At 43.9% G+C, this 62,500-nt stretch overlaps 2 protein-coding genes across 3 annotated transcripts; both read left to right on the top strand.

The window, feature by feature from the left end:
- Window positions 1-2,895: 2,895 nt before the first annotated feature.
- Window positions 2,896-34,746, top strand: rnf38 (ring finger protein 38). 2 transcript variants are annotated; one of them, XM_080445405.1, is made up of 13 exons: window positions 2,896-3,021; window positions 4,879-5,602; window positions 17,152-17,213; window positions 25,608-25,810; window positions 26,199-26,622; window positions 27,430-27,594; window positions 28,058-28,231; window positions 28,610-28,801; window positions 29,121-29,224; window positions 29,600-29,684; window positions 30,369-30,490; window positions 31,100-31,199; window positions 31,866-34,746. In XM_080445405.1, exons 2-13 carry the CDS (start codon window positions 4,978-4,980, stop codon window positions 31,926-31,928), a joined length of 2,319 nt encoding a protein of 772 aa, XP_080301531.1. In that variant the 5' UTR covers window positions 2,896-3,021; window positions 4,879-4,977; the 3' UTR covers window positions 31,929-34,746. The 2 variants fall into 2 exon arrangements, with proteins under 2 accessions (XP_080301531.1, XP_080301532.1); XM_080445406.1 differs by lacking the exon at window positions 2,896-3,021 and adding an exon at window positions 3,673-3,798.
- Window positions 34,747-45,581: 10,835 nt separating this feature from the next.
- LOC308102259 (neuronal acetylcholine receptor subunit beta-2-like) lies at window positions 45,582-58,282 on the top strand (the record flags this gene model as incomplete). The annotated part of the gene is made up of 7 exons (XM_080451885.1): window positions 45,582-45,659; window positions 49,825-49,970; window positions 52,120-52,164; window positions 53,517-53,626; window positions 54,712-55,238; window positions 55,451-55,950; window positions 58,133-58,282. The coding sequence occupies exons 1-7, from the start codon at window positions 45,608-45,610 to the stop codon at window positions 58,280-58,282; spliced, it is 1,530 nt and encodes a 509-aa protein (XP_080308011.1). The 5' UTR covers window positions 45,582-45,607.
- Between the last annotated feature and the right edge of the window lie 4,218 nt (window positions 58,283-62,500).

Below are 62,500 nucleotides of genomic sequence, written 5' to 3'. Positions count from 1 at the left end.
GGTCGGTCTGACTGTCTCTGTCTCCCTTCCTCCTCTCTCTCTCTCTCTCTCTCTCTCTCTCTCTCTCACGTCTCACACACACACACACACACACACACACACACACACACACACACACACACACACACACACACACACACACACACACACACACACACACACACACACACACACACACACACACACACACACACACACACACACACACACACACACACGCCATGGAAACACACCCTCTGTATTCCTCAGCCAGTAGACTGGTTTAGCAGGCTGGGGTTCATATGGGCTCCGTGAACACATGGCTCCCAATCTGTCTTCGTGTGTGTGTGTGTGTGTGTGTGTGTGTGTGTGTGTGTGTGTGTGTGTGTGTGTGTGTGTGTGTGTGTGTGTGTGTGTGTGTGTGTGTGTGTGTGTGTGTGTGTGTGTTGGAATGGTATTTATTTTGGTCTTTTCTCTTCATCCTCTCCTCTTCGTCTCCATTTGAATAAGTAGCCTAGTCATACATTTAGTGTATTTTGTTTATCCACATACTGTAGCCTATACATATGGCAGGAATGATGCTAATGATGACATGACATGGTGGCATAACCTATACGTTTGCTAATATGAGATGAAATGTCTAAAATGCACACCTCAGAATGCAGAAACGTATTGCATAATGATTAGGCAATGTGGGTATGGGTATTATAGGTATGATGTGTCACGGTACGGCACGCTGACACGCTAGAAACATTACCTGTGCTTTTATTGTTACACAATTTAGAACAAATTGCACTCAAACAAGGCAGGCCTGGTAATTTGCTCTCCTCTATTTTTCATGTGAAATTGAATTATAGATCAAGACCCCTTGTGTGATTTAGAACAAGCATCAGATTTCCCCTCTCAAACACAAGCCCTGTTCTCTTATCCACAACACTCATTTTCGGATGATCAGTGCTATTCATTCCACCACTTAGACTGGAATCTAATTAGAGCAGAATATCAATATTAAAACACATATCTGCCTCCCTTTAAACCCCCCCTCTCTCTCTTTGTTTCTCCACTCTTCCCTACAGCTGGTGAGAGTATGCTTCGTGGCTGCCCCTCCCCCAACATTTGAACAAGCCAATAAGAGAGCACATCAGCAAAATAACCACCCACCCCCCCACAGCCAACCCCTCCTTTACCACCCCATCCATCCCCAGCCCCATCCCCCAGAGCCGTCTTTCACTCTCTCTACACCCCATCCCCCCTTCTTTTCTACCCCTAACCCACTTACTCATCTTGCCTCACACACCCCCAAACACCCACGAGACTCTCCCACCCTATCTCTTTCCCCCCACAACCACTAGCATCTCTTCACCCTTCCTCCATCCATCCATTCTCTCTCTCTCTGCATCCTAGCTCTTCCCACTCACCCCCTTTCCCAGTCACCCCTCCTTCTCACTGCCTCTGCTTTATTACAGCCCCCCCCCCCACTGCACAATTTCTCTTATCCCGATATCCACTCATCTACCCCCCCCCTCTCTCTCTCTCTTCTGTGGCCTTATCTTATGAATATCGGTAGCATACTGGGTGAAAAATTGATCCTCCCAGCCTGTCTGTGGACGCAGGCTGCCACAGCATATTAGCCCATGTGTGTGAGTGCGTGGAAGCTTGCTGCTTGCGGGAGAGAGAGGGATGAGAGGAGGGAGGGATGGGATATTTGCATATCATCAAAGTAGGGAAAGGGAGTGTAATGAGGAGTGTGTGTGTGTATTGGGAGTGGTTGTGGGTTGAATGTGTGTGAAATGAGAGAACAACACCAAGGGAATATAAGGGTTTGAGAGGTGAGATGAACTGGGTTGGGCTTTGTGCGTGCGTGTAGCCTACGCACACACGGGCACACACACACACACACACACACTGATCTCCCCACACCATCGCTATCTTCACATGCATTTAACATGTTTAACCACATACAAATAAATGACATAGCATAATTATGTGTGTGATGGACCTGTTTAGCCTCTCTCTAATAGACCATGGTACATTTTAGAATACAATGTTGGTATGTCCTGTCCTGTGTTCGTGATCATTTTGTGTCTCTGGTTTATTTATGAAAGCCATGCAGAATGTCACACCATTTACAAGGCCTGGCTTTGCACCGTAGGCACGTAGGCACCTCAACTCCTAAGTCAGAGGCTATGATGTAAAGGCACAAAAGTGTCATTTTCATATCTATGCTCTTGCTGAGGAGTGTGGGGTTTTGTAAGAAGAGATACAGCCACAAAATGTACACATCTGTGCTGTTTTGTTAGGAGAAGAGAACAAGAAAAAATATCAATTTCTCATACATTGTCCCAGGCATATAGGCTAAATAGACTTAGCCCACTTTACATTCTTGTCATTTTAATTTCCTAGCCTTTTCTCTGAGCCCCCCCCCCCCCCCCCCCCCAAACACACAACGCAAATCGGAGTTAAAGTTTTCAGACGTGTAATATATTTATTTTCAAAACAAACTTGAGAGTCCAAAGGAAACAGCTGCATTTGGAAGGCCTGTGAAATAAATAATTTAAAGGCCCTCCTGCTCCTGCCTCTCTCTCTCTCTCTCTGCTATCCATAGCGTTCGATATTCCCAGGCAACACTAATCGAATTCCGAATCATGGGCATATCCACTCCACCAGAATACACTCTTAAATCGTGGAATAAACGAGGGGCAGGCGTTTTAAAAGTTGCTATTCAACGTCTAGCAATAACGCATTCTCCTCGGTATTTGCGTGTGAGCGGCGTCTGGTGTGTCACTGTGTGTGTGTGTGTGTGTGTGGAGGAGATCCAAGCAGTAAACACTTTACTGCGATCTGGCTTCGATGCGTCGCGCCTGGCTGAAATCCGACTGGAGCGTTGACGGTCTGTCACATTTCACGCTGACACCGAGCGAACACGGGGCGCGTACACGCGCGCCGCAAGCACATACACACACGGCTCAAAATATTTATCGACGGATCCGAGTCAGGAGTTCAGTGTTTAGAGACTAGAGAGAGCGAAGGGAAGTTGTGACGGTAAGTTCTGAATGGTTTTTAATTCAACTAGTTTGAATGGACACTGAGTCATTTATCTGATCAGCGTTCTTTCCTTTGTAATTTGAGGGTTGATCACTTTTTATCTACGGTTATTCTTGCGTGTTTGGCTGTTTTTTTTGTCACTCTTTTTTGCGACGGAGAAAGAAACCCCAACCGATGAACAATCGAACCCCTCTCGCCGTGGATTTATACGTGTTTTACACATGGACAGGAACCGCATATTTGTGTTCCTCATTAACCGAGCCGTTTAAAGGGAATCGAGGCGTGGGTGGACGTGTGTGTGTGTGTGTGTGTGTTGGTGGGGGGAGGTTGGAGAGGAGGAGGGGTTCATAAATAAACGACATTAATACGGCAGGGCAGGACTGATCGAAACAAGTTTAAAAAGCTGATAAAGTGCCCGAAGTTTCCGTTAAACTGAACGTGGGGGAACGTGATCGCTGCTGTTGAGAAGCAGCCCCGCCGCGGGGTCTCTTTAGATCGCTGTGGAGCCGGAGAGTTGATCTACTGGATCCTGTTTACCATCGTATGCTATGCGCTAGCGTTAGCTTAACGCTGCTACCGAGAGAGAGAGAGAGAGAGAGAGAGCCGTGGCTTCTGGATGCTTGTGGATTTATTTTTGAACGGCTTTAAACGGAACACGAGCTTCATGTTGGAGAAACGTGTTGTTATTTATTTATTTATCCAACGGGCCGGTGTTTTTTCTCTCGAGCTCACACCCACGATTGTGTGTGTGTGTAGGTGTGTAAAAGTACCGAGGTGAGTGATTTCTTCCATATTCAGCGTTAGTCAGTCAGTGGCTCCTCGGTTTCGGGAACTGGGGTTGTGCTGCTGGTGAATACCAAAACGCATCGCCCCAAAACACAGTCGCCACGGGGGAAATCCGGCGATCTCGGAACGGTCGCCACCTGGTATTCTTAAACGTAACCTCAGTAAATTATGCCTAAAACCTAACCTTATTCTTAAACGTAACCTCAGTAAAGTATGCCTAAAGCTAACCTTATTCCTAAACGTAACCTCAGTAAACTATGTCAAAAACCTAACCTTATTCCTAAACGTAACCTCAGTAAACTATGTCAAAAACCTAACCTTATTCCTAAACGTAACCTCAGTAAACTATGTCAAAAACCTAACCTTATTCCTAAACGTAACCTCGGTAAACTATGTCAAAAACCTAAACGTAACCTCAGTAAACTATGTAAAAAACCTAACCTTATTCCTAAACGTAACCTCAGTAAACTATACATAAATAAACCTAAGCTTATTCCTAAACGTAACCTCAGTAAACTATGCCTAAACCTAAGCTTATTCCTAAACGTAACCTCAGTAAACTATGCATAAAACCTAACCTTATTCCTAAACGTAACCTCAGTAAAACTATGCCTAAACCTAACCTTATTCCTAAGGTTAGGTTAGGTTTTACTTAACCTCAGTAAAACTATGCCTAACTCTAAACTTATTTCTGACCTTATCCTTAGTAAAACAAATGAAAGAATACAAGAACCGCTGGGGGTGAGCGTTCGGCGAAAAAAAAAAATGGCGGCGCGCGTGTTTTGGGGCGAGTCTTCCGGTTACTGGTGGTGGTGGGCTCAGGCTGCCGCTGCTGCTAGCTCGTCAAAGTTCTGGGAAGTACCCAGACGTTACGTTGATTTACATATCCAAATAAATAAACAAAGATGTGACTTTAAAAGTTAAACGTCGTTCCGTTCCGTTTCGCGACTGTAGTTGCTTTAAAAAAAAATCTCCTCGGTCGGTCGACACATTAAACGTGTTTGCTGGGTTATATATATATATTCATGTTTTAGTCTTAAACTTAAGTTTTGTGTGTTTTTTTAACAGGGTCTAAAGAAGTTTTATCTTTTCTGTGAAGAGGAAACAAGAGGGGAAAAAAAGGGGGGCAGAAAAGAAAGAAAGAGAGAGGAAATCCCCCGAAAGGAAATGCCAATCGCAGCCGCTGGACAACCAAGGACTCAGGAGGCCAGAATCTACCCCCGGCTGCCCGCCACGACCCCCGAGCCGGTGCCTAAAGGGGCTGATCTGTTCGACGAGGCGGGGGTGGCCGGCGCGCCGGAGCGGACAGAATACGGGGGCGCGGAGGGGGGCGGCAGAGGACTCGGGGGCTTTGGTTACAGCCAGAGCGGTGCTAGGGGCTTTGTACAGCCCGGCTCCACCGCCGGCGGCACCCCGCCGCATTCCCCTCCCACCACGACCCCCGCTTTCCTCTTCCACCCCCTCCACCCCCATCATCATCACCAACCCCACCACCACCAAATGGCCATGGAGCCCCCGAGGACTCGTTCGCGATCCCGATCTGGGTTTTACCAGCAGTACGGTAGTGGGAATGTTATGGCCGGTAGTGGAGTAATGGGATCAAACCATCACCACCACCACCAGCAGCAGCAGCATCAGCAGCAGCACGGCACTGTGTGCGCACCACTTGGAGCTCACAGCAACTACCCGGAGAACCAGCACAGTAGAGCCCCCGGAAATAACGGCTCCTCCGGGGTCCAGAGGCTTTCGGCGGCCCCCGGGGCACACCACCACCACCACATCTCGGCAGCAGGTAAATGTCACATTGAGCTCTGACTGAGCAGTAACACTGGTTTTGTGTGTGTGTGTGTGTGTCTCTGTTTCCATTGACCCAGGAACATAGGGGCCATGCGTTTCGTCAGACTTGCCTTTTCTGCTGCTAAACGCAGACCCAGCATAGAGGAGTAGTCAAGCTGTTTTAATGTGCTGTGCAAGGCGAGGCGACGTCTGATGGGGAGGGGGGTATCAGGGTTGGCATGGCAATGGTGTGTGTGTCAGAGAGAGAGAGAGACAGTGTGTGTGTGTGTGTGTGTGTGTGTGTGTGTGTGTGTGTGTGTGTGTGTGTGTGTGTGTGTGTGTGTGTGTGTGTGTGTGTGTGTGTGTGTGTGTGTGTGTGTGTGTGTGTGTGTGTGTGTGTGTGTGAGAGAGAGAGATTAGTTATATACCAATTAGACAGGGTGTTTTATGTGCTTGCCACAGAACTGCAGCTTGGATGTACAGCACCATTAATACATAAGAGTAGGTAAATGAACAACAGCAGTGTGTGATGTGGTTAGGGCTAGCTTTCTAAGCTTGGTGAACTGCTGCAAATAGTTAGCCCCATAGGGACTGTCTTGAATAAGGGACCCTGTGACGTGTCTTTTTATAGTTAGTCAAATGTTGACTGGCATTGCAGTCTGCAAAATGTGTGTCTACAAGGTTTGGTTTACATAATGTGTCTGAATCAAGCACAGTCTGTTTTATTATCATCCTTAAAGTACACAAAAAACTGTGACAGGCGAATACATTACGTAAGTTAGGTACCCGACGCAGAGGTTCCTCTACTGTCATTGCTACAGTTAGGGGTTGATTCCCACACTGGTACAACCCATAGTCACATTAATGGTACTATAGATAAAAGCATCTACCAAATGCCATATATCATGTGAAAGAGGGTAGGCAATGGAGTTTTCTGTGTGCACGGTAGAAACATATTCTGATTCAAAGAGAGGGACATCCCCAATATTACTACGATAGAAGAAATCTAAGATCTAGATCTGAATGATGTGCATTGTGAGAGCTCTTTAACATTGTGTGACTGCAGTGCAGTGAGCCAACGACCATAGATAGACCACAGTTAAGATTCCATAGGAAAGCCTTGTATTCACCTGAAGATGAACACAAAGCTACCAAGCCTTTTGACTTGTGGAATCAGTCAGCTTGTTTTGAAGACCGGTAGGGTTCAATCTGCTCGTACCCAGCAAAGACAAACATAAGACATCTTTAATCAAAGTCAGTGAAATGTCCCTGACATTTCTCTGCTTTAAAGGAAAGTTCAAATGTACACATACACAATGTGTGCCGGCCGGGTACACAATACGGGTCAAGGTGTACCCGGTACACATCGGCCAACTAATAGGGGCGTCTCTTTTTGACTTTTTGAAATCATATTTGCCATCCCCTTTGCATTTTCCAGAAATGTCAACTTAGCTCTGATTCCTGATTACTCATTTAGCATTTTGTACTACTTCTTCTATTGTGCCACCAAAACGACAGAGAGGGGGAAAAGGCTCTGGAGCAGAAGATGTGAATGGGACAGCAGCTTTGGGCATGGTACCCATAGTAACAGTAGTTACAGTAACTGTTTAGTGTTTATTAATATTCACTTTCAGTAGCAGCGAGTTACATGTTCTACTAATGCTACAGCTACACATGGATTAAGCTGATGTGTGCTGTATGTAAAAACTCAAACATTGCATCCCCTTTATTAGGCAGGCACTAGATTTATTGGCTTTTGGATGAGTGTTGTTAATGCTCAAAATATTAAGTAATTCTATTCTATTTTAGGGTGGATTTTCACTTTAAGGGAAGTGTGGTCTGCTCAGGATAGGGCTTAGTCTGGGTTTAGTGATAACTGTAGGCCAGGGCTATATCTTGCTTTCAATTGAGCAACTAATATGTAATGAAATGCAGTATTGCATAAAGAGGTGTGTGTGTGTGTTTGTTTGAGAGTGTGTGTGTGTGTGTGTGTGTGTGTGTGTGTGTGTGTGTGTGTGTGTGTGTTTGAGAGTAAGATCTATAGTGAGCAGCCATGAATGGAGACTGAGACTGGAAATACCTGTCTGGTGGAGTGAGTGTCAAAGAAAGCCATTCCCAGCTAAACTCGCGCACACACAGACACACACACACAAAGGCTCTTTCTGGACTCCCAGCCTGCAGGTTGCCAGGCAGTGCTTGTGTCATACGTCTAGCTGTGTATAAGCTTGCAGGCCACTGGGAAACCAAGCTGTGTGTGACCAGAGGCCTGGAAAAGGCAGCGAGGAGTGATGGCTTTAGAGAAGAGAGAACAGTTGCCAAGATTCAAAAGTTAGATGCAAAAAGCTAGGAGAAAAGTCCCCCCCATATCATGACTTTCCAGAGTTACGCAGTACCAACAAGGAAGTTGAACTGTTTTTTTTATTGGTCCAGTGTGACGTTGTACTCTGCCACAGTAGCTTGGCTATGACATGTATAAGAGCACAAATTGATGGCCAGAATGGCTGTATTGTATTTCCATCCAAATGGCTTTCGATCCAGAGGGGGGGGGAGAGGTACTGGCTATGGAACACATACACACACACACACAGACACACAGACACACACACACACACACACACACACAGTGTACTAGATTCGGTCAAAGACTGGCAAACTCGCCACAGGAAAGAACAGTGATACTGCAGGAGGAGCGATATACAGTGTGTGCATGTTTGTACTGTGTGTGTGTGTGTGTGTAGACGGTAATAAGATAAGAATGTCGGACTGCAGCGAGAGTACAGAATCGTGAAACTATTGTAGCCCAAGCTTTTTGGTAGCACTAAAGACAAGACCGCGCCTCCCTCCGCTTGCTCGGTTCATTGGAGTGTGTGTTGTCATCACAGCCATAGATGTACACTCATAGGCCTAATGATGGTTGAATATCCCCTGACAAGAACCAAGCAGCTGGCTAGTTAGGCTTCACCCTGCACTACACACTGTTATGAATAAAGGCAGCCCCCTTCCCTCTTGCAAAAGTGGGCCATGCTTGTCTTGAAAGAGGGAGAGAGAGAGAAGGAGATGCCGGGTGTATTCTTCCCACGCCAGTCACCTGCATCCTGCGTTGGCCATGAAAGCTAATGATGTCTTGCTTTCTGCCACTAACCCCCCCCCCCCATCTTCCTTGTTTCCTCTCCCCTGTAGTGTAGTATCTCCTATCGCAGTGTTTCGGGGGCCAAAATGCCCCCGAAAGTTCTGAAATTGAGATTGCGTTTACGAAACTGGGCCGTGATGGTACATGAGCAAGGATATTAATTAATTGTCTGTTAAATGTGAGCAGTTATTCCCCCATAAAGCCAAATTGTCTCCCACAAAAATATGCAGTAAAATGTAATCCCCAGTGTTTTTTTTGTCCATTTGTATCTCGGAGAGTAGTGGTGGTAAAAAAACGGTTCATTTCAGTGAACAAACGATTTCGTTCATGTTCACGGCAATGATCCGTTCAAATGATTTGTTCGCGTTCACCGTTCAGTAGCGCTATTGTCTAATGAAAAACAACTCAACCGCACCGCTGTCTGTTTGTCGCGGGAACGGCCCGCCCTCCCGTCCTGTGTACGGGGGGAGGGGACGGGGGGGCGTGAACGAAAGCGTGAACGTAACCGTTTCAGGAAGTGAACTGGTTCGTTCCTGTTCACGGCAATGAATCAGTCTATTGAACGAATCGATCACGAACGTCACGAACGCATCACTATCGGAGAGTGTACACACTCTTTGAGTTATACACTCTTTGAGTTGGACAACACTGGGGATTTTAATGTGTATGTTGTTGCAAACTGACCTCTTTACTTGCAGTTTTGGGACCCCCCCACACACACTTTTATGGCCCCTTCTCTCTGGGTTTCACCTCTGTCCATCTCCTCCCTTGCTTTTGTGTGATGGCGGCTTTGTTTTATTGGATTGCTCAGGACGGCGTAAGGATGGATGCTCCCACCCACTCCTACACAGTAAAATCTTAAATCATTTTAAACTCAAGAGTGTGCAAATGTAAGGGTGCATTTGGTTGCAAATGAATGAACACTGAGGATCTCACTGTGTATCCTCTCCATTATCAGAGGGGGAAATGTGCTCTTAATTTCTTCCCCCCCCTCTTGCCTTTGTCCCATCACCCCGGCAACCACCTCGCATTTGTAGAGAAAGCTTTTAACAAAATTTACTCCACGATTTACTTTGGAACTCGACTTTACAAATGAAGTAAATAGTATACAATTACAAATTACTACTGCGGTCAGCAGGAGAAGACGACCTAAATGGGGAAGAGAGAGCGAGTCACCTCCATAATTGCCCAAAAAACTCCCCAATGTAAGGATGCGATTTGCCCTCATGTAAACTGAGACCTTGAGACGGAGGGGAAGGCGAGGGCAAAGCCAGGAGAGCGCTTTTGGAAAAGTGTGGACCGGAGGAGGGAGGTCATGCCAGTGAGAGAGTTAGTGAGTGTGCAAAAACGGAAACGACAGGGAGGAAGGGGGGCTTACACAGAGAGAGAGAGAGGGAGGGGAGGCATATTTCCGTGAACATTTGGGGTTAGTCGGGCCAGGAAGAGGACGTGGGGGCTGGTGGGAGATGGAGTGAGCAAGAGATAGAGGTGAGGGAGAATGATTAGATGGTGGTGGAGGAGGGGTTAGATGGTGGTGGTGGGGGGCTTTAAGCAAGACAAGGAAATTAGTGAGGGAGTGTCATGGAATAAGACTGATGGTGGGAGGGGATGGTCTACTCTACGTGAAGCAGGAGCATAGGGAGAGGGCTGATGGACACACACACACACACACACACACACACACACACACACACACACACACACACACACACACACACACACACACACACACACACACACACACACACACACACACACACACACACACACACACACACACACACACACACACACACACACACACACACACACACACACACACAGTGCGGAAAGAAATGGAGGAATTAGAGACTAGAGGCCGTAAATTTGAGTGTAGGGAAAGTGAGGTTTTTGATGCTGGGCTGAGGGAGGGCGAGGTTGGCTGCTCCCCTCCGGCTGTTTGGCGCACTTCCCTCTGCTTTCCCTATTGATGAGTTGGTTCTCACCACAGCCAGTGGAACAGACCACACTGATCTCACCCTCCCTTACTTTTTTTTCTTCTTTTTTTTCGGAATCCCAGAGTTCTATTCTGTCAACTCAACAGTTTGTGTGTCCAGCATCTGCTTGTCTTGTTACAACACAGCCTCCTCTTCACTCCTTCCTCTTTTCCTTCTCAGTTGGTGTCCTCTGGTAGTCTATGTTGTAACCGTTATGCAAAGTGAATTGGCACTGCAGTGTGTGTGTGTGTGTGTGTCTGTGCATGCACATCCCTCTACTTTTAGAACCCCACTGCACGGTTGTTGTGTGGTGTGTTGGATGAAGTAGTAAATAAGTCTATTGTGGTTCCAAACAATGTTGTGGACACGACACCCGTTGATTCAAAGCAATGTGTTTGTTTTGATGGTAACTGGCCTTTATTCAATATAGCCCCGTGGACATTGAAGAGAGACAGACACCAGTTGGTTAATAATTTTCAGGTCAGAATGGTTTTGCATTTCAAATAGGATTTGGGACGTGAGCCACAGGCCCAGCAGATATAATGATACAGTGGTATTATCACCTGATAATCACAGGCCTTTCATTAGAACCATATGGTGTTGGAGTTTCTTTTCAAAAAGAGAGCTGGCATCTTAATAAAGGGACTGTGTGTGTGTGTGTGTGTGTGTGTGTGTGTTTGTGTGTGTCTGGGGGGGGGCAGTTTGACAAGAGCATGCATGCGCTTTTTCAGCACTACACTGCTTAACAATCGTACACATACACACATTGAGAGTGTGTGTGTGAACTCGCCAGTACAATCACAGTGTTATGCTGTTGCTCACTGGGCAGCTCCACTGCAGCAATGGATACATACATTAACATAGGGCTGTGAGGTAATGCCTATGGATAATACCATTTCTCAACTGAGTATTATTGAATTGGCAAGAATGTTTACTTTACAAAATCAAGCCTTAGAGCTCTTCATAGATTCAGTGAATTAGCCGAGGGCGAGGCACTCACACAATTGGCACCACAACATGGCAGACTGACCCATGTATTCGCCTGTCTGCCTCCAATGATTAGAATGACTTCACTGTATGAAGTAAGGATTATAGTGATCAAACAGTGCAGCATAGGCCTCTGTGAGCCAGGTTGATGGGATATTTTGTTTGAACAATAAGTGGCTTTCCCATGTCACAGTGATTCTGTTATTTCACCCACTGATATTGACACACTGTAACATACACCGACATGCACTTTATGACAAGCTAGTCCAATACGCGCACGCACACACTCTCGTCCGCACACACTCTCGCCCGCACACACTCTCACTTTTGCCTTTCACTGATGGAGCAGAAGAAGGAGTGAAGGACTATGAAGTGTGAAGGTCTGCATGTGCGTGTGCGTGCTGTGCAGCATTTGAGTGTGTGCAACATACACACACAACCAGTGCATAATTCTGGAGGTGTGTGTGTGGGGGGCTTGTTTACTTGCTGCCTGGGTGGGCTGGGAGCTGGATCAGCGCTGACACACACACACACACACACACGGTGGCGTCACCCGACCAACTTGCTTGTATAACTGCACCGAGAGATGATGGTCAAAAGGGAGAACAGAAAGAGAGGATAGCAGAAGAGTCAAGAGTGGAGCAACAAGCAATAGTATCTCTTTGGTCATTTAGAATAGGACGTGTGTGGTTCTCTGATAATGAAAGATGCAGAGGTGAGTTTCTAATCTACATGTTACATCTGTTGCTCAAGGGGGGCTGGGTGGGAGAGGTGTGTTGGTGAAGGCATAGTGTGACATGGAGAAGTGAGAAGAACTGCAAAAGGAGAACCATGAAGGAGATAAAGAGGAGGGGGAGGGGGCAGATATGAGCATATACAATATGAACCCATATACATATAAGTTTCCGTTAACCAATTAAGCCCTATATACTTAGGCTTACAACAAATAGTGAAAATAAAATGGTGAAATACCGATGTGACATATATATGCATACATACTTTTATAATTGCATAATAGGGATACCAGGCTGAAAGTTGTGTTAGATAAAGTAGTGTTAGATATGTAATGACCAGGCATAACATGCTTATTTGAAGCTTCTCGTATGCCAGCATGTTGGCTGACTGCGTTCTGCATTAGGGGTGTGAAATGTGCTCGAACATGTGTTCAGGGGGGTAGGGGGGCTGACGTGATGACTGCATGTGTGTATGTTTCTGCATGTGTGTATGTTTCTGCATGTGTGTATGTTTCGCAGATAAACATATGCTAGGCTACATTCTTGCTCTCTGCTGTCTGTCGTAGGCATTTTTGGCACAATTGATACAAGTTCGATGGGTGAAGTTATGTTTCTGTCCGTTTTTGCTGTTTGCCATCGTTGTTGTACCTATGATGATGGCGTTAAGCAATTCCCATCTGTTTGTCTCTCTATCTCTCTATCCATGTGTCTGTTTGTCAATGGAATTATCTGTCAATCCCTTATCTCCTCTGGATTAATGTTTTTGAGGCAGAGGGGAAAAAGAGATACATGCAGAGAGAAAGTGATAGAGGCAGAACAAGAAAGACATCGGAAGAGAGAGATATGCAGACAGAGAGAGATATAGGTGGAGAGACATGCAGTCAGAGGGAGAGATACAGGTGGAGACAGAAAGAGATAGAGGCAGAGGCTAGCGTAGTTGAGAGAGAGAGATAGTAGGAGGGAGAGAGAGAATCGGGCATACAGAGAGAGCGAGATAGAGGCAGATGGAGAGAGAGAGATACAGGCAGAGGAGGGAGAGGGAGATACAGGCAGAGGGAGAGATAGCTAGAGAGAGTGGATTTGATAAAGTGAGGTTGGTGGTGGGCAGGGGGAGATGGTTTGATAAGAGTAAGCAAGACGATGTGGATGGAGCCAGAGATGCACGCACACGCATAGGAAGAGAGGGACAGGCCAGCAGATAGGGAGAGGGTTTGGAGGGAGGGGTGTTGATGAAGTGATGGAGAGTGTGAGAAAGGGGCGGGGAGGGAGGGAGGGAGGGAGGGAGGGTGGAGGAGGTGTGAGTACGTGGAGAGAGGGATGAGAGAGGGATGAGAGAGAGAGGGAGAGAGAGGGAGTGAAAGAGGAGGGGAGAGGTGGAGGAAATGGATAGAAATAGCTGATGCACTCTCAGGCTTACAGGAAATCAATAGCAGTCAAGAGGGGAAGCCGCAACCCCCACCCTGCTCTCCCACTCGCTCTCTCCCTCTCTCTCTGTGTTCTCTAGATCTCTCACTCCTCTTCCCTGTTCTCCCTTATCACATCTCATTCCTCCATCCTTCATGCTCCCCCCTCTCATTCTCTCTCAGCTCTCTCACCCTTTTCACAGTCGTTCACATCTCCTTCCCCTTCTCCACTTCCTTCTTTTTGCCCCCCCCCCACCTCCAAATTACCCCCTCCCATTCTCTCCCTCCTCTTTTCTCTCTTTCACACTCTGTTCTTCCAGTTATCATCATTAGTCTCTCCTTTTTTGTAATCAATTTAATTAATTTAGAAGACTTTACGTCTCCTTGTTACTTAAAGGCCCCTCCCCCACCACTATGCCTGTGTCTCACATGTTCCTCTGTACCTCCCACTTCTTTCTCTGGAATATAATGAACCCAAACGAACCCATAAGGTTTTGTTTGGGTACATTTTCACAGTTAAATGAACCACTTCAAACCTTGCATCCCAATTTTGGCCATGTCTTAATAGGTGAACATTTGCCAAAAATAGCCGATCTACAAAGCTCACAACGCGTCGCAACGCACCGCGTTTTGAGCTTGTATAGCTCAGCTATTTTTGACGAAGAGATTTGGTGTAGAGGGGGAAAAAAGCTGGAAGAATAGATCCCTGAGAGACATCCCTGAAGTATACCGGATGTAAGTGGTTAAAACGGAACATTTTGCGGCGTGTTTGTGTTACCAATACTGATCGTTTCATCCCATCATCCTGCGTACCCCTCGAGAATTCTCTGCTCTGTGAGCTCTCTGTGCTTAGCTACTGGTCCCAGTGTGTTCAATCTGGTCACTCCTGCCTATTAGCTCTTACACACACACACACACACACACACACACACACACACACACACACACACACACACACACACACACACACACACACACACACACACACACACACACACACACACACACACACACACACCTCTGAAGCATCATGTGCATGTACTGTCTCTTTAGCGGTCCTAGCAAGGCCTACCTCTTGTCTGTCTACCACAGTGGTTCTCAAAGTGGGGTCCAGGGACTCTCACGGTTCCAAACGGACCCGTTAGGGTTCCATTTGTATACTGTCAGAGTTGAGGGGGGTTCTTGAAATGTAAAGGTTTGAGAACCACTGATCTACCACATAAACCGTACCGTCCCTTTTCCGGGGCCTGGGTGTGAGCTCGTGTGATCGGCCATTTTTGACGTAGAGCTTTGGCTTGGAAGGAAAAGAAGAAGCAAACCCAGTATAGAGCCCTGAGGAGGGATCACCGGTCAATGCAGTGTATATAGGGTTTAAGTGGTTAACACTGTATGGCACTAGGGCTTAGCGCTGGCAGAACAGCGAGCTAGCGTGGCTCTCTATGCAGCCCTTCTGCCTTATTCTGAGGCTGAACCAAATTCCACACGGGCTAAACATCCTTAAACCTGTCCTGTGGCTTCTCCTGTGTTTGCCGCCTATAGAGTGAGTGACTCGGCGTGAATGACTCATCTCTGACTCGATTCGCCCCAGAGTCTTCTTGACAATGAGGCAAGGAAGGGGCTTTTATTTATTTATGTCTTTTTGGGGCCCATTGTGAGTGACGGCGCATGAGTGTTTGCACAGGGAAGCACTATATTCTGTAGCTGAGCTTCTTGAATGCCTCACCGATGTACCATTTCAAATCAAATTTGGGAACATGGCCTGTAATTTTTTACCCATCCCACCACGTTAATAGTATAAGCCTTACTTGCCAAAACATTTTACAATACCCTTTATTTTTGCATACTCTAGGGATTGGGAATGCGAGAGGAAGGATGGTTTCAGTACTGAGAGATTCAGTTCAATCTTTTCCCCCCTTCTGTCTCTCTCTCTCTCTCTCTCTAAACACAGACACGCACACACTCTTTGTCGTCAATCACAGATCCTCTTCAAAGGGAGGAACTGTGAGCAGGAAAGAAAAGAAAAAATCAAAACAAACCGCCGACAGTAGAGAATGCTATTAAAAAGGCTGTTTGCATCTTTCTTTACTGTCCGTATATTGTGATGGTAGGTATGAACTGTCTGGTGTGCCCTTGGGGAGTGCACACTGTGGAAGCCAAGGGTAGATAGACCACGGCCACCATCTGTGGCGGGGACGTCCCCAGCAAACGGTGCTACTTCCCGACAAACAAAGGGAAAAACAAAAACCAAGCCAAATGGAATTGATGATAAGAAGATGAAAGGATAGGGACGAAAAACAAAAAGAGTAAAAGTCTTAGTGGTGATGCAAGCAGCGGTATCATCAGAAAGCTCCTCTAATCCAGGATTACTGTGTTTACTCTGTGTGTGTGTGTTCGTTTGTGTGTGTGTACTCAAGCCTCCGATTTTAGAGACGAGACTATACCATATGTATTTCACTCGGTCTCCTTTAGTGTTGTTTGCTCTATCTCTCTTTCACACTCGTTCACACGCACCTTTTACCATCTGTCACAAACATTCTGTTGTGGGTTTACATTGTTGTTTTTCAATTGTGTTGGACAACAACAATAACAAAGGGATTAAATGTATGTGGATCAAGGCAACATACAGTGGCCAAAATATTAGTCCTAGCCAGCCTGAAGAGAAGATTGAGTTTATTTTCCCTGTTAAGAGCCAGAGAGATTGGATTTACTTGGATTGGATTTAAGTCGGTGAATAGGTTTGAAAACAATAGGCTAGGCCAATCAAATTCAGACATAGATAGGGTTGGGATCCTTTTGGATTTGAACAATTCCGGTTCCTTAACAATTCCTTCTCAACGGTCTGATTCCGTAATGGCTCTTGACTAGTTTTTATGGATTAAAATATTTTGATCAACAATTCACATAGCAGTCCTGTTCTGAAGAGCTGCTTCTCTTAACTGGGCTGAAATGAAGATAGGAACTTTCAGAACACCACTAGTCAGGCACTTGCTTCTGAATTTAATTAAAATATTTACTTTTGGCATTTTATACTTTATTGCTATATTTAGTAGTAGAGAGATGGGAAACCAAGGCCAGAGAGAGGAGAGACATGCAAGACAAGATGGGAGTTGGATTCAAAAAATTGAAATTGGGGGTGTTTTGGGAGTAGCCAGCCGCTGTGTTTGGTGGATGAGATGGGTGGTATCCTTCTGTGAGTCCCGTCCATTGTAAACCAAGTTACGGTTCACAGGTGGTCGGGTTACATTCCAACCACCAGGCTTAAACGGTGAATAGAAGTAGTAGTAGTCATGTAATCTTGGTGTGTGAGTGATCCTCCTCTGTTCTTCTCTGTTTAGGAGCCATTGGAGGGGCCTACCACTGTCACCCTGACCACGCATATGGAGATGAGAGCGACAAGGTAAGAGAGAGACACATGCACGCACACGCGGTTTGTTGGTCCACCCAACACTTTTTGGTCCCAGAGCAGGCTGGATTGCCATGGAATTTGCTGCGCACCTTCACACTGCCCGGAGGATGAATCCTGCTGATTTCAGTCCTCTAGTGCCACCCTCAAGGGCACTAGAGGAAACCGGCTGAGCACATTAATGCTCACCAAAGGATGAACTGTTGCCATTTGAATGACCCCATGTGACCTTTCCTCTAGTGGCACATTTAGGCCAAATGTCAACTTTTTCTGTCTTTTTTTCTTTAACATTTAGCCCCAGTAACAAGAGCTTGAGGCTCGTAAGAAATGCAGTAGTCAAATTCCATTACTCAAACTTCCATCCTCGGATCCTCCGAACTCCGGATAACGAGGAGGAGAGGCGAGGGCGGAGGAATCGATTGGGTTCACTTTAAGGAATTGAAACGCGCCACGCTAAGTTAGCGTCATTTTGAAGCGACGGCAATTAGTTACCACTCTAAAGCCCGGAGGGTTGTCATGTGGAGGAGGAGATACTATACACGATGTATTCTGATAAAGACACTTCAGCAAAGGAGGACATGAACACTTCACTTCATGTACGCTCGCCAGATCTCGCTTCAAGTGGCTTGGGGAGTCTCCTCGCTCTCGGCTCCTCCAAAAGCAAATTAACATTTGGGAATGTGACCGATTTCCGGCTTATGCTGGAGGATGGGGTGCATAGAAGGCAAGGAGGCAGAAAGAAATTAAGGTATTGGAACTTGGCAAATTTGACCCCATTCAAACCACTTCAGTCTGGTTAGGTGTAATGAGCAGCACAGCCTCTAGTGGGTGCTGCTAGCAGGTCTTTAAGACTGTGTTTATTTTGTATTAAAAGCACGTGCACACTCCACAGAATAGAGCTTTGAATTCAGGGTTAACTTCACTTAAATCTATAGAATGTATGGAATCATAGTGACTGACCAGGGTCACGGCCTCACTCAGATATTAGAGGAAAGTCTCCATCAGCTGAGTGAATGGATGATCATGCGCACCAATCCCCCCCCTGTAAGCGTGCGCACACACACACACGCATAGCCTTACTGTTTCCTAGTGGTGTATGACATACACAGAATGTGATTTTCATGTTTCCACACTGAAGTCATAGCTGTTTAAACAGAAGAGGAGCTGTGTTGCAGCATGAAAATATGTCATGGAGGAGGGTTCTGTGATCCTCACAAAGTCCTGTTAATGGAGATTCCCAACTCCCAATATAAAATTATAACCCTGTTTTTCTTCTTTTTTCCCCTACTTATTATTTTTTAGCCCCGCTACTTGTGGGGCTCTAAGGATGGCTAGGCCTAGGTTGGTCAGTCTGTCTGTCTAAACACTTTAGTTCCAAACAAGATATCTCGAAAACAAACAGCGTGCGCTGCCTCAGGCACCCAGAGCTAGTGGCGAGCAAACTGACACTGTGGGAGCCAGCCCAAGGCACAGATAGGAGGGGAAAGAGGCGCACCACCTACGAAGACACACTGCCGCATGACAGCAGAGCTAACAACACCGCAGAGCTCAACACCCCGATGCTAGACAGGAGGTTGTAGAGGGCAGCGAATTCAGGAATCCCGAGTTGGTGTTGGCTAGTCCGCACTGTCGCATCGCATTCAAACCATTTTGATCTGGTTGGTAGTTGGGCAAACAGACAATATGCTGATATTTAGCCTTTCTAATCCAATGGGATTCTTTTTTTTAACACTGAATAAACCTCATCCACTATTTTAATTGGGAAACACGGTATTATTCAAGTGCTGTTGATTAGTGTTGTTTTAACTATCCTTACCCATTATCTGCACATCCTATACCAACCAACACACACAGTAAAAACCCTGTGTTCATTTAAAATGTAGCCAAATGGACCCGTAAATGGACCCCTTAGGTTACATTTGTGTACTCTCTTGAGTTACAATACATAAATTAACCCTGGGGGTTTTACTGTGTACAGTAGCGTGAAGGTAAAAGTATATCACCCAAGTCCTACTCCCATAATCAATAGACATTGTCACAGGAGCATACCCGTGGAAAAAGAACCGACTCTATTATGAGGAGGGGACCGAAAGAAAGAAAAACAGAGGGAGGAAGGAGGTGGAAAAGGAGGAGGCAGGATACTGGTGTGAGTGTGTGGGGGTGTGTAATGGGGGGGGGGGGGGGGGTTGCAGAAGCCTTGGAGGGAGAGAGGAAAGGAAAGCAGTGAGGGAGGGGGTATTGCTAATGATTTCACCTCCAGCTGTGGGCCTGGTTGGTGGGAGAGGAAGAAGGAAGGGAGGGGAAAGAGGAGGAGGGGGGCGGAAGGGAGGAACGGTAGTGGAGGAAATGAAGTGGGCTTTGAAATCTAGTTGACAGAATGTTTTTTTTTTTTTTCAAAGAGAGACAAGCATGACTGCTAATATTAATGAAACCGTAAAGGCAAATAGCCATTGTGCCAGCATGGAGCAACGCACACAGTAAAATCCATAGTGTTCGTTTAAGGCAGGGAGTGTACAAATAGAACCAAATGGACCCATCAATGTCCATTTGGTCCTATGTGTGCACGCTCTTAGAGTCGCAAATGGATAAATTAACACTGTTTAACGTTCATTAGCGTTTGAGAGAATGACTGCCAGTTTTAGGCTTATTTCTCAGTGTGCACGTGTGAGTGTGTGTGTTAGTTAGATTGCTCTCTCTGGGCTCGGCCCTGTCTTTATTTTGGTTTTCTGTGCCTCAGTGTTGACGGGGAAACCAGAACAGCTGCTCTCCACACTTCCTGTGTGTGTGTGTGTTTGCGAGGGGTTGTGTGTTCCAAGTGTGGACAGAGTGAAATAGAATGTTTGAGGGTGTGTCTATTCCCAATGCTTCAAGGGTGTGTGTCCAGTCTGTACTGTGTGCGTGACTGTGTGTGTATGTGTGTGTGTGTGTCCAGTTTGTACTGTGTGTGCGTGTGTGTCCAGTTTGTACTGGGTGCGTGTGTGTCCAGCTTGTACTGTGCGTATGTGTGTGTGTGTGCACGCACAATCGCACATGCAATTGTGTGTGTGCACGCACAATCGCACATGCAATCTGCACATGCGTGCACGTGTGTGCTTCATGTGTGCCGGATGTGGACACAGTCAAAATGGATTGGGAGGGTGTGTGTGGTCCCTGCACGGTGAACATTGCAGAATGTAATAGCAGCCATGGAGCTGTGCAGAATGTGTTTCTGCAGGGAGCTAGCAGTTCTTTTCCCTCGCGTGTGTGTGTGTGTGTGTGTGTACATATGGGAGGACTGATGATGAAACTGAGTCGGTGTTTTCTCTCTGTTCTTTCTGGTTGTAGTGCAGACATGTTTAAACAAGGTGTTTGTGTGTGTGTTGTTCTCAATGTGCATTCTCTCTCTCAACAAGAGACCGTATGCAGAGTGCTTTTTGCTTATTGCTAGAGGTCGCACGCACGCACGCACGCACACACACACACACACACACAATCTTTGTCTCACACTGCCCCTTTCCTCTAACACGGGCAGACAGGCCCATCAAACTTTCATACTAATGGGCAATACCCTGCATGTGCTCGACAGACTGCCTTGTGTGTGTGTGTGTGTGTGTGTGTGTGTGTGTGTGTGTGTGTGTGTGTGTTTCCTTTCAATGAACTCTTGCCATGCACCCTCAGATTTAAGGGCAGGACAGACAGACAAGACGGAGGGAGGGGGAAAGTGGAGGGGGGGGGACTGTACAGGGGGGTGCAGCATATCTGATGGAAAGAGAGGGGGGGGATGGGAGGAGATGACAGTGGGGGTTGGGGGTGCAGCGTAGGCTGGAAGGGGCTGGCTTAGATATGAAAATGGGCACAGTCCATGTCCCTTGGGGTTTGGGCACAGAGCTAGACTGGAGAGAGGGTGGGGTGGGTGCGCAGGGAGGGGTTGTTGAGAGAGAGGGGGGGGGGGGGTGACTGGTGCCACTATCCCATGTAGAAATGTGTGTTGAGCTTATTGTCGCTGTTGGATGGAAACTATGTCGATTGTGTGTCGCAGCTATTTTTGCTTCTTTTGTGCCACACTCTTGTACCATGAAGTATAGGGTATTCATTTATGAAAAAAAAATGATACAAGGTTTCTGCCTGACAGTGACGTTATGTTTTTAGTGTAATATTGTTTTCTGGAGGTTATTCTCCATCAATTACCCAGTTTCAACGTTCATTCTGGCGTTCCTATTTTGGGCATTTGGATAAGAAATTCAAAACAAATTCATAATAAAAAAAAAACAGAACTACGACTACGAGCTCACACCATGTCACGATGCATTGTGAGCTTGTAGATCAGAGTATGAAAATAGCTGATGTACTGACATATTCCCTTGAAAAAATGGCTTGTGCACAGTAGGTATAAAAAGGGCACTTTGTCCTATGAATGCAGTCCAGTAGGTGCTTGGGCACTGGTTCCACTCCCATGCATGCTTGCAGACAATGCCTGCTTGCGAAAAAAATTGACTCCGATCTGTGCTTCTGGGGGGGTCCCTGGAACATATTTTGAGATGGGGATCCGCGGCCAAATACATATCATTTTGGGGGTCCTTGACATGGAAAAGTTGGAGCACCACTGATATAGCAACATACGGTTAGGATTTAGAAAACATTTTTTGATAAATATTTGGCCGCAGAGACCCTCATCTCAAAATGTTTTGTTTCAGGGACCCCCCAGAAGCAAAGATTTGAGTTACAAATGTTGGCTTTAAAAATATATATATTCAAAGATTTGCACACATTTTCAAGATTTTTTCTAAAATAGCAGATCTACAAGCTCATATGAGTTTGTATATCTGCTATTTTTGAATAGCCGACACCGACACCAACTTTGGGACAAAAGCTCAACTGCTCTGAGAAGCCACAGAAAACCCTGTAGCTCAAATAGTTTGGCTTTAGTCTCTTTCTCCCCGTCCAAACTGGCACGGGCAAATGGTTGCAGCACTTTCTCAGGGACAAGAGGTTATAAAGCAATAAAGCAAACCCCCCTAGTCATCAAACACGAGCGTTATCAAAGAAAACAGTATAACCGTTACTTATATGGCAGCTGATATGCCTTCAAAATAGGGAAATTGAGCAAGATGGAGGGAGAAGGTAGGATGTTTAGACTTTTAGTATAGCTTAACAAATAAAAGGCCTGGACAGTAGGAGCCAAACGCCACACACACACACACACACACACACACACACACACACACACACACACACACACACACACACACACACACACACACACACACACTCTTTCACGTTTCATCTCTGTCTGTCCATCTGTCTCTCTCTCTCTTCCTCTATCCTTTTGATCTGACCTGTTCTTTCCTATCATATAGCTCCTTCTTCTCCAGTCAGAGTGAGGTCATTGTTATCATTGGGGTTTCTCGTAAGCTGGCCCAAGCTCGGGTCAAATCCTGTGCCAATCCATGACTGCAGTGTATGGTTTCAGACTTGCACGTATGTGTGTGTGAGAGAAGGAGGGAGGGGGGTCACACAGAGTGAGATTTGGGCACAGTGTGTGAGCGTGGCATTCTGAAGACATTTAGTTCATCCTTGGCAGAGAGGAGCAGGAATGTTTTGTGTCGACATCACATTGTTCTTTACGGCCTGTACGACTTGCACGGTGGCAGCTGACCGCGTGTGAACGAGCATGTGCGCCTGTTTGTGGGCGTTTCTATGAGTGTGTGTGTGTGTGTGTGTGTGTGTGTGTGTGTGTGTGCGTGCGCGCAGCTCTCTTAATACATCCATGGTGTGCGCAGTCTGATCTCCAGCTGTTTCCTGTTAACTATCATGCTGCTCTCAAGGCTGCTGAGCATTTGTGCCACTTTGTGCGTGTGTGCGTGCGCGCGCGTCTGTTAAAAGTCACAGCCGCTGAGTCATTTTTATCACACTGTTAAAACGTGCCTCTCCCACGATGAGAGAAAGACAGACAGACAGACAGAGAGAGAGCCACCAAGAAGGTGTTTATGTGTGAGCACACAGTAAAATCCTCCGTGTTAATGTAGGCTACCTCTGACGGTCCATTTGGTTACGTTCTGTACTCTGTCAAGAGTTCAATGAACACTGAGCATTGACTGTGTGTAGAAACATTGTGTAATGTGTTCAGTGTTTCTATAGGGAGCTGTATGTTCCTCGGAACAGAACTAAAGGTTTCAGTGAGGGGGAGTCACTAAGATGACAGAAGTCTACGTCAGCCTGTGTGTGTGTGTGTGTGTGTGTGTGTGGGAGAGTGTGTGTGAGAGAGAGAGAGGGAGAGGGAGAGATTGGTTATATGACTTCAAAACAATATCACGATTATTTCAAACTTTTGCCCCGATTACGATTAATGAACGATTAAAAAAAAACATTGTTTGTGTGTACGCCACCGTTGTACAAAGAAGCATAATACATGGTTAAGTGGTTAATGGATTTAGTGGATTATATAAAAAAATAGTTTTTGTCTTGATTCATTGTTATATAAGGGGAATTTATTTTCTCGATTAATACCCTACATGAGCTAGATTAAGTCTGTTATTGGTTCTGGGTAGATATCGGTTTCGATATGTTTTTGATTAATTGCCCAGCCCTATGAGAGAGAGAGTGTGTGTGCAGTCATGGCTCGCAAAGCACAGCCTGGTCTCAGAGTCAGCATTTGCCGGTAAGCAGTGACTCACAAGATGAGTGTATTGGATACCGAAGCAGAGTGTATGACTCGTCCATCAGGACCGATTAGTTTAACCTGTGTGACTATGGAGTTGAGCGTGTGTAACTGATTAGTTTTTTACTGCAAGTCTTTCAGAAAGTATTGTCATGCTATTCCCGTTGAGGGGGATTCTATGTATGACTCGCACATGGGCCTGTGTGTGCACGTCCCATATTTGGATTTCCTCGCTCAGAGCGGAAGTGACTTTGAAACCCCCCCCCCCCCCCCCCACCTCTGAGCCCTGGTGGCGTAACACTCACAACGCATGCACACAAAACTCTTTTGACTGGCCTGCTCCCACACACACACACACACACACACACACACACTCTCGGGGCAGGGGAAATGCCATGAGTCACAAAGGAGTGTAGTGTGTGTGTGTGTGTGTGTGTGATTGTGCAATAGTATTGAATAGTGCACCAGAAGGCATGTAACGCATGGTGAATTGATTTATTTGGTACTAGTATGACTGATAGGCGGTCGCTTCAACTCTAGGATCCCAGCCGCCGGAATGGCTTCCCAGAGGATCTGAGGGGTAGCTGAGAATGTTGGTATTTTGAAACGCAAACTTAAAATAGGCTACACCTTTTTACTTTTAACCAGGCTGTTTTTAGTCTCTGTTAGGCCTAGATTTTAATCTAAAAAAAAAAAGAAGTTTATTTAGCTTATCTCTATTTTAATCCATGTATCTGTTAGTTCTTAAAGCTACAATATTTGAGTTGTCCTCTCCTGACACAGAGCTGCACATATTTGTGACTTATCCCAGGTCTCCTACTGCTCAACTAGAGAGAATCCACACTTGACCAGGGGAACTATTGGGCTTCTGAGCTTCTGGCAGGGCTACTTTTTCAACCAAGGAGGTGTCTGACACCCGGGTCTTAGTAGGGAGACCACCTCCAACCAACTTCAGATGTGCTTGTTATATTGTTATTACATACACCGGATTGCAGCTTCCATCTGGCAACTGCACTTTTTATTCAAATGTATGGGATCTGATCTTCTTTGTCTTTGTGTCTGACTCGGTGTGGTTTCTAGTTGTGTACATTGTGTCTCTCTGCTATCTCTGGTGTTTCATTGTCCTCGTCTTTGATCTGACTGTTCGTGATTTGTTTATTAGGTTTATTAGATTGTATGAAAAGTGCTATATGAATCAGTGGTAATCAACCTGTGGACCCGGGACCCACTGGTGGACCGTGAAGGTAGTGCAAGTGGGGCCCCCAAAGAATTGACAAAACTCTTAAGATGATGATTATTATCACCATTATTTCCTTTTGTGTGTGAGATAAAGAAAGAGAGAGAGACTGAGTAGGGCTGTCACGATTATGACATTTTACTTGACAATTAATTGTCACTCAAATAATTGCGATTAACAATTTCATTGTGCTTCTGTCATGGAACATTATCCCCCCAAAATGTCATGGTATTCTTTCTTTTAAACCTTGAAAAGTGAGTTTTCATTGTGATACTGCTAAATAGGAACTCTTAGTTCCTTTGATCCAAATCGATTGATTGATCATAACATGCTCTGACAATGAATGTAAAAAGAGTGTACAAAATGGAACCAAATGGACTCAAGGTGGCCTGTGAACACTTGAGATGTTTCAAGTGGGCCCTGATCCAGAAAAGGTTGAGAAAGAACCACTGATATAAATCGTCCCTAATCACTGTACCCCCCCCCCCCCCCCTGCCCCCTCTTCTCCCCACAGAGTGAGGACAGTCCGAGTCCAAAGCGCCAGAGGCTGTCCAGTCAGTCTGTTCTGGAGCAGCTCTCCTCCGCTGCACCTCCTCCTTCCACCCCGTCTCCCCCCATCCGGCCCTGGGAGCTGGGAACCCCCAACCGGAGACCACCTCACCCCCACACACACTACCACCAGGAGAGGTGCCACACGCCTGCCAGGCACAGACGCAGGTAAGATATGAAATGATATGATATGATATGATAGAATAGAATTGTCGCTGTCGGGTGGAAACCTTGGGGTGGAAAGTCCCAAACTTTCAGGAAATGGGGAAAAAAGAACCTTGTGGTCCAATGGATCCAGTATAGTTGTTATTTAGTCACAAGCTCTTGTTAACCCACAGACGCACTTAACCACACTGCTGCTTTTGTGTGACACTGTAGCATGAAGTAATTTACGAAAATAATTAGAAAAAAAATATATGGAGATGCCAGGTTTCTGCCCGAAAGCAACAATATATTAATATGAATGTCCTTAATGGTCAGTGTGGACTTTGACTCTTGTATTCCATGGTTCAGTGTTTCTCTAGTAAACCTGTGTTGTTGATCTCCTCCCCTGCAGCCCACCCGCAAGGCGCCAGCGCGGTCGTCTCTCCCGACCCGCCCGCCACCTACCCCATCACCCCCACCCCTCGCCCACCCAACAAGGCCCCGTCGGACCCCGCCTGTCCCCGTCGGAGCTCCAGGACGAGAACTACCACCACCACGTCCGCAACCCCCACCCCTCGCCGCACCACCAGACGTTTGCGACCCACGCCCCCAACGTGTACGGACAGGCCCCCTTGGCCGCGGGCGGAGGAGGGGCCGTGTCGTTGGAGGAGCCCCGGGCTTTCCACCCCCCCACGCTGTCGCCTCGACTGCTGCATCCGGCCGCCCACCACCCCCATCCCCACCACCATCACCCCCATCACCACCACCACCACCAGCAGCAGCAGCATGCAGTGCATCAGCAGCAAGGCGCCATGGTCATGGACCTGCACGAACAGGTGTGTATGTCGGCGTTTGTTACCAGCCAGTGTTGATTTCGTCGACTTAAAACTATGACGAAAAATGTCGTCGACTGCCTTTTTTCACTGACGAAAGCGAAATAAAAACTAAGCTGCGGTGACTCAAACTAAGACTAAATATATTGACGATTTTCGTCAGCAAATAAAAACTAGACTCAAAATGTTAGGGAGTGACTAGTGGAGACGAGATCCAGTAGAACTAAGACGAGTCATTTTATGTTTGGTTGCGCTCGGGTGTTTGCGCTCTGAAAATAGCCGATCTACAAGCTCGTGTCGCAGCGCTTGTAGATCGGCTATTTTCAGCATGCAACCAAGTGTAAAATCAGGCATTACGACCCCATAAAGGCCTGCCAAAATACATTTTAGTTGACTAAATCAACTGTAGATTTAGTTGACCAAAATCTAATGATATTTAGTCAACTAAAACTAGACTAAAACTAAAACATTTCAGATTACTAAAATATGACTAAAACTAGATGGAATTTTATTCAAAAGACTATGACTAAAAAAACAACAACAACAACACTGTTACCAGCCACTGTCTGTAAAGTGGTAAATGGTGCATTTATCCCATTCAATCCGGGAACTCCTGTAACTTTCACCAGCAAATTATTATCGTTTTACTTTCTGTTATATCTCGATAGTCTTTTGTCGCTATGATTCATATCGACACGTTTGTGTGTGAAAGTGAGGGAAAATGATGAGACTGTGTAAGAGAGAGAGAGATAAAGAAAGAAAGAGAGAGACTGAGTGCATGCTAACAGCAGTCTCCGTCCCTCCTTATAGCTGCAGCAGGCCAGTGTACCCGTCTCCTACACGGTGACACCGGTCCCTCCACATGGCCTGGCGGCTCCTCTATGTAGCGGACAGCACCTCCCCCCTGCCTGCTCCTCACAGCAACAGGTTCCTGCCTGCAGCGTGGTCTTCAGCACCGGACAGCATTACCACCCGGTGAGTGTTACGTTGTACAATACCCGTAAAGTACAGGTGTGCATGAAACAAAAGTATTTGGGGGCTGTGCGGTGCTTGTACTCTGGTGCGACATGAAAATCAAATTACATGATTCGGGGCAGGAAAATGGCATAAAGCTTTCTAGTTGGATGCTTGCATCCAAAGCAAGTACATTTAGCATGTTGGCATGGGTGGCCAGCATTGTGAATCAAACCCTGGCAAATGTAAACTTACGTAAGTATTATGTAAGTACGGCTTGTACTCCGGTGCGACGGAGTACAAGCAAATAACATGATTAGGCCAGGAAAATGGTGAGTGAGGTTTGTTTTGCTTTTGAAACCAGACTTCTTATTTTTTGGATGTTGGCTGCCACCTTGTGGTGAGGTACGGGAACACCCGAAAGGCCAAACTGACATTGATTGCATTCTGTTGAAACTCTTTTCTTCCCATCTATCCCTCTCAGATGCTACAGGCCTGTTCGCTAGGCCACCTGCCAATGCCCTACGCCTTCCCCTCCCTGTTGTCCAGCGACCCACAGTTCCTGCTGCCGCCGCCACCCCACCTCTCCCACCACCACGCGCCCCACCTCCCCCCTCCCGGACAGTTCCTGCCCTTCCAGACGCAACAGCCGCGATCGGTGAGTGCGAGAACTACTATCATAATTTTATATGATCGCACTCCGCTGCATTAAGGTTTTCTCCTGAGAACTATAATTTATTGATATTTTTTTTTAACTTTCTGGAATTTATTTTGGGGGGAGAATGTATATATTTCAATACAGCAATGAATTAATACTTAACAGAAAATGTACTTTGTACTTTGTACTTTTGAATACTTAAGTATTTTTAAAAGCAAGTACTCCAGTACTTTAACTCAAGTACACATTTGACAGAGCAACACTTTTAGTTGGGTAATGTTTTGTACCAGGACTATCTATATTTTGACTCAAGTACTGGGGTTGAGTACTTTGTCCACCACTGTGTCTTGGTCCTTAACACACTGTGTGTCCTCCCAGCCCCTACACAGGATTGAGAACGAGGTGGAGCTCCTCGATCATATGCAGGTGGGTGGGGGTTTCACCTACCCCCACCACCACCATCATCATCACCACCACCATCACCACCAGCCTCCACCCACCCTGCCCCCCTCCACGCCGCTCCAGTTCCTCTCGCACCACGACCCCCTGTCGCAGGAGCTCTTCACAATGGTACACACACGCACCACAATGGTACACACACACACACACACACACACACACACACACACAAGAATAAATAACACATAGCGCATAACACATTGCTCAACTCGCACACGCCATCTAGTGGATGCTTGTATCCAAAGCACCTTACAGTACCCTTACAGTATATTTAGCATGTTGGCATGGGTGGCCAGCATTGAGAATCAAACCATCAAACCCTGGCAAATGTAATGCCCTCCAGCGAGCACCACAAATACACACTTTCTTGTGCATTATGCTTTAGCAGAAGTGTTTTAATTTAACATGTACAATCTCTCCCCTCTCACAGCCCTACCCTCACTTCATGCCTCGGCGAATCACGGGACGGCGATACCGCTCTCAACAGCCTGTCCCGCCGTCGCCCTATCACCCAAGTTTACTGCCTTACTTCCTGTAAGTGGCCTCTTTATTAATCATTAAAAGAAAGAAATAAACATTCCCAAATGCACAGAATCATGGGGAAGTATTGGGATTGGCCCTGTGTGTCGAAGCAAGACTATTAATTGCTCCCTTGGTGCCATATTAATGGAAGCCACTGCACCTAATGCTTAGGATAGATAAATGCAGCGGACACATTCTACGTGTGTTGCAAATACCCCAACAACAACTAAATTTGGCAATATTGTTGTTATTATCATTATTATTGTTTGATATTGATGATATGGATGATAAACCACTGCTATTCTCAATGTCCTGTATTTAGAATTGAGTACTGAACAGCCACTGTGCGAAGTCTCATGCTGTAACATGTGTCTTCTGTCATGTCAGGTCCATGCTTCCTGTGACCCCCACCGTTGGCCCCACCATCAGCCTGGAGTTGGATGTGGATGATGGAGAGGTGGAGAACTATGAGGTACACCAGGCTGCCACCACACCGTTTTAATAGAGCAGTGGTTTTCACACCTTTATGTCAAGGACCCCAATCTGAAAGGATTTTGTGCCCCCGTACAACATTAAAAAAAAATTCAAAACTATTCAGTTTGCGGAAATTGTGAGCTTATAGATCGGCTAATTTCAAATAGCTGATATTTATAATGTCAAAGTGGTCAAACTGATTTTGATGCGATAAACTCATTTAGCTGGGGACCCCCTCAAAGACCCCTTGGGGACCCCGGTCCCCCCACTGTGAGAACCAGTGCAATAGAGGATACATTATCATAGTCTGCATGTCGTTGCCGCTATGACTGTGCTCACACTGTAGAGAAAAGTCGAATCCCCTACTTAAGTACTTTCCACCTGGTGTTTGTATTTTGGGCATGACATTATAGGTGAAATGTTAAAAAATGTTTTATAATAATAAAAGATAGCTGAAATAGTCGATCTACAAGCTCACAACGTGTCACGATAAGTTGTGAGCTTGTAGATCGGCTATTTTAGCCGCACGACACCATCAAATGACGAAGATAGGGCTTAAGTGGTTAAATACTCAATGACTTTGCTTCAACCTAACACTATTACAACTAGACAGAATTCCCTTGTAGCCTGTGTATAATAACATCACTAATGACTGCCAATATTTTTCACTTCTCCCCCCCAGGCTCTGTTGAACCTAGCTGAGCGTCTAGGAGAGGCTAAGCCTCGTGGGCTCACCAAGGCCGACATAGAACAGCTACCATCCTACAGGTTCAACCCCAACAACCACCAGTCAGAACAAACTCTGTGAGTATCCTCTGTGCGTGTGTGTGTGTGTGTGTGAGAGACACACACAATGAAAAGGTATTGGGGCCTGTGCTGTAAATTGAAAACTAAATAAATTAAGTTGTGACATAAACTTCTGCAACCATAAGAGGCTGCACGTTTCCCTGAGAAAGGAAAAGGATTTCAGATCCAACTCAAATTAAACACATGTCTAGTTGCGCATGACTAACAAAGTGCTGGAACAGACAAGATGCTATAACAAACAAAACACATTTTGACGCAACTGCATCTTCATCAGAGTCTGATGAAGATGCAGTTGCATCGAAACATGTCCGTTCTTTTATTGCTCCAGTACTTTCTCAGTTGTTTGCTTTTCACATCTGAGAAGCAATGGATTATTCCTCCTCACTGGCGCGAAGGGCAGTGATCTCTCTCTAGTACATTTAACTCTAGCTGAACATTTGAGAAAAAACTTGTATTTTATACAAATTGAAAATGTAGCACCACCCACCCACACACTGAAAAGAAATGAAACGCCTGTTTCCAGGAGTATCATTCCTGCGTCCTGGTGCTGACGGGTACGGCAACGGTGGCATTGTGTTGAGCTATATCCTTGCTTTGTCTTTGCAGGTGCGTGGTGTGTATGTGCGACTTTGAGTCTCGCCAGCTGCTACGAGTGTTGCCCTGCAACCACGAGTTCCATGCCAAGTGTGTAGACAAGTGGCTTAAGGTGAGTGTCTGGACTTGAACATCACAGTCAATCCTTCACTTCTTTAATCTTATGACTTGCAGTCACTGTGATTGATGATTTTAAGTGTTTATTGTTTCAAATGACAATTTAGGCATTTAGCAGACGCTCTTAATCCAGAGAGATTTACAGTAAGCGTCTAGAGGAGAGGCCAAGCCAAGGCCAAGTTTCCTATTGGTTTCTGCATATTGTTGCTGTCGGGTCGAAACCTTGTATGTCCAAAACCTTGTCCTTTTTTCACGACACTATAGTATGATGAAGTAGAGCATTAACCCATTGATACCTGGAACGTATCTGTGTCACTTTAGATGTCTTTGGCTATTCAAAAATAGCAGATATACAAGCTCATAGCGCGGCACCGAGTGCCGCGCTATGAGCTTGTAGATCTGCTATTTTTGAAAAATCTTGAAAACATTTGTTTTAGATTTTTTCCAAAAACTGTTATGATTTTGATTTTTTTTTAAAGAATCGCCTTTTACCAAAAAACATGGAAATATGGAGATATGAGGTTTCTGCCCAACAGCAACGATATGTGTACCCATTAGCCTGTGTTTTATAGTGTTAACATTTAACAATTAAAAAAATATGCATTCTCTCTCTCCCTCGCCCTCCCTCTCTCCCTCTCTCTCTCTCTGTCTCCTCTCTCAGTCTAACAGAACCTGTCCAATCTGCCGAGCCGATGCGTCTGAGGTCCAGCGGGATTCAGAGTGACGTGTGACCCTCCAACCAAACGAATCACTGAATCCTGTGACCATCAAACAGTGAACTTTTTCCTCCTTTAACCCTATAGCTCCACCCACACACATTCTACCATATGTCCAGGCTCAGTACGTCTTCATCCTGAACGGTTTAGCTACCAGGACAGTAGCACTCCCCTGGGAAAGCTCTCTGCTGACTTGTGCTCACTTTATCACTGGACTCCCCAAGATTCACACCTTTTTGGACTGTTGCCCCCCTTCCACAACGCTCTGCCTTCTACTCATGGTTGCCCCCTTACTATTAATGGCCTTTGACACACACACACACACACACACACACACACACACACACACACACACACACACACACACACACACACACACACACACACACTGTATGTGCAGGTGGACATAATGTGTTCTTTTGTTTTGTTCAGCTTTTTTTTTTTTAAACACTCACTCCAGCCCTTCTGAACTCCTTTTTAAGATGGACAGGGGGGGAAAAAAAGACTGAAGTGAACCTGGTATGTATAGTTGTACTAACAAAGCTACGTAAACAAGTGGAAGCCCAAAGATTACAACTTTATCGTTATTTCCGATCATAGTGTTTGCGTTCCGGGTTCTGAGTGATGGTGTCCATTTTCACTGGGGTTGTTCTTATACGGTTTGAATTTACTTTTTAAAAGAAAATGTGTGTGAGCAAATTAACATTCCTTGTGTGAAAGTATTCTGTGTTGAAACGGATACTGTACTGTATGTTTTATCAAAAAGCAAGGGACTGTGTTGGAACAGCGGAAGAGAATGATATAGTTTATTGTGCATGTGTGCGTGAGTGTATGTCTGTCCGTCCGTCCATCCCACTCCTCTTATTTATCAAGTCCACGTGGTACAGTACACTGACTTCCTCATTCCTGTTTCCCACCTCTTACTTCTGATTGGTTCAGGCGTTCTTGGCGACGAGTTTCAAAACCAGAGAAGGACAAGTCATTCCCTACCTTTCATAGTAGCTTTGCTTGACCATGCTGACAAAAGTGCATGCGAGGAAAGTTGAATGGGAACACACGGTCCTGATGAATGCAGAAATATATGCGTGTCATGTATTTGCCTCATCTTCCACAGCCTATATCTGTGCATTCTTTATCTCGTTGTCACGTTTATCTTAATAGTCTTAATCGTCAAAGAAATGGCTGGAATATAATCTGTCTGTCTCTCTCTGAGAGAGAGAGGAGAGCAGCTTTAGAGCTGAGGTGCTCTGAATGAACTGTCTGGGTGGATGGTAATTGGTAATTGAAAGTTTCACAGCCAATTTCATCCATCCTCAGTTCACGGACTAGATTGTGGAAATAAGGCCAATGATTTAAAATGCCTCTATACCCGCAGCTTTTTCCACATCCAATGGGCCCCTATAGACATTAAGATGCAAGGCTTTCTCTGCCACTGTGAAGTGAGTAAAAGATGAGTGGACATATCGTGAGGGTCATGGAAGCCATCTTATTGGGATTCAGAGAACCATGTTCTCCTCTGACCAGTCTTTGATCAGACAGTAGATTCACTTAAGCACTTTACTTAGCGTAACACCTACAGTATGCTTTGTTGGCGCAACAACAGACCACAGATCCGTTTGGTTCAGTCCTCATAGGTGTCCAATCAATGACTTGGATGGGTTTTAAAGATTGTTCTCAGACAGGGCCTTAGACAGCTCTGGGCTCTATCTGCCTTTTGTTTTGTTTTGTTCTTTTATTTTTTGGCAGAGTACACACATAGGCCTGCAATGGTCCATTTTCAATTAACACTTTGAAGTTTGCTGTGTATGGTGTGCTCTTTGGGGATAAACGATTGTATTCCCATGACAGTTTATCAGCATTATTTGAAGCAATCACGGTCAGTGTCTGGGAAATGTTGCTCAATCCTATAGCGTATCTAGGGAGATTCTTGCTTTGTGAAATAACACTATTGTGGTCTTGCCATGCCAACTACTAATCCATCCAAATCTATGTCCCTTTTCACTGCAAAGCCCATCATGTGTTAAGTCTGTATTTTTTTTACATTAGTTTCTCGTTTGACATTACGTAACCTCTTTGAGACCTTTTGTTTTTCTGTCATAACCCACTTGCTGTGTTCACCTTATGTGCAGCCATCCTAATTTTGTTTCACTATGCTTCACTATGTATCACAATGGGTATTTAGTGTCATGATTATGACAGCCTGACAGGTTTGAATGAGATGTGCGTTAAAGGGATAGTTCACCCTTTTTTTTTTTTTTTGTCGCATTCCTAAGCCAATAATTTGATGACCGGTGGCGGCTCCGGTCGGACACTCAAAGTGTCAACTTTGAGTGTCCTACCGGAGACATCTCCGGTAGGACATCTTTCCGCTGGTCATCAAATTATTGGCTTAGGAATGCGACAAAAACAGAAAAATCTCCATGAATTCAAGGCTTCATGGGGTATGTAATTGATAGAAAATAAGCAATTCTTTGGGTGAACTATCCCTTTAAGAGGGGAGAGCTTTGTGATGATTTCAGACAGGGCGTTCTATACAAACACATTTCTCCCCCATTTCTCCCCCAAACACAAGTAGCATCAATCTTCATGAACTGGATCAGAGTTGGCGTAAAACGCCTTTTAATTTTAGCCGAAGCATACACAGTAGAATCCATAATGTTAATTCAATGTACAAATGGAATCAGAATTGACCCGTAAGGCTCCATTTGGTTCCCTTTTGTGTTAAATAACACAGAGGATTTTACTGTGTACAGTAGAGCAGTGGTTCTCAAAGTGTGGTCCTGGGACTCTCAGGGTTTCTAAATGGACGCTTACAGGTTTGTAACTCTGGGAGTATACAAATGGAACCAAATGGACCCTTACGGGTCCATTTGGTTCCATTTGTATACTCTCAAGAGTTATGGGGGTTCTTTGAAATTAAAAAGTTTGACAACCACTGCATTAGAGGAAGGAAATGCAAACAGGTCAGTGCTTATAGGGAGAACATAAACCCATCTGCAGTATTGTCTATGTTTAAGATCATAACAGTATCCATGGTGATGTAGGAAAACGCTTCTTTCCTTTTCACTCTTTTTTTTCCTGGGAGGAGGGGGGTGTCAAAGGTCATCTTGGTTACTATAATTATGGTGTCCATTTTGTGTCATAGGATTGTTATATCGTCGCTGTCGCGCGGAAACCTTGTATCTCCATATTTCAACTTTTGTTATGTTTTTTTTTCCCCCCGTCACTTAATGCCCTATTTGGTCGCACAAGAGTGTCAAGCAAAAGTAGTGAAAATAGGCGATCTACAAGCTCACAATGTGATGCGTTGTGAGCTTGTAGATCGGCTATTTTCGCTGTTTCTGAAGAATGTCGCTCCATTTCCTGAAAAGTTACGGTTTTTGGATATACAAGGTTTCCACCCGAGTGAGTTTTTTTTTTTCCTGCTTGGTACACTAGCAGTTACCTCAGTTCAACTATTTATGTCTTCTTCAGAACGTGGCATAACCTGTATCATGGGAGATTTTTTGATTTGATGTTCATCGATTAATTTAGCTTTTTTTTTTTTTTTCATATACTTTTGTTGGGTTGTTTAAAGGTTTGTTTGTATTTTATAACAAATACATGGAACTCTATCTTTGAATATGGTGTTATAGTAGTTTCATTATGTATTATATCTGTAACCAAAATCAATTGAAGGCTTGATGAAATGTTATGATGATGAAATTTTTAACAAACATTTGTACATTTTTTTATGAGAGTTATTACTAGTAATGCTTTACTAAGTAGTGCAATGTTTTTTTTTTTTTTTATCCCTTTCCCTGTCTTGGATTTCAAAGGCTGGTTCAATAATAAATGTATAACGTACCTCTTTTAAAATGTGGCATTGTTTATTCTTTCTTTTTAATGTTGTCGTTTCAGTCAGTCAGTGTGCCTAAAAGTGTCCATTTAGGCATTTCCAGCGCTAACCTTTAGGTGGCAGTATCGGTGTATAATCTTATAGCTCAATGGTTCACCAGCAACTTCTCTCTTCAGTAACACTGATTTGACCTGCAACTCCTCCTCCTTTTGCTGCTTTACCCGTTTTGACATTGATGGACAGTAAGGTCAAAGTTCCACACCAAAGGAACGACTGCATGCTTATCTGCCTTCTGGAGAAATGTGGATATTAAGCTGATCTAAAACACGTAAATCGTTTTCATTCTCAGCCTTGTACTGAAAATACAATCAGAATCTGTTCATTGGCCGGGTAAGTTCTAATTAGAGCAACATGATATGAAGAAAGTAAGAGAATATATAGCAGATGAGAGAAAGAGAATCCAACATATAATAGTAAGGTGTATATAAAAGTAAATGTGTAACAAAACAAGATGGGGTCTATTGGGGCCATATTGATGACGTTCATATGGAGAGATGACCGGTGTTTCTGTCATGTCTTCATTTATTTATTTATGGCATATCGATGAACTGTCCAAATTTGGGCAAGGTTTCAGCTCGATCCGAGGCCCTTTGACTTCCATTATGAAATAAAAATGAAATGTCTCAAAGATAAAAAAAAACACACGGAGATAGACCCTCTTAGACAGCTATCGCTCCTATAGAGGTACACCGTAAAAATAGGAATAACAATGACAAGTGGTTGTTAGATCAACACAACTATTCTGAAAAGCTTTTCAAATGGAACCTCAGTCTATAAACTCAAGCTAACTGCACGAACTTCCAGAGTTGAGGTTATTCCAGACAATCAGTGTTGGTTGGTTTTAAAACCCAGATTTGATAACTTGCATCATAGTAATGGACAACATGGGTCTACCTCTGTGTTTTATATCCACAAGAAAGTTATTGATGATGTTATCCTGAATTCATGTCCCTAAAGTGCATAAAACCAAAGGCTGTTTTACGGGGATAAAAGCCCTCAAATGTCCTCACCTTTCTTCTTTCCTCCCTTTCCCCATTTGCCTCCTCCTGGGAACCAGAGCTTGTGGAGGAGAGGTGCCTCTTCCTGGGAACCAGAGCTTGTGGAGGATAGGTGACTCCTCCTGGGAACCAGAGCTTGTGGAGGAGAGGTGCCTCCTCCTGGGAACCAGAGCTTGTGGAGGATAGGTGCCTCCTCCTGGGAACCAGAGCTTGTGGAGGAGAGGTGCATTTTACAAGTCCTGCCTCATTAGTTGTTGCTACACTAGGCTACTGTGACTGGATCTTTAATGATAGCACACTTCTGCTTATATATGTGTGTGTGTGTGTGTGTGTGTGTGTGTATATATATATATACAGTATATTCCAAATTCTCTAAAGAAAAATTGTTTATCCCCTTTTCCTCCCAATTTAGTTGTTCTGTCAATCCCCAAGTCTTCCCTTGTCAATGCTGACCCCTACCAGTTGGTCATTAGGGAGGGTGTATATGCCTTAGGGAGGGGAACACAAGTTACTTGATGTGGTTTTCAATCAAGGAATCTCATTGGTTACAATCAGAGGCCACTACTTTGGTTTAAATGGCGCTCAATAGAAGGGAGCTAATACTGCCTGAAAAAAATAAAATAAAAAAAAGATGCTGCCAGAGTTTACGAGTAGAAAAAAAACACCTCCATCCAGTCAGAAGAGGTGTGTATTAGACATTTCATTTTCCTGAACCCTCTAACAAATATTGAAACATCTACTTTTAATTACGTCAAAACGTCTCCATCCTTTTCAGCAGTGACCTGCCTTGTAAATGGAAGTAAACTTGTAGACCCAAGGAGTGAGAGTGGTGAATGGAGACTAGTGGTGTGAATGATTCTGACGTGAGAACCGCTGAGGTAGACAATCCCTCAGGACTTTCCATACTGTGTGATGAATTGTCCAAGTTTGTCAGTCCAAGATCTTGATTCGGGATTCAGTCCAACTTTAACCTCAATCTCAGTCTAAAACCCCTGATTGAAATGACTACATAACCAGGGTATTTGAATCTATAGTGTTCGCTTTATGTCCACTGCATGAGTCTTGGCCTCATCTGTGTGTATTAATGTAGAATAAATCTTTATTTAGTTGTGGTTGCTATCTATGGGCAGAGTTCTCATTCATCTTGGAACGTCCTTTTATCGACTGATGGCTCCACTTGCTGACCTTGCTGACTGTCAGCAGTACTTTATGACTGACTGGTTATTGATAGTGTCATAGGGTTGTATGATAGCTGGCCAATGCAGGCAGTTTAGGCAGGGATGCTACCGTGCTGAGAGCTGATTCACTGCTGTTCAGAGATCATCTGAGCAGTGTGTGAGCTCTAGGTAGATGGTATGTGGTTGGTCATTATAGGCCGAAGTGGTGGGCGTAAGCAGTTCCCTTTTCTTAAGCCCTATATACTTCATCATATGACAAACAGCGCAAATAGCTGATCTGCTCACAATGCATTGTAGATCTGCTGTGTTTGGAAATAAAAATAACCTAAAAATCCAAACATTTTCAACATTTGATTTTGTTTGGAAGAATTCTGAAATGAAACTTTTTTTATTTTATTTATTTGTTTATCCTATAATATAATTGGATTATGTGGGGCCAGCAGACCACCGCCCCATGACTCAGACATAACCATAGAGTTCACTATGACTCAGATATTACCATATATATAGTGCCCACTGCAGCTACACCCAAATATGGTGTGTGTCATGCTGACTGTGATTGACATCAGACACAAAAAAACCTGTGTCGTCATGAGTTGGATCGGCGGTGCGATGTAGGTGTTCGGGTCCCGAACCTCTAGTTTTTGGAAAATTGCCTAAAATAGGAATACCAGGGTTAAGGTTAAACGTCTCTCTTTCACTAGCAGGGCTCTTGACCATATCATGATACATAAAAAAGGTTATGGCCATGGCACACAAGGATAGAGCAGCAGTGCTGTGACCACAGGTTTGAGTCATTTTGACTGTCTGAAAAAGTAAGGCCAATGTAAGTGAATGACCAGTTATTGTTCATTCTTTCTACACTACATCTATTATTGTGGTACCATTGAACAAGGCCCTACCTCAGGGGTTCTCAAAGTGGGCGCTGTGGCACCCTAGGGTGCCGTGACACCCAAGGGTGTCCAGGGGTGCCGCAGAACACTTTGATAATATTTGGAATTTATCAATATCTCTTCAGTTTAACCATTATAGTTTGTAAAACGGACCTCAGTTGCACTGTACTTGGTGCGTTCTTTTTCTATCTACATAAAATCTGTTTGCCAAAAATAGCAGATCTACAAGCTCACAACGCATCGCCGTTCCACCCAGAATAGGGATGTATAAAGTTATTTGCAACCTGTCCTATAACGGAAACAGATATTCTCTCAAATCTTCCACGTGACATCCTGTATCTCAGGGGTAAGATTTACATATTTCCGTACCGTAATATGACATAAATGTAAGGCGTTATAAAGTAGCAATGTCAGTCAGGGGTGCCGTGGATGAAAAAGTTATTTACAGGAGTGCCCTGAGCCAAAAAAGTTTGAGAACCCCTGCCCTAACTGGCCCTAACTGCTTCAGTATGCAACAACAGATGACTGTGGTTGTTGTACAGGACAGTGGTTCCCAGACCTGTCAGCTCAAGACGAGATACATTTGGTGTCTCCTCGGGACTCAAACTGACCCAAAAAAAACATACCTGTAAATTATTGAGAGACCATCTGCTGTGGCTGTGGCTTTGTCTCATTTAAAAGCATATGATTACAGAACAACAGAACAGCGTGTGTTTGTTCTCTGAACTTAGACACGCACGTGTCTAAGAAAATAAAAGTAGAATGGCTGTTTTCACATTCAGAATTTGTACTTTCTTGTTGACTTTGATGTTGACGTTTTTTGAAATCTTTGGATTTTTGAACAGTATTTTCTTATTTTTGAAAATGTTCTGAAATAATAACACATTCATCAGAAACTGATATTTATTCGCAGGCCATAAAAATGGGTCTGCGACCCAAGAACGGGACCCGATCCAATGTTTTGGAAACACTGGCATAGGCTAGCTCCCAGGTGTGATGAGTAATTGTCTGAGGGCAAGGTAGAGTGTTTTCCGCATGCTCAGCAAACTTTCCGGCATGCTTGTTCAGCAGACCTCCCCTACATAAATAAAGATTATACACCATCATGCATGTGGAATACCTTAATACCTTATTAGTGTTTGCTCTAAAAATTAAGCTTCCTCCTCTGTGTAGTGCTGATCTATTTCATTTGCCATCCTCATACTGTCACCATATATCTCTCTGAAACTCTCACTGCGGAGCCTGAATCTGTATGTACACGAGAGAGGGGAGGAGTGCTGTGAATCACCATATGCTGTGGAATATTGTATGCCAGTTGTTGAGTGAAGTGACAAACACACACACGCACACGCACACACGCACGGAAACACTTCCACTATGGCAGATTGGAATCTTCAGTGGGCTGTGTGTGGGGTATAATTAGTTGGTTATATGACTTGGACTATGAGTGATTCATATACCTGCTTAACCCATCCCTAATAACCATCGTAAATCACCTGATTTATCATCCATGTTTTGTTGGGGAATCATTCATTTGCTTTTGGATACTAGAATTCAAGGACATATACAATACAGTATGTTTGTATTTGTAGATGTTTTTTTAGGGTTCCCACAGTCACGGGTTATATTAAATAGATCACAGCCCGTATACACACACAGTACAATCACAGAAAATGTATCCTTATGGGCTCATTTTAACCATTTCCAAATAAAATGTACACTCCGGATTTAGCTGTGCACAAGAGCTCATAACTTGTCAGCAGCACTGTGCTAAAATACTTAGCATGGAAGTTGGTCCATTTTGACACAGAAGGAAGATATAATGTGAGTTGAATAATAATAAGAATGGGAAAACATGAAACCAGTAACTGAAATAAATTGGAAGGCTGTGTAAATACAGTATAAATAATGCATGTATCAATAACAATTTAAAATAGAAATGTATTGTTAGCAAAATGGATGATAGCATTGTCATGGAAAGATGTAAACAGACCAAATATTGGTTAAAAATAAGTGGTTAAACGAGCTGCCTATATGTTTGTCTTTGAAATCTGTTACTCTATTAAAGCAACACAAGAGATTAACAAAAGCGTGGGATCCCATTATTAGCTTTTTACAAAACACTGATTTGTAAAGGACACTGTGTCAGTGGAATAACTCTGAAGAGGACTGACAAGCCTGTCTGCTTTGTACAGGATGAAGGACTGACATGCCTTGTGATATGTGAACTGTATCATTGGACGAAAATGGACAGTGGGAATGGACATTGGGATTTGCTAACAAACTTGTTTTTTATTTTATTTTTGTTTTCTTCACTCATTTTGTTTTGAAAATAATAAGGAAAGTGTACCAAAAAAAAAAGGTATGAGAATTGCTAGCCTAACTCATTCTACCTTTTACCAATACTCTTGTTTGGGCCACACCTCCTGACTTGTCATTTTATTGGCATGTACCTATAGATATAATTAATCACAGCGAACTCATTTTTTAGCAAACCATTTACTGTGGATCAATGGAAAGCCGTATTGATCCATGCCCGTGACAAATACATACAAGGCGTACGTGGTACATCGACTGGGAAGGGTCACAAAGGCCATGGGGCACACACCCGTATCATGGTGGTGGTCTTTGTCATGTGCAAATGCATTACAGGTCTGGGGTTCTCCCAAAACGACAGCTTTATGGCCTGTCGTAAGTATTGATTTTATTTATTTATTTATACACAAAATATAAAAACAATACAAATAAAACTGTACACAAAATATAAAAAGGAAAAGTGCCAGGAGGAGGCAAGAAGCCCAAAGGGCTCATACGAGGCCTCTACCTATGTATAACAACATTAAAAACATTGATAGAACATGATTTGCAAACAACAAATTATGAATATAGAATTACAAATAACATGATTGCAGTATAAAAATACAAATCTACAACATAGATTATGTTTATTACCTGATTATCCATGACAAGATTACTGATAGTAATAATTATCCAACATAATTAGTTGACATATCTGATTTTACGTGGTGTCAAATCTATATTGCAAACAAGCAAAAAGGGAATAGACAAAGATAAACCAAACCCCCAAAAAAAGGCTATCAGGGAATGTGTGATAATGAATGTGACATTATGTGACCTAGACCTAGTCAATCAGAACATCCTTCAATTGTTCTTGTATAAATTAAGTGAAGAAAGTTGTATAGAGTACTTGTCCAAAAGTTTAGTACTCCTGTATTTAAGGGGAAATTGACCATGACTAGTACAGTAAAGCCTGCACTGCTTCTGTAATCCAGCGTGTGAATCTGTGTGTTTACTCACATCACACTGAGGAAAACCCCTTGTAAACAAAGAACTTCCACAAAAACAAGTCTACACAATAATTCATCCATTTGTAACTCTGGGACTGGGGAGCGTACACATGTAACCAAATGGACCCCCACGGGTCCATTTGGCTACTTTTGCACAGCCTCAGAGTTAAAGGAACACTAACAGGATTTTCCTGTGTTCCTCCCGTCAGCTGAGGCAAATCCCAGCTTTTAACAGCGTTATGGGGCTGCATCTGCTTGTGTTTAATTCATGAGGGAACAGGAGAGATGTCTAAAAGAGGTGCAATCATTGGGTCATTCCTCTCTCTCTGTATTACTTCTCCTCCCTGTCTTTTTGGTGCGAAGTGGTACGGTTGAGTGGCCTGTGACATAACTCTGCTCTTACTATGACAGTCTTTTCTCACACACACGCACACGCACAAACACACACGCACGCACGCACGCACGCACATACACACACACACACACACACACACACACACACACACACACACACACACACACACACACACACACACACACACACACACACACACACACACACACACACACACACACACACACATGAGGCGCAGTTTACGGAGCTAGTTCAGGCCAGGCAACTCAAGGGATTGGGCCAACCGATCAGGTGACTAGTCACATGCACTTTCCTCCTGATCGGGTGGTTATAGGTACTGTGCTGTTACCTGCTCACTCTAGCTGCCCTGTCTTGCTGAGCTGACGTGTGTCGCTACTACTGCTGCTGTCTGCTGAGTTCCTGCTATCGCCGTTCGCTGCTTACCTGCTGCCGCCGTTCGCTGCTTACCGCTGCCGCCCATGAAGTCATCCCACCCGCCTCCCCGGCATCCACCTGTAGGCTCTGTTTCTAGATCCCCTTGGGGGTTTAATTCATTCCCTGTAAATGCTAATTGGCATGTAACATTCATTAAAATGTTATCCTTACAGGGAATGAATGGATTCAGAGGCCTGACGCCAAACCATGCTTCCTCTTGTTTCTATACCATGCTTAAGCTTGCAAATATATATTGCTAATAAATATATATTCTAATCCAATCTAAGAGTTGTCTGACTGAAATATACTTCTGGCACACACAGTGTGGCGTGCACACAGGAGGAACTTTAAGCAATTCTCGAATATTCTGTGGTGTGGTTCCAAGTTCTATTAAACAAAAATAACAACTGATTTGGAATAATTCTGCTTGCGTGTGCGTGCGTGCGTGCGTGCGTGCGTGCGTGCATGCGTGTGAATAAGAGACAGAGGAAAATCAATGACATCATCCATTCTCATTGTGAAGAGATAGAGGCCTGCTGACAGGAATTGAACGGGGGAGCTGTCTGTGGTGCTGAACTATTCTGCACTCACAGCTTTAAGTGAGCAGCACAAGTTTTCCAATTATTCTTGTCCTTCCTGTTAGGTCTTTCACATCAGGTTGTGGCCCAGTGTCATGTACCATACATCATAGGTTTCTTCAGGCTTTCTCAAGAAGAAAGTGGATCACAATGATTCCGGTTACTGATCCACCACTTACCCTGCTACTCTATAATGTATACCTGGAAAACACTGGGTGGGTTATTATTATATAATATTTATATATATCATTTTTATTATTATTATTCATATGGAGGCTATATGGTGAACTGCCTGTTTCATTGGTAGTAGCCTGCAGTGGTACAGGTGTGACAAAATCAAACAGTCCATGACATTATGTCATCTTAACTACCAATTTCCAAGGGCACAGTTGCCATTAATTCGGTCTAAAACGTCTTTATTGCTACTTTCAGTGAAAAATAAATGTAAAAAATAATAACAAACAAAACTGAAAAAACACTATGTGGGATTAATCAACGCTTGGTTTATATATTCTAAACCCTTTCATTCTTGGCTGTTTACTTTTATTTCATTTGGTCGTGACCAGTGGGCTGTAATCCAGACATTGGCAGAGTGCCTGTGCAACATCAGAGGCATCAGGCTATAAGCACACTGGCAGCCAACGCTCACTCAGCTAGAAGTATCTGTCCCTGTCTGTCACGTGGTCGACTCGTCTCCAGTCCAGGTTCAAGGCTTTAGGGCAGTGGTTCTCAAACTTCTTCATGTCAAGGACCCCCAAAACTATATAGATTTGCCCACGAACCTCCATCTGAATATTTTTTTGTGCCAGGGACCCCCTAGAACAGAAAAACAAAGATCAAAATGATTCAAAACACTTTTTTAAAAATGTTCAAAAATAGTCAAGGTGACACATTTTGCTGGGGACCCCCTGGAACCCCTCCAAAGACCCCTGGGGGTCCCCGGACCCCACTTTGAGAACCACTGCTTTATAGGGAGCACTACTACCTTCAGGTTGACTATTGGAGCAAGACGGTCAGACTTGAGAGGGACATTTGTTTCTGACCTCTGACATCGATAATTGCAACAAGCCTGGAGGAATCAATGCAGAGTAAACTAGCCTACCTTGTCCCCGTAGAGCAGTGGTTCTCAACCTTTTCAGGCCGTGACCCCCCAACATTTTTTGCCTCTTTATGTATTATCTGACAATTTGGCCAATGTTTGAGCAGTTTTTAGAGTATAGTTTGTTGATTACTTTTTAATGCAGTGATGATCTTTTTTCTTTTCTTTCTTTCTTTCTTTTTTAATCTTTATAAAAGTGTCACTTCACTGTCATCTGGGTAGTACCCCCCCCCCCCCCCCCAACAACAACAAACAAACAAAAATCATGTGGGTATCCCCTGGGCGTCCCGACCCACAGGTTGAGAACCACTGCCGTATAGAGCGAAAACTTACGCCCATTCGCCTCAGCGCTATAATAGCCTACTGTCAAAAATTACCAATACGCGAAAGTTAACGGTGCGTCCAAAAGAAGAAGGACAGATCACAGATCACTCTGTAGCATTGTGTGGTTTTGTCTATAGTCTACTTATTAAGCCTATACACAGAAGCAACACTGTCCTGTGGACTCTATTGGATTCGGATCGAATGTGCCTCCGATGTCAACGCGGCGAGTTTATTTATGGCTGAAGAGGCAAGTCTGGAGGCGCTCAGCGGCGCCGGGCAGCTGAACCATATGATGGGACAAAATGTGTTCTATAATGTGTGAAATACACGCACCTGTCCTCCTCCTACACACGATCTGCGATCTGTGATGCTTTATCTCTCTCTGTGCTGCTAGAAAACCCGAGGACAAGCGGACCGTTGCAGTTGCACGTGTTTGGAAAAGAAGACACACCAAAGCGATGGAAATCTAAAGAGAGTTCTCTACAGCCGAAAAGAAGAAGAAATCAAGCGGTCCACGTATTGCCAATGTGACAGTGATGTCAACGTTTATACTTTCCTCCCGGAGGTGATTTCTTTGTAAAAAAAAAAGAAAGGCGAACCAAGTTTCCAGCGTTTGCGAAGATGACGATGGCCGCGAACAGCATTCTCCTCATTCTCATCCTCTCTCTTGCCAGTAAGTTGAATAATTGTAGCCGTTACAAAATGTCTGTTATAAGTAGGCCTAATAAAGTTCCGTAAATGCTTTTATTTGTTTTCAAATAGCCTGTATTTTCATATCAAGGTCCATTATTTATTCGGCATTTGAGCCACGGATTCACCATTTGATGAGATTTAGCCCTTCAGACCGAAAACTTTGAATATGCATCCTCTACATTCTCTAATTGTGTCGACTTCTTGTTAATTAAGTAATGCAGATGGTTAACAATAATTTAACTCTTGAGAGCGTAAAATGAAACCAAATGGACCCGTAAGGGTCCATTTGGTTTCATTTTACACTCTCAAGAGTTAAAGATCTATAAAGGTCCATTTGGTCACCAACTCTCCATCATTTAGCTGGGGGGACCACCTGGAACCCCCTCAAAGAACCACTGGTGGTCCCCGGACCACTGGTTTAGAACCACTGCCCTATGATATGACATGTTTTTGTGTACGTATTACAGGCGAGGAACTTAGAGAGAGAGTGCGCTTCATCTCCACTGCTTTCACAGGGCTGTGAACAAGCAGTAGGCTGGTAATAATGCTCTGTCCATGGTCCTGAAAAGCACATCTGTCGCCTGTTTCGGATAGATTCATACATTTAAAACCCTCTGCGTTATGTTAGTGCCTCTGGAGTTTCATGATCAGGAATATATTGTATACCGTTGAGAATGAGAGTAAAGTATGACATTATGTAAATGCGGAAACTTAACTTGAACTTGCACTGAACTTCAGCACACACACACACACGCACACGCGCACGCACACACACACACACACACACACACACACACACACACACACACACACACACACACACACACACACACACACACACACACACACACACACACACACACACACACACACACACACACACACACACACACACGCTTGAGTTGTCCTGTGATCATACTATTTTAAATGAGACAAAGCCACACACCACGTCAGATGGCCTCTCAATAATTTACAGGTAGCCTTATGGCCTCTCTCTACCTTAGCATTGCTGAAACTACCTCAAAACTTTTAGGATACATCCTTTTGGTGTGACCTCCATTTGTGTCACAAAGGGAAGATATACATGCTACTATACATACATACATACATACATACATACTACATACATACATACATACATACATACATACATACATACATACATACATACATACATACATACATACATACATTACATACACACACACACACACACACACACACACACACACACACACACACACACACACACACACACACACACACACACACACACACACACACACACACACACACACACACACACACACATACTGTACATAAAGTCCATCTTTGTACTGGTTACAGTATTAATTCAGGGGGGTCTTCTTCTACTTCTTATTTTTTAAGTGACATAATTCTCTCATTTACATTTGGCCTATTGGTCACAGTGAAACCTGAAAGCAATGAAAAGACTGTGAAAGATTTGTGTGAAGATCATCATCTGTGTGAAGCTCATGATCAAACATCAAAGCACATGTCCAGACATACCTTTCCCTGTCTGTCTTTCTGTCTGTCTCTCTCTCTGAGTCTTCACTCATCTTTGTCGTGATTACAAACAGTTCAAAACAGGGGCCGCGCACATCCAGTTCGTTGCTGGTGCTGGACACAAAGTGACAGTTCAAAAGAAGAAAAGTCCGCACAACAGCATTGCTCCTAAGTGTTAAGTTCACTTTAAAACACAGAAAGAATTACATGGTACAATGTTGTACCATGTCATTATTTCTGTGTTTTAAAGTAAACTAAACACTTAGGGGCAATGCTGTGTTGCGCAGACTTTTATTCATGATTACAAACAGCCTCGAAGACAAAGCAGAGTTAATGACATACGTTTATTGTCTGGGAAAAACAGGTCCATTTGATGGAGACCACTTGTGACAGGCAACATATTCAACCATCACTCTACAGCATCCATCAGGGCACAGATCCATGTCTAAATTATTCAAATGTTGAAATGCACCTATAGGGCGCACTGAGCTCTCGCTCCCTACAGTATGTCGATGTTTGTGCGAAAATGGTGTATGCGTTTTTGCGAGTTTGTTTGCACATCTAATAGTGAGTGTATTAGTGTTTGGGTGTGTGTGCCCACACTCACAGGCAGTGGTGGAAAGTAACTAAGTACATTTACTTAAGTACTTTACTTAAGTACACTTTTGAGGTACTTTTACTTTAATGGAGTATTTCCAATTGTCTATACTTTTACTTCTACTCCACTACATCTCAGAGGCAAATATTGTACTTTTACTCCACTACAATTATTTGACAACTTTAGTTACTAGTTACTTTGCAGATATAAATTATGACATTATAAAACATACATGAACCTTTAGCCCTATTTTATACATAGGCTATTTGTAGATCGAAAATAGCCGATCTACAAGCTCACAACGCGTCGCATTGCGACGCGTTGTGAGCTTGTAGATCTGCTATTTAAATTTTTTTTAGTACTTTTTATTTTGGTACTTTAAGTACATTTTGATATCAATACTTTTAGTATTCATACTTTTACTTAAGTAAAACATTTGAGTACTTTTTCCACCACTGACACAGTGTACATTATGGGGGCTGCCTTTGCAACATTCATGTCCTTGACATTTAGCGGCATAATACTTTCACTTTAGGCTAACATGCACTCAGAAATGTGACAGCGCAGAGGACCAAAAAGATGCCAATGCTATTATTACACATGCTGTATTTCCTCAGCGTCTCTCAGTCTCTACGGTATATGCTCTCCGTGCACACACAGTCATCATGACACTCAGTGATCAGGCAATAAATACACGTCACGCTGGCCCCGAGGCTGCCTGTAATGACATGGAGGAGTGGTGAAAGGTACTTAACTCTTGCGTTAACCTTCACTTAAACATACATACATCTCTCTGTCACACATACAGCTTACACATCAGACATGCAGGCAATACACACACACACACACACACACACACACACACACACACACACACACACACACACACACACACACACACACACACACACACACACACACACACACACACACACACACACACACACACACACACACACACACACAGCCGCTCATGCAATGAGGAACAGTAGGTGATGTAAATGGCCGTTAAGGTTAACTTTGCATCACTGGGCCTCTCAGCTGGGTTAACCATGTGAAAATAATAACAACACTAACAGCTGAGAGCATGATGGGGCAAAAGTTATTTTAAATGATACAGCAGGCCCGGGAAACACATCGCTTCGGGAGTCCGTCATGGCAATCCATGAGTGGGTTCTGTTGGTTCCTTTGGCTCAAAACCTTGCAGTAACAAGAGAGGCAAGGCAAACGCACAAGCATTGTGTAGACTCTACAGTATGCTTGTGTGTTTGCATTGCCTCTCTTGTATCATGTAGGCTATACTGTACAGTGTAGAGTACATGATGCACATTACACACAATCTCTCCCATTTGGCTCTCTCTCTCTCTCTCTGTCTCCTTCTTTATGCCTCTCTTGCTCTCTGTCTCTCTTGTACACAAATGCGGCATCATAAATCCACACACACTTTGAGAAGAGTGCATGATGGTCAGCATAAATGTCCTTGCCTGTTTTTGGCCGGTTGACAGTCAGCCTATTCGTTGTGGCCTATTCATGGTCACATTAGGATTTCGCCTCCCTCTCTCTCTCTCTCTCTGTCTCTCTATTGTCTCCCCCCTCCCTCCCCCTCCAGTGTGTTGACATTTCCATCTCTGGTGTTACCTCTGGAGGGGAATGCATGTCGACCCACTTCAGCTCATGCTCCTCCAACAGATGAAGCAAGCCGCTAGCTGATATGGCATTTGCCTACTTTTCCCTCTGTCTTTCATTTTTTTCTCCCCCATACTTTTTACTGTATTTGACAGAATGCTTTTGAAACAAAATAGCAAATGGGACAAGCAGTTGAATCTTGGTTATGAAATAACACACACACACACACACACACACACACACACACAGCATAAAGGATGCAAGAAAACAATCTATTAAACTGTGTGTGTGTGTGTGTGTGTGTGTGTGTGTGTGTGTGTGTGTGTGTGTGTGTGTGTGTGTGTGTGTGTGTGTGTGTGTGTGTGTGTGTGTGTGTGTGTGTGTATTCGTCCAGGCGGCGGGGCAGAGAATGCGGAGGAGAGGCTGGTAAATTATCTGCTGAGCCCTGAGCGTTACAACAAACTGATTAGACCTGCCGTTAATAAGAGCCAGGAGGTCACCATCTCCATCCAGGTGTCCCTGTCTCAGCTCATCAGTGTGGTAAGTACACGATCCTCTTCTCTAGATTAACCCATTAAGACCTCAGGCCTACAAAATGATTCTACAAAAGGCCTTCTTTTTTTGCCCCCAACGTCTTTTTATTTGAGAACAGCAGATACATGGCCCACAGTACACAGCCATTCTCCCATTCCCTAGTCCCTCCCTCCACCCCTTACCCACTGACAAACAAATAAAAGAAAAACAACAGAACAATAATAGTAAACAAAAATAAAGAAAGAAAATAATAATAATATAATAACAATAATGACAATAACAACAACTGCGACAAATACCGTCTAAATTAGTAGTTCTCACACTTTCAAGAAAAACAAAATGATAAAAAATAGCAGATGTACAAGCTCGCAGTGCGGCACAAAGTGACGCGCTGTGAGCTTGTATATCTGCTATTTTTGAATAGCCAACGCAAAAATCTAAAACGACAGAGATGCTTTCCCGGTTTTAATGGGTTAAGATGCTCGGGGCTTGGACTCCAACAGATTGAAATAATATTGCTGTATAATCATTATACCACAGTTATTTCTGATCTCACATTGCAATTGGCTGAGAGGCATTCTAATGAGTTCCAATATATCGCAGTATAACACACTGAGGGCATCCACCACCTTGTTTACCTTACCCGTAACCTAGCAACGGCCCCCGCCAGCTGTAGAAGTCCTTCCTTCTGCTTGCTAATTATAAATATAACTGAGGTGTAATCGCATAATATTCTGGTGTGGTGATGTACCGTATATTGCACTCAGCCTTTGGTCCCGTGCTAATATCTCGTTTCATAGCACTCCGTGCATTATTTTGTAATTGAAAAAAAAGGAAGAAATTATAATAATAAATGATATCTACCCATAACAAATGGGCTACTGGCATAACATTCAGAATATCAGCCATGTTTGATAACAAAATTGTAATATTTTGAGCCTAAAGATATATACACATTAAAATCATTTAATTGGTTCTCAATTTTATTAATATGTTTTAATCTCTAGTCTGCAGACCCACATTTAAAATAAGTTTGTCCCCTGGGACCACCATAAGAGAACATTTGATAACGTTTGTCAAGATTTGCCAAAATTCTTTGAAAATAGCTGAAAAATAAAATAGAGCTGAAGCGTTTACGTGTTTAAAAAACTTTTCATAACTTAGCGGGGGATCCTTTGAAACCCCCTCGAGGACCCCAGTGGGTCCTTCAACCCACTTTGACAGCCAGTAACAGTGTTTTTCTCAAGGACACTTCTGCCTGATGCCAGGAGGAGTGGGGATCAATAGACCATATTCACACGGCGGCCATATTGCCATTAAGTCAATGAAATGCCACCCCAGTTGCCACCCCAGTTGCCACAGCAACGCAATGTTAAATTCCAAAATGGCCACCGTGTGAATATGGACTATTGAGTAACCTCATGATATCCAGAAACCCCCCCCCCCCACCCTTCTGAGCCATTGCTGCCCCCTACGGACATTCTGAGCCACATTAATGAAGTCCTAAATGCTAAAACAGGAGGAGTCTGGGGTAACAGGACGAGTCTGGGGTGGAGGCAGTGGGCTGACAAGCTGGCAGGTGGTGATAGCAGGCTAATCAATGTTGATCATGGAAGAGTGAACAGCAGCCTGTTTAACCCATTAAGACCTGAGGCCGATTCTACAAAATGTCTTCTAAATCCTGATTTTTTTTGGGGGAAAAAAACGATGTTGCTACATCAGTGGTTCTCAAACCTTTTCATGTCAAGGACCCCCATCTCAAAATATTTTGTTCCAGGGACCCCCAGAAGCAAAGATTTGAGTTACAAATGTTCGCTTTAAAAAATATATACATTGAAAGATTTGCACAACATTTCACACAAAAACGTGTAGCGCTGCACTCGGTGCCACGCTATGAACTTGTATATCTGCTATTTTAAATAGTCAAAGAAATCAAAAAATGACACAGATGCGTTCCCGGTCTTAATGGGCTAAAAGGACGGTTTAGTTCAGCTTTGGTTGTGGCCTTATCTGATTGGAGGGAATATGGACATGTGACTGTAACAACTGCTGTGCCTGCCGGAACTAAAGCAATGCTTCACATAATTCACATGATATCCAGTGGCTATGGTGTACTTCATGTGTGTCTTGACTGGTTGTTTTTGGTGACTTGCAGAACGAGAGAGAACAGATCATGACTACCAACTTATGGCTGTGTCAGGTATGTCGTCACTGCTCTGTGTTGATACAATATTCATTAGTTGAGTGCTGGGTAATATGCCGAATTATAGAGAAAGGTGGCAAATTAAAGGAAGTGGCATCTGCCATTCTCTTGGTTTACGCCAGACATGCACTCGCCCACTTGTGGGGAATACGGTGAAGGATGACTCATCGGACCATATCACCTTTTTCCATATCTCTGACGGCCAGTTCCATTGGTTTGTGCACCGCTGAACTATTAGCATGGTGGCAGTGCATAAACCCCTCATTACTCTTCGTAATGAGGGGTTTATGCACTGCTACCATGCTAATAGCATCCCTCATAATGTAGTTGTTGACAGAATGTTCTTGCTGACACAGTCTGATCACGTCCGGCATTGACATTCTCAAGTCCCAAAAATGAACCCTCTTTACAAAATTGAGGTCAGCTGGGTCTGCTCTGCATTTTTATTTGCAGTACTGTTTGGAAGCAGATGCATTTGTTTCTCCACTCAGTTATTCTGTGTTTTCCTTTAATTTCTCACCATTTGTATTTCAACAAATGTACAAAAAGTCACCGAAATCCTCTCCTCTCTATATCTCACTGTTGCTTTCCTTTTAACCTACTGTATATTCTGCAACAGTCTTGCACATACAGTACAGTACAGTACACACACACACACACACACACACACACACACACACACACACACACACACACACACACACACACACACACACACACACACACACACACACACACACACACACACACACACACACACACACACACACACACACACACACACATGAATGCATATAATAGCCTACACATAATCATAATATTGTTAGTTTAATGAAAGAAGCTCAACAAAAGTGTATCAATATAAATAATTATTGAATCATTATTTGTATTCCGTACATACTTTTAAGTGGCAGTATCAGCTACAGAGCGACATCCTCAGTGAATCCAGTTGTGAATCCATTTGTAACCCTCTTTAAGTTAACCACTTAAACCCCGTTGACCAGGTTCCCTTGGGGATCTATACTTGGTGCCCTCATTTTTTCCCTCTATACCAAATCACTTAGCCAAAAATAGCTGATCTACAAGGTCACAAGAACGCATCGTGTTGTGACACGTTGCAAGCTTGTAGATCGGCTATTTTTGCAGAATGCTCTGCAATTTTTGCAGAATGTTCACCTATTATGACATGCCCAGAATAGGGAGGCTAAAGTTAATTAATGCTCTGTCGCGTGGCGCCGAAAATAGCAGACCTACAAGCTCTCAGTTGTAGGTCAGCTATTTCGACAGCGTACTGTATGAATCGGGCTTAAGATGCAAGACCTGAGTGTTTGTGAACACTGTCTCTCCAGGAGTGGAATGACTACAGGCTGAGGTGGGACCCAGACAAGTATGAAGGCATCAAAAAACTACGAATCCCATCCAAACACATCTGGCTTCCTGATATAGTGCTCTACAATAAGTAGGTTGGTGTGTTCGTGCGTGTTTCTGTGTGTCTGTGTGTGTGTGTGTGTGTGTGTGTGTGTGTGTGTGTGTGTGTGTGTGTGTGTGTGTGTGTGTGTGTGTGTGTGTGTGTGTGTGTGTGTGTGTGTGTGTGTGTGTGTGTGTGTGTGCCGTATTCATCATCACACATAATAGAACCAAGTCTTCCAATCCTGTCTGAAACACGTGTCTATGTGTTATGTTATGTTATAAGTTAGCTGGATGAAATTCTTTCATTCCATTAAGAGGTTTCAGACACTCCCTTCCAAAACATAAGAGCTGAAATCATGCTGCTAAAATAAGCTTTTGTTTCTATGCTGAAGTTCTATTTAATTATGTGTGTGTAAAAAGTCATTATTTCATTTAATTTCATCTTTTATTATTATTATTTCGTTTTTGAACATATTACCTCACATTATCTGTCATATACAGACAGCTGAGGTGTTGAGGGATTAATGATTGGCTAATGAATGTTGGATAATCTAGTGGCTTCATTATCAGCTCATCCCTTTGCAGGGGGAAGGATAATATCTGATCGCGGTAATACAGGCTAGGAACTATAGTGGGTCTCTGAAGTTGCCTCCAGGGTTAGCTGAGTTCAAATAAGTCTCTCACAGTATTTAACTGTTCATTGTTAATGTTTGGACTGGCTGGAGCAGAGAGAGAGAGAGAGAGAGAGAGAGAGAGAGAGAGAGAGAGAGAGAGAGAGAGAGAGAGAGAGAGAGAGACAGAGAGAGAGAGACAGAGAATATCTCAAACTATTTTGTTCCAGGGACCCCCAGAAGCAAAGATTTGAGTTACAAATGTTTGCTTTAGTTTAAAAATATATATATTCAAAGATTTGCACACATTTTCACAATAAAAAAAAAAAAGCAGATCTACAAGCTCATAGGGTGCCGTGCTATGAGCTTGTATATCTGCTATTTTTGAATAGCCAAAGAAATCTAAAAATGACACAGATGCGTTCCCGGTCTTATTGGGTCAAAAGGACTGGTTTAGTTCAGCTTTGGTTGTGGCCTTATATCTGATGCTCTCTCACTCTCCCCCCCTCCCCCCCCCAAACAGTGCAGACGGCGTGTACGAGGTGTCCTTCTACTGCAACGCCGTGGTCTCCAACACGGGGGACATCTTCTGGCTCCCGCCGGCCATCTACAAGTCGGCCTGCGCCATCGAGGTGCAGAACTTCCCCTTCGACCAGCAGAACTGCACGCTCAAGTTCCGCTCCTGGACCTACGACCACACCGAGCTGGACCTCATCCTCACCAGCGACTTCGCCAGCCGCGACGACTTCACGCCCAGCGGCGAGTGGGACATCGTGTCGCTGCCGGCGCGCAAGAACGAAGACCCCAACGACATCACCTACCTGGACATCACGTACGACTTTGTCATCAAGCGGAAGCCGCTGTTCTACACCATCAACCTCATCATCCCCTGTGTGCTCATCACGTCTCTGGCCATCCTGGTGTTTTACCTGCCGTCAGACTGCGGAGAGAAGATGACGCTGACTATCTCTGTGCTGCTGGCGCTGACCGTGTTCCTGTTGCTGATATCCAAGATCGTGCCGCCTACGTCTCTGGCTGTGCCACTTATAGGTTAGTCTAGGACCTAGAACTAGGTGTTCCTGACATAATAGGCCACCCACATTTGTGAAAAGCTTTTGGACATCAAAGCAGTTGAGTTGAAACTGCAGGTCAAATTGATGACAGACTTTGTGTCCCTCCAAATTTAGTGCAGTTTGTGGTTTGTATATGTGTGTGTGTCAGCATGCTTACAAGTGTATTAACCCTCCCCTTCTGTCTCCCAGGGAAATACCTGATGTTCACCATGGTGCTCGTCACTTTCTCCATCGTGACCAGCGTGTGTGTCCTCAACGTGCACCACCGCTCCCCGTCCACCCACCGCATGCCCGACTGGGTCAAGCGTCTCTTCTTGGTGCGCCTCCCGGCCATCCTCCTCATGAGGCGTCCGGGCTCCTCCAACGCCCGCGAGAGACTCCGCCGGAAGTACGCGGCGGGTCGCAACGCCGGTCCCACCGGCAGCGGCGGCACCCGGAGCGGCGGCGAAAGGAAGCAGTATTCCGAGATCAAACTGGGCAGCATCAGGACAGACACCGACTCCTTCTACGTGAACGAAGAGTCGGCCCGCAGGTGCGGCTGGAAGGTGGGTGATATCCCCGACGCGGGCGGGGGGATCCCGGACTTCCGGAGGCGCGTGGCCGTCCAGTGGGACGCGGACCTGGAGGAGGCGGTGGACGGAGTGAGATACATCTCCGAGCACATGAGGACGGAGGACGACGATGAATCGGTGAGGAAGGATGCAAATGGATGCTGGAAATAAGGGGAAGATTAGCTGGAAGTGAAAGAAGGAAGGACAGAGGCAAGGAATTATGGAATCATGGAAGGAAGACAGAAGAAAGGAAGGAAGGAAGTTAGAAGGAAATCATTGTTAATCGATGGAAGGAAGGAATGATTGAAGGAAGGACAGAAGAAAGGAATGATTGAAGGAAGGAAGGAAGGAAGGAAGGAAGGAAGGAAGGAAGGAAGGAAGGAAGGAAGGAAGGAAGGAAGGAAGGAAGGAAGGAAGGAAGGAAGGAAGGAAGGAAGGAAGGAAGGAAGGAAGGAAGGAAGGAAGGAAGGAATGGTAGAATTAATTATGGATGGAAGAACTGTAGCGATGAGGGGCCGATAAAATGAGTTGAGGGAGGCAGATAAGGATAAAGCTGTGAGCGGGAATGAAGAATGAGGGAGAATGTAGGACAAAAGAGGTTATCAGACAGAGATGGGCAGAATAGTGACGTCCATCCCTATATTAAATGATCCATATCTGCTGTCTTCATCTCATTCTGTCAATCATCTTTTCTCCTCTGAAAATATCAGGCTCCTTCAGTAAATAAATATTGTTCAGTGCAGAACACACCAACACATACGGATTTGAAATGCTTTATTTAACTTCCACGAATTCCTTAATAATCAAGCTAAGACTCATAATTGCATTCACATTTTCAGAATGAATTAAAAATAAATCTTATGTAATGTTCAGATCTTGCGTAAAAATAGTCATAGGCATATTTTCTCGACTGCAAGGCTGGCTGACTATAAAGGTTTGTGTGTGTTTGTGTGTGTGTGAGTGAGTGTGTGTGTGTGTGTGTGTGTGTGTGTGTGTGTGTGTGTGTGTGTGTGTGTGTGTGTGTGTGTGTGTGTGTGTGTGTGTGTGTGTGTGTGTGTGTGTGTGTGTGTGTGTGTGTGTGTGTGTGTGTGTGTGTGCGTGCGTGCGTGTCCTTGCTGTTAGACTCGGCAAACCTTCTTTCCAGAATATCCAACACTTTTCATTTTACAATTCATCTCACATTTTCTTACTTGACAGCCGAAATAGCAGGCCTCTTAACATCCCAAATTGTTTGATCAAATGAACTAAATTACTCGAATCATTAATTAAGGATTAATCCCATCTACGTGCAGACTTGGGTGCCTGACCGTGACTACATCCCATGGCCCGTGGCAAGCATGCTAATAAACAGCTTGAATGTGGGAAAAGTGAAAAATCCTGCTTCGTCAGTAATGTTCAATGTCCGTGCACAGTTTCAGATCGATTGACCAACCCACTGAGGAGGAACATAACTGGATGAGAATGGCCACGTAACTGTATGAATGTCCCTGTCCGCCGATTGGTCATGATGTCACCCTTGCAACCAGCAACCAATAAAACCATGGCATGGACATCTGTCTGGGCTATGGGACCGTGACCGTGACTACAGATCCTATATAGGCCATGGCTATAAATGCTAATAAACTGCTTACATTTGGGAAAAGTGAAAAATCTAACTGAGGGACGGACTGAGGGACGGACTGAGGACTGAGTGATAGATAGACAGTTTTCTCCATTGTATTGTAGACCAGTCACAGACAAATGAAACTAAATCTATATCATTGTCTTAGAGCAGTGGTTTTCAACCTTTTTCATATCTAGGTCCATTATTTATTCAGCATTTGAGCCACGAACCATGCACCATTTGATGAGATTTAGACTCTCAGACCAAAAGCGTTGAATATTCAGTTTTTACATATTTTTTCCACAATTCCATGCTGTATTGATGTGGTACCATTAGGCGAGATAACAGGCAAACGTTGATCAAAATAACAATTCTTCTTCATTCTCTAATTGTGTGACTTCTTGTAAATGAAGTAATACAGACGTTAACAATAATTTCACTGTTGAGAGCGTAAAATGAAACCCCTTCAAGGACCACTGGTGGTCCCCGGACCACTGGTTGAGAACCACTGGTTGAGCAGATGAGTCCTAAAGGAGGTTTTGAAAGTAACCCACAAAGCTCTGACAAAGCAGTCAGAGGCTATAATGTGTTGGAGCAGAGCAGGTGAAACATGGCCGCTTTCCTCAAACATCTGTTTCTGCACACACCATTTACCCTTTACTTTTTTTCCTGTTCCCCAGCCCATAGTAGTCTGACGTCTACCTCTCTCGGTTCCAGATCATAGAGGACTGGAAGTATGTCGCCATGGTGATAGACCGTCTGTTCCTATGGATCTTCATCCTGGTGTGTGTGGTGGGAACCCTGGGACTCTTCATGCAGCCGCTCTTCCAGAGCTACAACACGCCCACTGCCGACGACACTGAGTGAGTGATGCTCGCACGCCCGCCCGTCCGCCCCCCTACGCCTGCACGCACGCCTGCACACACGCACGCACCCACCCACCCACACAAACACACACACACACACACACACATAGGTCTGTCACAATTACGAAGTTGATGATTAATTGTCACACCAATAATTGCAATTAACGATTATTAATGTGTGTTTTTGGCATTGAACATAAATTGGAACATATGAATGAAAACTTAATTTCTGTTTGCCTTTTAGGCTTTCTAATCAAAAGATGCACAGGGCAGATATGACCAATAACTGAAAAATACAAAGAAATTACTGACATATCTAACCATTTTATACTTTCAAAAAATAAAATAAGAAATAGCAGAAATAGCTCATCTACAAGCTTATCAACAAGCTCATCAACAAGCTTACAACGTGACGCCTTGTAAGCTTGTTGATCGGCTATTTATGCTATTTTTAGAAAATGTTTGAAAATATATGATAATTTTCTAACGATTATGACGATTATGCAAAATTATTGCAATAATTGCGATTTAGGCAATTATGTAATAATTGTGACAGGCCTACACACACACACACACACACACACACACACACACACACACACACACACACACACACACACACACACACACACACACACACACACACACGCACGCACTGATACCCCGCTGTCTGAGGAAGGGACACCAGGAAATCCAGCAAACACAGTGTGTTCTTTGGATTAAGAATGTTGTTATACTTATCTTGAAAGAATGCTTTAAAATAATCACAAATACTGTTTTGTAACACTTGACATATTTACCACGAAGCAGCTCAACATAATTGATTATTTTATCTCAAGTAGTTTGGACTTGTACAATGCACATTTTACAGGTATTCCTAAAAAGTCCACTGGTGACAGCTCATTTAGAACCCTGCTGCTATACTTGTCTTCCAGAGTCACTTTTAAAGTCCTTCCTATGCTTGTTTATAAAGCTCTCAGTTGGTTAGAGCCAGCCTCACATACCCCCTGTGTCGCTTTATATAAAATGGTTTCACTATGCAAAGAAACACACCTTTATGGAAGTTTAAGGGTTTTTATTGAATAAATAATGAATGTAATGGAGGGAGGGTTCCAGGGAGGGTCGCCAACCTTGGAGTCTTTGAGGAGGAGGTCGTTAGAGTAGTCAACACGGCACACATGGGCGGTCGTTTGTGTAGTCAGCACGGCACACATGGACGGTCATTGGTGTAGTCAGCACGGCACACATGGACGGTCGTTTGTGTAGTCAGCACGGCACACATGGACGGTCGTTTGTGTAGTCAGCACGGCATACATGGACGGTCGTTGGTGTAGTTAGCACGGCACACATGGGCGGTCGTTGGTGTAGTCAGCACGACACACATGCACTGTTACCCCCAAAAGAAAGTAAAAGAGCAACGGCTAAATTAGGGAATTATGGGCTATTCGGAGGTCCTGGAGGTTTGTGCGGATGTAGCTCTGGTAAGCTTGGGAGCACCATCTGCCTGGCAGTTGGACAGTGTGGTCCTGGAGGCCTCGGCTAGCGGCGGTAGTAGCGGTGGGAAATGTGCAGGAGTGCCCAAAAGAAAACAAAAAACATAAGGCCTTGTCAGAGTGCCTGTATGAAGGGTGAACAGTAAAGAGAGAGCAAGGCCTCCTGAGATCTTGTATTGCTGTTTTTCCAGTGTGATCAGCCCCGTAGGCTCCTGATCTATGAGCCTTGTGGCTTGGGAATTGTTGGTTCCCAAGGCTACTTACTTGCTGTCGCAAAGAAGGTGGGCTAAAGATTACTGGCTGATGTGCTGTAGCCTAATAATGGATTTTTAATGACACAGAACTCCTTAACAAGCTGTTAAATTCTCTACTGTAGGCATGCTAGATGCATAACCCTACAAAAAAGAAAACTAGAGATGCAGCTTTATGCTAACAAATTATGGAACTCCTTACCCAAAGATATTAGAGAGGCAGGATCTGTTGAAATGTAAAAAACACAGAAACAAAACAACACAACACAACACAACACAACACAACACAACACAACACAACACAACACAACAACAAAACACTTACAAACCTATCTTAACCTTCCCTAGCAACATTTTGAAGGCAATTTATTTCATTTTACTTCCCAATAAATTGTCTTATTATTTGCTTTACTTAAGAATTGTAGCTGTGTTTTTTATGTGTACCGTAAGTAGTTTTCTTCGTTTAGATGTTTCCTGTCTCTTTAATGAAAAGCTCCATGTTTTGTATGAAATGTGCAACACAATTCAAATGTCTTCTTGTTCTCTTCCCCTTGCTTCCTCTTCTTATTCTGTTTCTTCTTCTTAATATTAATTATCAACATAAGAATGTCTTCATTAAGGCTTTTTATATTTATATTTTATAACTTGACTTTTTCTCTCTACAGGTTTGGAGATTTTTGAGAGACCCTGGAATATGGGAAAGGAAACCCTGTAGCAACCAAAAGACGACTCTCACAGAAACTCACAAATGAACCATGTGCCAAAGCAATACAAGGTCTCAGGAGGCCTTGCTCTCTCTTTACTGTTCACCCTTCATACAGGCATTATGAGACTCTGTAAGCCATAAGACAGCTAAGGGTACCTTACTGTGGACAATGCACCTTTTTGAGACTTTTTTTTTTGTTCAGCTCTGCACTTCTCAAGTCAAGCGTCTACATGACAAAGCAAGGACACTTTCAGAACCACTCATCTACTCATGAAGTATTTACAGCACATATAGCTCTCTCTTTCATATTCTCCTTGAAAGCTTTTTACCTTAGCTACATCTCACCTCTCTCAAGCAATGACTAAAATAATTAATGCATTGTCTTCTTTCTGAAGAATGTGCATTCTTTGTACATCCCCCCACTCTCCTTATGTGTCATATCACATGAAAAATCCTGAAAGCAATGCCTAATAACATTTACAGTAAAGAAAGTACGTCTAAATAAGTAAGAAAAAAAGAAAGAGAAAAGGGCCCAACTTAAAACATTTAGAAGAACTGAAAATATAGTTCTTTTTATCTGTGACACCCTTGTAGCGTGTTGGTGGCACACACACACACACACACACACACACACACACACACACACACACACACACACACACACACACACACACACACACACACACACACACACACACACACACACACACACACACACACACACACACACCTTTCTTACTTTGTTGTACTAGGCGTATAAATGATTATTCTATAAATGTTTGTTCTAAAAGTGTCCACATCTTTGTCCTATAATTCCTCTGGGAAGCTCACTCTCTGTAACTGCCTTAAAGGACAAGAAAATAAAGAGGAGTTATTTAGTATAATACACATGTTTTCAGTAGATAACAGAACAGCTAAAAGTGAAAAGCTTTATTTTACAGTATGTCAAAGAAAGAAAAAATTACAATAAAGGTGATATTTTTCTCCAGTGTTGAATGACATGTTGGTTGAACCTCATGGACATTGGTGTAATGAGCCAACACCCGGCTCCAATGTAGGATAGTCAAAGCGGGCCATCAGCCCATACTATATCACGTAACCAGAATATGGTGACGTAATGTCAATTGCAAACGGGAGTAGCATTTTGAGGCACTAGCTTGACAACAGTGAAATGCATGACTACACAGTTGACATCACAATTATATCATTGGGCCACTAGCAATAGGCAACTATTGCTATTACATTATAGTCACAGATGGAATGCATTAACATTTCCCAAGTTAAATCAAGATAGTGATGGGAAGCTTGACTAGATCTGGTGTTGGCGCACCACACCTTCAGGGCTTTTCGCTGTGCAAAATCATATATCAAATCCTTAACCACTTAAGCCATATACTTCTATGTATGACGAATAGTGAAACTATGTAATATCTAATATATCTGCTATTTTTCGAAAATGTTGAACATTTCGAAACTTTGTGAATTCTTTTGAAATGTTTGGAGAAATGTGGAAGATTTGGAATATCTCCGTTCTCTTAAATGGTTGTCTACTAATGTGCTGAGCAGGGAGTAATGTATAGCAGAGCCAACTCAGACAAGATCAAATATAATCACCCTTGTATTTACATTTTATAAATAAAATGTTCTCTATCTATTTGTGAGTTAGCCGACTGAACTTGCTCAAATATCAGGTTGAAAGTGGCTACGGTTCAGCTGGCAAGCATTGGCATTCTCAAAAGACAGTATGGCATGTTTTGTGGAACTTCTCT

This window comes from Gymnoscopelus braueri, assembly GCF_963280865.1.
Source record: "Gymnoscopelus braueri genome assembly, chromosome: 2".
Taxonomy (NCBI): domain Eukaryota; kingdom Metazoa; phylum Chordata; class Actinopteri; order Myctophiformes; family Myctophidae; genus Gymnoscopelus; species Gymnoscopelus braueri.
The sequence above is the reverse complement of the archived record's forward strand: the minus strand, read 5'-3'. Positions and strand labels throughout refer to the sequence as shown.

Excerpts from the sequence above, each read along its gene's own strand:
- rnf38 (XM_080445405.1), top strand. The coding sequence starts at position 4,978 with ATGCCAATCGCAGCCGCTGGACAACCAAGGACTCAGGAGGCCAGAATC. Across the intron at positions 17,214-25,607 it reads ATGGAGATGAGAGCGACAAG|AGTGAGGACAGTCCGAGTCC; the intron begins GTAAGAGAGAGA and ends TTCTCCCCACAG. Across the intron at positions 30,491-31,099 it reads CACCAGTCAGAACAAACTCT|GTGCGTGGTGTGTATGTGCG; the intron begins GTGAGTATCCTC and ends TTGTCTTTGCAG.